Source organism: Molossus molossus, unplaced genomic scaffold, assembly GCF_014108415.1.
Source record: "Molossus molossus isolate mMolMol1 unplaced genomic scaffold, mMolMol1.p scaffold_m16_p_19, whole genome shotgun sequence".
In the NCBI taxonomy this organism is placed as follows: Eukaryota; Metazoa; Chordata; class Mammalia; order Chiroptera; family Molossidae; genus Molossus; species Molossus molossus.
Genome location: NW_023425354.1, coordinates 47,306,329 through 47,360,054, shown reverse-complemented (window position 1 = coordinate 47,360,054; position 53,726 = coordinate 47,306,329). Strand labels below are relative to the sequence as shown.

The window sequence follows — 53,726 nt, the reverse complement described above, 5'->3', positions numbered from 1 at the left end:
CGAATTTGTTGCCAATAATTGTTCATAATATCTGTTAACAATCCTTTCCATTTCTGTTGTGTCAGTTATTATTTCTCCTCTTTTATTTCTGATTTTGTATATTTGGCTTCTCTCTCTTTGTTTTTTGGTGAGTCTATCTAAGGGTCCATCAATCTTGTTTATCTTTTCAAAGAACCAGCTCTTTGTTTCATTGATCCTTTGAATTGTTTGTTTGGTCTCCATGTCATTTATTTTTGGTCTGATCTTTACTATTTGCTTCCTTCTACCTGCTTTGGGATTTTCTCTTTGTTTGCTTTCTAGTTCTTTAAAGTTAGAGAGTCTATTACAAATTGTTCTTGCTTCTTGAGGTAGGCCTGTAGTGCTATAAACTTCCCTCTCAGAACTGCTTTTGGTGCATGTCATAGATATTGTGCTGTGTGTTCATTTTCATTGGTTTCCAGGAAGTTTTTATTTTCTTCCTTGATCTCCATGGTAACCCATTCATTGTTTAATAACATGCTATTTACCCTCCATGTTTTCAAATGTCTTTGCATGTTCTTGTTGCAATTGATTTCTACTCTCATGCCATTGTGATCTGAGAAGATGCTTGATATGATTTAAATTTTCTTGAACTTATAGAGACTTAGTTTGTGCCCTAACAAGTGGTCTATCTTTGAGAAAGTCCCATGTGCACTTGAGAAGAATGTGAATTCTGCAGCTTTGGGGTGTAATTCTCTGTAGATATCTATTAAGTGCATTTGGTCTAGCGCTTCATTTTGAGTCTGTCTTTCCTTGTTAATTTTTTGTCTAGAAGATAACCCAGGATGTCAGCAGGGTATTGAAGTCCCCTGCTATGATTGTATTGCTGTTTATTTCTCCTTTGAAGTCCTCCAAAAGATTTTTAGTAAATGTTGGTGCTCCTATATTGGGTGCATATATGTTTACCAAGGTTATATCTTCTTGTTGGATAGATCCTTTCAATATTATGTATTGGCCTTCTTTGTCTCTAGTTATGCCCTTCATTTTGAAATCTACTTTATCAGATATGAATATTGCTACACCAACTTTTTTTTTGCTTTTCGTTTGCTTGAAAGATGTTTTTCCATCCCTTCACTTTCAACCTATGTGAGTCTTTTATTGTGAGGTGGATCTCTTGTAAACAACATATTTGTGAGTCATGTTTTCTTATCCAGTCAGCTACTACGTGTATTTTTATCAAATCATTCAAACAATTCACATTTAAGGTGATAATATATATGTGCTTATTTATTGCCATTTTTGTTTAGTGTGGTTATATTTTTATTCCTATTTCTTCTAGTAATTATAGCAGTCCTTCTGGCATATCTTACAGTCTTGGTTTGGTGTTAATATATTCCCTTAGCCTTTTTTTTTATTTGGTCTGGAAAGCTCTTTATTTGACCTTCTGTTTTGAATGATAGCCTTGCTGGATAGAGTAGTCTTGGATTCAGATCCTTGTTTTTCATGACCTTGATTACTTCATGCCACTCCCTTCTGGCCCATAGTGTATCTATTGAGAAGTCAGCTGAGAGCCTTATTGGGTTTCCTTTGTAGGTAACCTGTTGCTTATCTCTTGCTGCCTTTAGGATTCTCTCTTTGTCTTTAATTTTTGGCATTTTAATTACTATGTGTCTTGGTGTCGGCCTGTTTGGGTTCTTCTTAGTTGGGGTTCTCTGTGCTTCTTGAATCTGAATGCCTTCTTCCTTCACCAAATTAGGGAAGTTTTCTGTCACTATTTCTTCAAATATATTTTCTAACCCTTGCCCATTTTCTTCCTTTTTGGGGACTCCTATGATGTGAATGTTATTAGGTTTCCAGATGTCCCACAGTTCTTTTAAGCTGTCTTCGTTTTTTAATTGTTTTTTCTTTTTGTTTTTCTGATTGGTTGATTTTTTCTACCCTGTCCTCTAATTCACTGATCTGGTCCTCAGTTTCCTCTACTCTGCTGGTTAGTCCTTCCAATGTGTTCTTAATTACTGCTATGTCATTCTTCATTTCCACTTGGTTGGTTTTCAATGTTTCTATATCTTTACTCATGGTGCTGACGTCTTTATGCTGTTGAGCTTCCTCAAGATCATGGCTCTGAACTCTACCTCTGATAATTTGCTTACCTGCATCTCATTGATCTCATATTTGATAGAGTTCTCTTGTTTTTTGGGGGGGATTTGTTCTTTTTTTGTTTCATCATTTTGGCTATGTCAGTGGGATTTGGAGCCTGCCAGATTTCCCCTGTGGGTGTTGGCTCCCTCTACTGGGTTTGGATGAGCCTGGGTGGCCCACATTAAACACCACTGTCAAGTCTTACATTCCTGGGTAGATTTGCAAGCCTGGTGGGTAGCAGTCTTAGTTACTTAGTGTCTTGGAATGTAGCCTTGGTTTTCTGCATAAGAGGATTTCCAGAGAGTGGGATAGATGCTGGTAGTTAATGAGCTTCAATTTGCATTTCTTTGCCTCACCTGGGAAAGGCTGAATCTCGGGGCAGGGGCTGCTGCTTTCCCCCACATCTCAGGGAAGGAGCACAGTGGCCACCATCCTTTGTTGCCGTAACTCAGGAAAAACTCTGAGTGCCCTCCAATTCCTGGGTGTCCCCACAGAGTTCCAGCCCATTCTGCCCTCCCTCTGCCATAGCCCCCAGGTGATTGGCTGTGGCTATTTTAGTGCTCTGTTCTGGCTCTCTGTGCTATAGATTGGGCTTGTTCTTTATTTCCCAAGCGTGCTGCCCACAGCTAAGACTGCTGCTGACCGTGGGCTCTTAGCCTGCCACCCTCTTGTGCCTCCACAGATCATACCAGTGTCCCTGGTTATATGGTCCTATCCTGCTGCTTTTCTGCAGATTTGTCTTTATTTTAGTTGTAATTCTTGTTTGGTCCTGGGAGATCAGCTTCTATTCGCTCTGCCTTCCTTTTCACATCCTCTATGCCTATCTTGTGTGCAGCTGGGTCACACGGGCCTTCTTGGTACCCCTGCACCCTGCAGGTCCCATGGGTAACTGTATGGCACAGTCCCTTTGTGGATCCGGTTCTATGCCTATTTTATGAGCTGCTGGGTCTCATAGGCCTCTCTGGTGCTTCAGCACCCTGCATGTCCTGTGGGTAACTGGATGGCACAGACCCTGCTGGGTTTCACAGGTCTCTCTGGTACTTCAGCACCCCACAGGTCCCACGGGTAACTATATCACACAGTCCCTGCTGGGTAGCACAGGCCTCTGTGGTGTTTCAGCACCCCACAGATCCTTGGGGTAACTAGATCGCACAGTCTTTGCTGGGTCGCACAGGCTTCTTTTGTGCTTCAGCACCCCGCAGGTCCCACCGGTAACTAAATTGCACAGTCCCTGCTGGGTCTCACAGGCCTCTCTGGTGCCCCAGCATCCTGCAGGTCCTGCTGGCGGGCAGCTGGATCACACCAGTCTCTCTGGGGCTCAGGCTTCCCACTGCTCTTGTAAGCTACTGGACCGAACAGGCCTCTGTGGTGCCCCCAGGTTCCACAACTGAGGGCTGGGGAGTGCTGCTGCCCCGTGGGGCTCAACTCCTTCTCAGCTTTGGCTGTAGTTTTTAGGGATGGGTCTCACCTGCTGGTCTGTGCTTCTGTTGCCTGGGAATGGATGTCTGCTCCCCAGCCTGTGTTGCTGGGGGTATATCTGGACTCTGATTGGGCTGCTGCTATGGGGAATGGTGCTGGGCTTCTGGCTATCTGCAGCTTCGGTGACCAGCACCTTGGGAGCTCCACTACTGTGCACCAGTCTGTGTTGACACAGGTTGTCCACTGGTCCGATGGTGCCAGGTGTGCTAGTGGGCCCAGGTTGCTGGGCCCTAGCCGCTCCCACATCCTCCTCCCAGGGAAGACCTGGGATCTTCCAAAATGGTGAGACCTCCCTATGGCGGAGGGAGTAGTGCCCCGAAGGGCTGCTTACCAAGGTCACTGGCTGCTTCTGTCTATAGCACAGGAACTTTCTGCTCCATGGCTCTTCACTGCTCCGGTTTGGTCGTCCACCTTCACGTCCACTCACACTCTCTCACACACTCATCTTCCCTCTGGTCCTGCCCGCTGCCATCTTTCTGGAGAAACAGTTTTTAACTTTCATCAGATTTTTCAGGAAAAAATGTATGCAAAAGACTAAGCCACTTGTCTGCTCTATTTTTTTAATCTAACTTGATAGCACCTGCTCCTTGTTTGTATTTCTAACCAGCAGAGTATGAATTGGTCTTACAAATACCTTAAACTTAACAGTTTCTCGCTGCCTGTGTTTCTCTCTTGCTCTTGTTCTTTTTTATTTTGTTTTTTACATAAATTTTTATTTTTTGCAAGTTTTATTAATTTATTAATAAAACTTTTGTTACAGATGTTTCTCCTTTTTCCCCCATTGACACCCTCCTCCTAACTTCCCCTCCCCAGCATTGTTGTCTATATCTATGTCTGTTGGCTATGCATACATACATTTAAGTTCTGTGGTTTATCTCTTCTCTTTCCCCCATCTCCCTCTTCTGAGGTTTGTCAGTCTGTACCCTACTTCTGGGTCTATTTTATTCATCACCTGTATTGTTCATTATATTTCACAAATGAGTAAGATCATGTGATATTTGTCTTTTTCTGATTGGCTTATTTTGCTTAGCATAATACACTCCATGTCCCTCTATGTTGTTTCAAAGGATAAGAGATTTCTCTTTCTTACAACTGCAGTATTTCATTGTGTATATGTGCTATAGCTTTTTTATCCACTCACCTGTTGATGGACACTTGGGCTGGTTCCAGATCTTAGCTATTGTAAATAGTGCTGCTATGAACATGGGGGTACATATATTTTTTCTGACTGGTGTTTCAGGCTTCTTAGGGAATATTCCTAGAAGTGGGATCACTAGGTCAAATGGAAGTTCAATTTTTAAATTTTTGAGGAAACACCATATTGTTTTCCATAGTGGCTGCACCAGTCTGCATTCCCATCAGCAGTGTACTGGAGTCCCCTTTTCTCCACACCCTCACCAGCACTTGTTGCTTGATGATTTGTTGATGGCAGTCATTCTGGCAGGTGTGAGGTGATAACTCACAGTAGTTTTAAATTGCATCTCTCTGATGATTAGTGATGTTGAGCATTTTTTCATATGTCTCTTGGCCATTTGTATGTCCTGTTTGGAGAGGTGTCTATTTAGGTGCTCTGCCTATTTTTTTTTTAATGGAACACATTCATTTTTATTAAAAAGAATATTAGTAACTATAAAAAAAACAAGCTAAATATTTGGCTGTACCAAAAGCAATACAATCAAAGCCAAAAGCAGTGCAAGTAAAAATAACATTTGAAAATCGTGTTTAATCATAGAGAAACTTATTTTAAAGTAGCAAGTTTAGCCATGCCGGTGTGGCTCAGTGATTGAGCATGGAGCTATGCAGCAAGAGGTCTCTGGTTCAATTTTCAGTCAGGGCACATGCACAGGTTGTGGACGAAATCCCCAGTGGGGGGGGGGGCATGCAGGAGGTGGCCAGACAAAGTTCTTTCTCATTGATGTTTTTTTTTTTTTTTTTTTTTTAATCCTCACCCGAGGACGTTTTTCCATTTTTTTGTACAGATAGAGTGGGAGGGAGAGAGAGAGGAAGAGATAGAGAGAGAGAAACATCGGTGTGAAAGGGACACATCGAGTGGCTGCCACCGCACGACCAACCAGGGCCGGGGACAAACTGCAACCGAAGTACGTGCCCCTAGCGGGAACCGAACCCGGGTCTCTCCGGACCGCAGGCCGACGCTCTAACCGCTGAGCCAAACCAGCCAGGGCCTCATTGATGTTTTAATCTCTCTCTCTTCCTTCCTCTTTCTCTAAAATCAATACAGGAAAAAAAAATAAAGTGGCAAGTTTAACACGTGTTTCTCTGCAGAGCAAAACAAGTTTACTAAACCACAACACTGAGGTGGACTTTTCAAAATTGACATAATTTTCTTAATAGAAAAAAAAAAAGCATTTAAATTTGACCTGGAATCTCATCATTTATAAAATAACATGCTCAAATGCCAGTGAAAATAAACAGTTGTAAATTTGAAAGCAAATCTTTCACTGAATAAATTGAGATTCCAGCAGAAGACAGCACTTTGTAGCTGGGAAGAACATCTCTTGTCACATTCAGGTCTTACTGATCACAAATAAATAATAAAGGAGATTAAAACAAACTAGTAAACCAAAGTCATTCTGCAGAATAACAGCTTTCACAAAGTAAAAGGAACCCAGCTCCACAGAGTTACATGTTCTAGAATTGCATGTTCTGTATGCATATGGCAATTTTATTCCAAGTCCCAGAGTCCTGCACTCCAACACCAAATTATTATTATTTTTCCCTATCAGAGGTCATTTGCACTTGACTCAGATCCTTCTGTGACTTGACTTGAAAGTTCAGGTTTAGCTTCTCCCTCATTGGCCACCTATGTCTCAGATACAGGTTTTGTCTGCCCCAGCTCCTCACTATTCTCTGGTACCACCTGCTAGTTACTTTTTCCTTCTGCTTGGTCAAGTCAAAATGAAAGAACAAGAGACCTCTACCAAAGATGAGATCAATAAAATGCAGTTAAGCAAATTAACAGAGCTAGAATTCAGAGCCATGATTTTGAGGAAGCTCAACAGCATGAGTAAGGACATCAACACCATGAGTAAAGACATAGAAACATTGAAAATCAACCAATTGGAAACTAAAAACCACCAAGAAGAAATGAAGAATCACATAGCAAAAATAAAGAACACACTGGAAGAACTAAACAGCAGAGTAGAGGAAGCTGAGGACCGGATCAATGAGTTAGAAGATGGTAGAAAAAAATCAAACAACCAGAAAATCAAAAGGAAAAAAAAAAACAATGAAAAAACAGGAAGACAGTTTAAGAGAACTGTGGGACATCTGGAAATGTAATAATATTCGCATCATAGGAGTCCCCCCAAAAAGAAAATGAGCAAGGGTTAGAAAATATATTTGAAGAAATAGTGACAGAAAACTTCCCTAATTTGGTGAAGAAAGAAGGCATTCAAGTTCAAAAAGCACAGAGAGTCCCAAGTAAGAAAACCCCAACAGGCCCACACCAAGACACACAAAAATTAAAATGCCAAAAATTAAAGACAAAGAGAGAATCCTAAAGGCAGCAAGAAATAAGCAACAGGTTACCTACAAAGGAAACCCCATAAGACTCTCAGATGACTTCTCAACAGAAACACTACAGGCCAGAAAGGAGTGGCATGAAGTATTCAAGGTCATGAAAAACAAGGATCTGAATCCAAGACTACTCTATCCAGCAAGGCTATCATTCAAAATAGAAGGTCAAATAAAGAGCTTCCCAGACAAAAAAAAAAGGCTAAGGGAATACATTAGCACCAAACCAGAACTGCAAGAAATGTTAAAAGGACTGCTGTAATTAGTAGAAGAAATAGGAATAAAAATATAACCACACTCAACAAAAATGGCAATAAATAAGAACATATCAATAATCACCTTAAATGTAAATAGATTGACTGCTCTGATGAAAAGATACAGAGTAGCTGACTGGATAAGAAAGTATGACCCACATATATGTTGTTTACAAGAGACCCACCTCACAACAAAAGACTCACATAGGTTGAAAGTGAAGGGATGAAAAAATATCTTCCAAGCAAATGGAAAGGAAAAAAAAGCTGGTGTAGCAATACTCATATCTGATAAAATAGATTTCAAAATGAAGGCCATAACTAGAGACACAGACGGCCACTACATAATATTGAAAGAATCTATCCAACAGGAAGATATAACCTTGGTAAACATATATGCACCCAACATAGGAGCTCCAAAATATATTAAAAATCCTCTGGAGGACATCAAAGGAGAAATCAACAGCAATACAATCATAGCAGGGGACTTCAGCACCCTGCTGACATCAATGGATAGATCCTCTAGACGAAAAATTAGCAAGGGAACAGACTCTAAATGAAGTGACAGACCAAATGGATTTAATAGATATCTACAGAGAGTTACACCTCAACACTACAGAATTCACATTATTCTCAAGTGCACATGGGACATTCTCAAATATATACCACATGTTAGGACACTGACTAAGTCTCTACAAGTTCAAGAAATTGAAATCATATCAAGCATCTTCTTAGATCACAATGGCATGCAACTAGAAATAAATTACAAGAACATGCAAAGACATTTTAACACATTGAGGCTAAATAGTATGTTTAAACAATGAATGGATTACTGAGGAGATCATGGAAGAAATTTAAAACTCCCTGGAAACCAATGAAAATGAACACACAACAACACAAAATCTAAGGGATGCTGCGAAAGCAGTTCTGAGAGGGAAGTTCATAGCACTACAGGCCTACTTCAAGAAACAAAGATGTCTTATAGACTATCTAACCTCACAACTTAAAGAACTAGAAAGCAAACAAAAAGAAAACCCCAGAGCAAATAGAAGGAAGGAAATAGTAAAGTTCAGAGTGGAAATAAATGACACAGAGACCAAAAAAAAAAAAAAAAAATTCAAAGGATCAATGAAACAAAGAGCTGGTTTTTCAAAAAGATAAGCAAGATTGATGGACCCTTAGCTAGACTCAACAAGAAACAAGGAGAGAGAACCCAAATACACAAAATCAGAAATAAAAGAGGAGAAATAACAACTGACACCACAGAAATACAAAGGATCATTAGCAAATACTATGAACAATTAAATGGCAACAATTTCGACAATCTAAGCAAAATGGACAAATTTCTAGAAATACATAGTCTCCCAAAACTGGACCGGGAAAAGATAGAAAACTTGAACAGACCAATAACAACTAAGGAAATTGAAGAGGTAATCAAGACTCTCCCGCCCTGGCCGGTTTGGCTCAGCGGTTGGAGCGTTGGCCTGAGGTCCAGAGAGACCTGGGTTCGGTTCCCGCTAGGGGCATGTGCTTCAGTTGCAGTTTGTCCCCGGTCCTGGTTGGGTTGTGAGGGTGGCAACCACTCGATGTATCCCTTTCACGTCGATGTTTTTCTCTGTCCCCCACTCTATCTGAACAAAATATCAAAAAAAAAAAAAAAAAGACTCTCCCAGCAAACAAAAGCTCAGCCCTGGATGGCTCCATGGGAGAGTTTTACCAAACATTCAAAAAAGAACTAATACCCATTCTCCTCAAACTATTTCAAAAAATTCAAGAAGAAGGAAGATTTCCAAACTCGTTTTATGAGGCCAGCATAATTCTAATTCCAAAACCAGAAAAACACACTACAAACAAAGAAACCTCAAGCCTATATTCCTGATGAACATAGATACCAAAATCCTGAACGAAATACTAGCAAATCGGATCCAGCAATACATCAAAAAAATTATTCACCACGACCAAGTGGGATTCATCCCAGGGATGCAAGGCTGGCATAATATTCACACATCAATAAACGTGATATACCACATAAACAAAATGAAGAATAAAAACCACATGATCATATCAATAGATACTGACAAAGCATTCGACAAAATCCAGCACCCATTTCTGATAAAAACAGTCGGCAATCTGGGAATAGAGGGATCATATCTCGACATAATAAAGGCCATATATGAAAGACCTACAGCCAACATTATACTCAATGGGCAAAAATTAAAAGCATTCCCCATAAGAACAGGAACAAGGCAAGGATGCCTACTTTTGCCACCCTTATTTATCATAGTACTGGAAGTCTTAGCCTCAGCAATCAGACAGGAAGAAAACATAAAAGGGATCCAAACTTGAAAGAAGGAAGTGAAACTGTCATTATTCGCAGATGACATGATACTATACGTAGAAAACCCCAAAGACTCCATCAAAAATTTACTAGACCTAATAAATGAATTTGGCAAGGTAGCAGGATATAAAATTAAAGTCAAGAAATCGACGGCATTCTTATACACCAATGATGAAGTCACAGAAGGAGAAACTAAAAAAAAAACACTTCCATTTACCATTGTGGCAAAAAAATTAAGATACCTAGAAATAAACTTAACCAAAGAAATAAAGGACCTCTTCGCAGGAAACTACAGGCATTGAAAAAAGAAATAGAGGAAGATATAAAAAAGTGGAAGTACATACCTTGTTCATGGATTGGAAGAATCAACATCATTAAAATGTCCATACTACCCAAAGCAATCTATAGATTCAATGCAATCCTCATCAAAATACCAACGACAAACTTCACAGAACTAGAACAAATACTTCAAAAGTTCATATGGAACCAAAAAAGACCTCGAATAGCCACAGCAATCTTGAAAAAGAAGAGCAAATTTTCTAGGGATGTTATTCAGGGGGTCGAAGTGTCATGTTTATGGGTTGAGCTCCAGGAGGCTCTCACCCCTTGAGTCACATTCAACCCTATTACATGTCTCAGTTTCTCTCCTGGCATTGAAAACAACTGGAAGGACAACCACATCAAAATTACAACTAAACTATAGAACTAAACCACTTGACATCAAGCTGAATGGAAGTCCTACAACTACGGAATTAAAAAAGAGGCCACATGGAAACTGAGCACTCCCTTTCTCCCCAAGTGTCCAGAGCTCCAGTGAAAGGGATCTTGACTGGGCTAGGCCAGGCACCATGACCACCCTGGATGATAAGTTATTGGGGGAGAAGCTGCAGTACTATTATAGCAGCAGTGAGGATGAAGACAGTGACCACGAGGACGAGGATGGAGGCAGGGGTGCCCTGGCCAACTGTTCGATGCCTGTAGATGCTGAGTTGGCAGGCGAAGGCATCTCCATTAACACAGGTCCAAAAGGTATGATCAATGACTGGCGCCGCTTTGAACAGTTGGAGATGGAGCAAAGGGAGGAGCAGTGTCGGGAGATTGAAAAGCTGATCAAGAAGCTGTCAATGAGCTGCGGGTCCCGTCTGGATGAAGAGGAGGAGCAACAGAAACAGAAGGACCTCCAGGAGAAGATCAGTGGGAAGATGACTCTGAAGGAGTTTGCCATGATGGATGAGGAAAGACAACAAAGAGTTTCTTCAGCAGTACCAGAAGCAGAGAATGAAAGAGAGGTGGCAGCAGCCGCACAAGGGGCCCCAGTTCAGACAGGTGTTTGAGACCCCCAGCGGAGAAGGGTTTTTAGACACGACTGATAAAGAACAGAAAAGTACCCTCATCATAGTCCATATCTATGAGGACGGCATCCCGGGAACAGAGGCCATGCATGGTTGTATGATCTGCCTTGTTGAGGAGTACCCAGCTGTCAAATTCTGCGGAATGAAGAGCTCAGTGATCTGGGCCAGCAGTCGGTTCACCAGGAATGCCCTTCCTGCCCTGCTGATTTACAAGGGAGAGGGAGGGCGAATTGATTGGCAATTTCGTTCATGTCACTGACCAGCTGGGTGAAGATTTCTTTGCCGTGGACCTTGAAGCTTTTTTACAGGAGTTTGGATTCCTCCCAGAAAATGAAATCTTGGTTCTGACGTCTGTGCATAACTCTGCCACCTGTCACAATGAGGAGAGTGATCTGGAAATAGATTGAACTGATAATCTGGTGGCATATATTTCTTATTGTTTGGACTGAAAGACACATCTCTGTGTTAATTTTATTCCTTCCTGTGTCTCCTGGCTTTGCAGTTATTCTTTGTAGTCCCTTTTATTATATGTAAAGTCAAGAAGTTCTTAGATTAAATCAGAATGAATAATCTTATAGCTAGCAATAAAGTGACTTAAAATTGTAAAAAAAAAAAAAAAAAGGAAAAAAAAAAAGAAAACAACTGGAAGAGCTCGCTACATGGTTGACCAAACCTTCTGTTAGCTCCCCTACATGAGCCAGTCAGTTCATTACAGTCGAGTTGAATTTCCTATGGGGCTCCCGCAGGTCATGAGGAAAGACCTCTGACACTTCCACAAAGATCTTTAGTCTCCTAAGAACACCCAAAATCCAAGCTGGAGGGAGGATGTGCCATTTGATCCATTTGACCCAGTAATCCCACTTCTAGGAATATACCCTAAGAAGCCTGAAACACCAATCAGAAAGAATATATGTACCCCCATGTTTATAGAAGCACTATTTACAATAGCTACAATCTGGAAACAGCCCAAGTGTCCATCAGTAGATGAATGGATAAAAAAGCTGTGGTACATATACACAATGGAGTACTATGCAGCTGTAAGAAAGAAAGATCTCTTACCCTTTGAGACTACATGGAGGGACCTGGAAAGTATTATCCTAAGTGAAACAAGCCAAACAGAGAAAGACAAGTATCATATGATCTCACTTATTTGTAGAGTATAATGAACATAACAGTGTGAGTAATGGGGTAGTCCCAGAGACATGGAAGTGGGGTACAGACTGACAATCCCCAGAAGAGGGGATGGTGGGGGAGAGATAAACCACAGAACTTATATGCATGTGTGCAACTTACATGCATGTATGCATGAAAAATGGACATGGACAACAAAGCTGGGGACAGGGCAGGGAGGGAGGAGGGGGGAATCAGTGGGGGGGAAAGGAGAAATATCTGTAACAAAAATAATTAATTAATAATTTAAAAAAACTCACTCAGGTGCTCAGCTTAACGTGATTTCCCAAGGGTGGGGCCGATGCTGGTTGTTAATTAGCCTCAATTTGCATTTCAATGGCCCACCTGGGTGGAGTTGAATCTCCAAAGGATGGTGTGCTGCCTCTCCCCAGAGCCCTGGGAAGGAGTAAGATGGCCACTGTCCTGTTTGGCTGCAACTCAGCAAAAGCTCTAAGCACCCTCCAAATCCCGAGTGTCCCCACACAGTTCCAGTCCAGTCCACCCTCCCTCTGCTGGAGCCCAAGGTGAGTGGCTGTCGCTATTTTAGTGTCTGTTCCAGCTCTGGGCTGTGGAGCCACTTGAAAGTTTAACCCGAGGGCACAGCTCAGAGCTAAGGCCACTGCTGTCTGTGGGCTGGAAGCACCTCCGCAATCCTACCAGGATTGAGTCAGTGTCCCTGGTTATATGATCCTCACAAGCTGCTTTTCTGTTGCTTTTTCCTGATGATTTGTCTTTATTTTAGTTGTAATTCCAGTTTGTTCCTACGAGATGGTCTGTGTAGCTTCCATTCACTCTGCCGCCATTTTCTAAAATCTCCTTCCCTGTATTTGAAATGAATCAATTACTTCTCTTTCTCTGCTATCTGTAAGCACTGAATCACCTGGGGGAAATAGCATTTTGTTGAAATAAAACAAACCTAGAGAAAAGTACAGAAATCATGGGCATACAACTTAATGATGTTACTAAGGTGACACACCTGTTTAATTAGCACTCAGTCAGAGCTTCACCAGCCCCCTCAGGAAGCCCCTTGTATATCCTTCCAGTTGTGCCCACGTGAAGGTAAACACCGTCTTGACTTCTAGGTGGGTTAGTTGTACTTTTCTTGACCTTACACTAATGCAACCAGAAGCACACCCTTGTTTGTGTCATTCTGGTAGCACCTAGTCTGGGACTTATTCACTTTGTTGCATGTAGTTTGTTCATTATCATTTTGGTAACCTCCATTTTATGACTATGGACCGTTTTTTTAAGCCACCCAGTTTGGGGTACTTTATTAAAGCAACCCAAGAAACAAATACAGGTCTGTTAGCCCTCTGACAGGAAAAGCTCTAACCCACCCTGAAAATAAACAATAACCAGACATAGTCATAATCTATTGAGAAAGCATTTATGTTTCCTTTTTGCTACTGATGGGCATTTAGTATTGTTTCCAGCTTGGGGTTTTAAATATTAGTTCTGTTGTGGACATTTGTGTGTGTTTCCTGTTCTGTTCATGCCTAGGTGTGGACCTGATGGATCATAAAGTATGCAAGTATTCAGCTTCAGTAGTTATGGACACTTTTCCAACGTGGTTGTGCCAGTTTCCACTCCTTTCCAGCAGAATTTGAGTTATAGTTGCTCCATATAGTCTCAAATACATGAAAAAGATATTTCTATCTTTCCTACTTTAGCCATTTAGGTGGGTATGTGGAGCTGGCTATCCTACTGTAAGTAAGTTGCATTTCCCTAAAGACTTGTTGCACTGGATACTTTTCCTCGGTTTCCAGTCATTGGGATATCCTCCTTCATGAGATGACTGCTGAAGTCTTTACCCTATACCCTTGGGTCGTAGCCTTCATCTTGTGATTTTTTAAAATGGAGGTATAATTTCAGAGGTACAACATAATGATTCAATGTTTGTATATATTGTGAAATGATCACCACAATATGTCTAGATAACATCCATGACCACACATAGTTACACATTTTTTTCTTATAATGAGATCTTTTAAGATCTACCCTTTTAGCAACTTCCAGATATACAATGCATTGTTATTAACTATAGTCACCATGCTGTACATTACATCCCATGACTCATTTATTTTATAACTGGAAGTTTGTACCTTTTGACCCCATTCACCAATTTCACCCACTCTTACCCCACCTCTGGCAAATACCAATCTGTTCTCTGTTTTTATTATCTCAGGGCGTTTCCCCCTTATTTAGATTCCACGTACAAGTGAGGTCACAGAATATTTATCTTTCTCAGTCTATTATTTCACTTAGCATAATACCCACTCATGGTCCATCCATGATGTCACAAGTGGCAAGATTTCCTTCTATCATGGCTAAATAATATTTGAAGATATATATTTGAATAATATTAGTATATATATGTGTGTGTGTGTATATATGTGTGTGTGTGTGTGTGTGTGTGTGTGTATATATATATATATATATATATATATATATATATTCTAACATATGGTTATCTTCAGACATCAGCACTTATTTCCTTATCTCAGGGACTGCAATTTTTAAACGTTGGTATTTCTTCTCCCAGGTTTCCCTGTCTCCTTCCAGCCTCGAGCTCAGCTCTGTCATTTCCTTACCATGTGCATTTTCAGATGCACTGGGCAGCATGCAGCAGTCCACCAGAGCCAGGTATGGACAGCTGAAAGCCTGGGTCCTTGAGGGAAAGTGCCTGGTCTAGGGTATGCTTGGAAGAAAGAGTTGGGAGCTAGAGCCCTGCATATCAAAGTTCCTGGTTGACTAGATTCTTCCTCCCTCAGATGGACTGGTTCTACTGGGTCCCTAATGCCCCATGCACAATGAGGATGCCCCCTCCTACCACCAAGGAAGATGTGACATTGGCCACAGTGATGGACTCACTACCTGATGTCAGGAAGAGCTGTTTTCAGATGTTTTTCATGAGACTAGTAGGCCTGCAGGAGCCAAACATGGTGAAAAGAGATTTTGGAAATTCTGGGGCACTGATAACTGGAGAAGAAATTTCAGAATATGGGGCTGAACTTTGGTCCCTGTGTCTTGGAACTAGAAGCTGATCAATCCTTTTTATCTGCTTCAGGTAACCCTGGGGCATCACAAAGAAGAATATTTCTCAGGCCCTGAGCCCAAGGCTATTTTAAGACAATTTCAAACAGATCTGGACAACCTGGAAAGGGAAATCGTGGCCCAGTATGAGCAGCTAGACCTTCCCTATCAATACATGCAGCCCAGCCTCATAGAGAACAGTGTTGCTAACTGAGCCTTTCAAAGACCATAGGCCAATACTAGGGTTAACATTTCCCTTTGGAGTTTTATGTTTTTCTGGATCTGAGTTGCTATGGTTCTATTTTCTTTTCTATCTGAGTTTCCTACCTGAATATATCACTAGCCCGAGGCACAGCCTCTACTTCCAGGTTATCTAACAGAATAATCTTGAACTTCAAAACACAGTCCTTAAAGTGATCAACTAATTACTCATGTGGCCTTTTCCTGCTTCTGAAAAATTTGTACTTTCCATTTATTATATAATCATTTAGGGATAGATTTGTTAGGATGGTGATATAAATGTTCAAATCTATTTTTTTTTCTTTCGGAAAAATCTATTATACCATCACAGCTTATTTAAGAGCCCATATGCTCTCACTGATCTATAATGCTAATATAAATCAAGTTACCATATCTGAATGGAAGTATTTTTGCGTTTTTTATTTTACATATTCATTAATATGTTTGTCCTATACTATACCACAGTACATCATTATTACAACTTTATAATTAAAATAACTTATGATTTCATGACACAGTCATTAAAGTTGTCTTTTAGAGGTGGCTTGCCTTTTCTTGTATTTCTGATATTTCATGTAAATATTAAAATCAGCTTGTTTTTCTCCAAATAAAGCCTGTTGTGATTTGTTTGTGTCAGTGCACTGCACGTGTATAAAGTTTTTCATCTTAAGTCAACTTTTCATTCTTAAGATATATCCGATTTGCCAATAGATTTATTTTTTATGTGTTTATTGAGAGAGAGGAAGGGAAAAGGGAGAGAGCAAGAGAAACATTGATGAGAGAGAACCATCAATAGGCTGCCTCCAACACATCCTCTACTTGGGATTGAGCCAGCAACCAGGGCATATGCCCTGACCCAGAATGGAACTGGTGACCTCTTGGTGCATGGGATGACACTCAACCATCAGAGCCACACCAGCCAGGGCTCAATTTGCCATTTTATATATTCTGTTAAATTTTGTTATATTATCTCAGGCTTGGAAGAACTAGGCACCCTTTCAAACTAATCAATTCCCCAATCCTTCCCGGGCTTCTACTGGTTCCTCCCCCTAAACAATACATTTCCTTGATCTTCAAGGGTCTGTGACCCATATCCAATTTTATCCTTTTCCTAGGCTAGGTACCTTCCCTTATGATTGTCATTTTAATTGCTACTGCAAATGTTTCATAGCAGAAGTACCACCCCCTGCACCATTTTGGCTTCTACTGGATATCTGCCCAGAAGAGGAATTTTCCCTTTATTGTTTATTTCTCCCACCATAATCTGGGCAAATGAAGTGTTTGTACCCTGGGGAGATTGGAAAGCTGGTTCTTTCTCCCTACTCGGGGAGGGAGGTGTGTTAATTCCCTTAGCAGGAAAATGTTCTGATCCCAAGGGGTGCCTATGAATGCTGAAAATTCTTACTAAATTAGGCTTCTTAATTGTAGGGTTGGGGGTTTGGTGGATGAACAAAATGTTACCTTGAGATATGTATTTTCGAGGCCTGTCCAGCCAAGGACAAAGTATGTGTGAGAAAAGACAAAGGGCTTGGAAAGCTGCCCACCAAGGGAGTGAATATGTAACCAGAACAGTAAGAAAACTGGGTCAGCAGAGATGCTGTCTCAAGAACATGATTACCTAAAGCACACTGTAATCAAGGGAACCACTTTGCAAATAAATTGGGCTATATCCAGAGATCAGGAGCATTGGCTCCCTTGCGATGCTCCCCCTCACTCCAAGCCCTGTCTGCTTGTAGTTCATTACATTGCGATGACCCAGGTGGCTGAGAGTCAGCAAGTGGCACTCAACATGGGGCAAGAATACACACACTGAAGTAACTCGAATATGCAGTGCGGTGATTCCATGTGACCAGCAATACAATGGCATGTGAAAGGGAATTAGACAGGGAATTAGCAATCCAGACAAAAGTAAAAGTATGCTTGGGTTATCTCACCTTGAGTCAGTGGTGCTCAGTTTGGGATAGCTGCCAGCATGCCTAGTGTCGTGGGGAGATTTCTTGTAAGACAGCATGGGGTCAGGACTTTCTAAAGATCAGTGACTTTATGTGCAAGTCTTAGGACAGCTGTTGAAAGCAGCTCAATGCTCTGTATCAACATGACAGCTCTTGCAGCTTTTGGGGGAAGTGCAAGAGCACTGCCCATGGTTCCCTAAGGAGACTGCGTTTGATTCTGATGTGTGGTTCAGAGTGGGAGAAACTTTTAAGGTGCACAAGGATTTGAGGTATAATCTCTCCACCTCAACCCTTCTCCTATGGCTACTGGTATTTACAGCATTGCAGCTGCTAACTAAAGAAATAAGTCCTAGCAGCGTGTTGTTCCAATTTCCCCTTCGGAGGAGACTCCAGAATCAGCCACCCCACCTTATCATCAAAGGAGGAAGACTCTCCTCCCCCTCCTCCACCATTTGTGGAGAATCCCTTAGTATCTGAATGCCCAGCTATGGAGGGCTGTGTTAAAGAAGCTAGGAAAGCTGGAGATAATGGGTAATGAATTACAAGAAAAGGGAAAAAAATAATAAAGAGGGGAAAAGAGAGTAGTTTTGTCTTAAAGGAAAACTGCTTTGCCAGAATGTGAAAGTAAATAGTAAAAGCTAAGCTTGAGGGTGTGTAGTAAGTTGCAGAAAACTTGGGGGAAGGGAAGTAGACTTTATTTGCCTTGGTTTACAAGCCTGAGAATAATGGGTTTAAAGAGACAATGAAATATGTTGAAATTTTGACTATATTAGACCAATTTTAGTAGATTTATTCATAACAGGAAATGCAGGGCTTGGGAGCACTGGTCAGTGTGGTTTTCTGGACAGCTCTTATTAACTCAGGGAAGCCCTTGCTCTCCATTAAAATACAAGGGCAATGCCCTGGCCAATTTTGCACAGTGGTTAAGAGCATTGGCCTGCAGACCAAGGAGTCTCAGGTTCAATTCCAGCCAAGGGCACATACCTCTATTGCAGTTCGTCCCTCACCCCAGTTGAGGTCATGTGGGAGGCAACCAATTAATGTGTCTCTCTCACATCTATCTCTCTCTCTCTCTCTCTCTCTCTCTCTCTCTCTCTCTCCTCTCTCTCTCTCTCTCTTCCCCTGAAGATAAATGTAAAAATATCCTCAGGTGATGAATGCGTTACCGAGAAGATCAAGGAAGAAATTAAAAACTTCCTGGAAACCAATGAAAATGAACACACAACAACACAAAATCTATGGGATGCAGCAAAAGCAATTCTGAGAGGGAAGTTTATAGCACTACAGGCCTACCTCAAAAAACAAGAAAAATCTCTAATAGACTATCCAACCTCACAACTTAAAGAACTAGAGAGCAAACAAAAAGAAAACCCCAGAGCAAGTAGAAGGAAGGAAATAGTAAAGATCAGAGCAGAAATAAATGACATAGAGATTAAAAAAAAAAAAAATTCAAAGGATCAATGAAACAAAGAGCTGGTTTTTCGAAAAGATAAACAAGATTGATGGACCCTTAGCTAGACTCACCAAGAAACAAAGAGAGAAAACCCAATTACACAAAATAAGAAATGAAAGAGGAGAAGTAACAACTGACACCACAGAAATACAAGATAACTACTATGAACAATTATATAGCAACAAATTCGACAATCTAAGCGAAATGGACAAATTTCTAGAAACACATAGTCTCCCAAAACTGGACCAGGAAGAGATAGAAAACTTGAACAGACAAATAACAACAGAAGAAATTTAAGATGTAATCAAGACTCTCCCAGCAAACAAAAGCCCAGGCCCATATGGCTTCACGAGGGAGTTTCACCGAACATTCAAAGAAGAACTAATGCCCATTCTCCTCAAACTATTTCAAAAAATTCAAGAAGAAGGAATACTTCCAAACTCGTTTTATGAAGCCAGTGTAATTCTAATTCCAAAACCAGAAAAACACACTACAAACAAAGAAAACTACAGGCCAATATCCCTGATGAACACAGATGCCAAAATCCTGAACAAAATACTAGCAAATCGAATCCAGCAATACACCAAAAAAATTATTCACCATGACCAAGTGGGATTCATCCCAGGGATGCAAGGCTGGTACAATATTTGCAAATCAATAAATGTGATACACCACATAAATAAAATGAAGAATAAAAACCACATGATCATATCAATAGATGCCGAAAGAGCCTTCGACAAAATCCAGCATCCATTTCTGATAAAAACACTCAGCAATGTGGGAATAGAGGGATCATATCTTGACATAATAAAGTCCATATATGAAAGACCTACAGCCAACATCATACTCAATGGGCAAAAACTAAAAGAATTTCCCTTAAGAACAGGAAAAAGGCAAGGATCTCCACGTTCGCCACTCTTATTTAACATAGTACTGGAAGTCTTAGCCACAGCAATCAGACAGGAAGAAAAAAATAAAAGGGATCCAAATTAGAAAGGGGGAAGTGAAACTGTCATTATTCGCAGATGACATACTATACGAAGAAAACCCCAAAGACTCCATCAAAAATTTACTAGACTTAATAAATGAATTTGGAAAAGTAGCAGGATACAAAATTAACGTCAAGAAATCAATGACATTCTTATACACCAATGATGAACTCACAGAAAGAGAAACTAAGAAAACAACCCCATTTGCCATTGCGGCAAAAAAAATTAAGATACCTAGTAATAAACTTAACCAAAGAAATAAAGGACCTTTTCTCAGAAAACTACAGGTCATTGAAAAAAGAAATAGAGGAAGATATAAAAAAGTGGAAGCAAATACCTTGTTCATGGATTGGGAGAATTAACATAATTAAAATGTCCATACTACACAAAGCAATCTATAGATTCAATGCAATCCCCATCAAAATACCAAGGGCATACTTCACAGAATTAGAACAAATATTTCAAAAGTTTATATGGAACCCAAAAAGACCTCGAATAGCCACAGCAATCTTGAATAAGAAGAACGAAGTTGGAGGGATCACATGACCAGATTTCAGGTTATACTACAAAGCCACTGTAATCAAAACAGCCTGGTACTGGCAAAAGAACAGGCATATAGACCAGTGGAACAGAACACAAAACCCAGAAATGGACCCAATGCAATATGCTCAATTAATATTTGACAAAGGTGGCAAGAGCATACAGTGGAATAGGGACAGCCTCTTTAATAAATGGTGTAGGGAAAATTGGACAGCTACATGCAAAAAATGAAACTAGACCATCAACTTACACCATACACAAGAATAAACTCAAAATGGATAAAAGACTTAAATGTGACTCACGAATCCATAAAAATCCTAGAAGAAACTGTGGGCAACAAAATTTCAGACAACGCACACAGCAGAATTTTCACTGATAATCACCTAAGGCAATAGAAACAAAGGAGAAAATGAACACATGGGACTACATCAAACTCAAAAGCTTCTGCACAGCGAAAGATACAATCATCAAAACAGAAAGGCTACCCACTGTATGGGAGAGCATAATTGCCAATGATATATCTGATAAGGGGTTAATTTCCAATATATAGAGAGTACTCAGACAACTCAACAAAAGGAAGACAAAGAACCCAATTAAAAAATGGGCAGAGGAACTAAATAGACACCTCCCAAACAGGACATACAAGAAACAACAGGAATGGCCAAGAGACATATGAAGAAATGCTCAACATCACTAATCATTAGAGAGATGCAAATTAAAACTACAATGAGGCATCACCTTACACCTGACAGAATGGCCGCCATCAACAAATCATCAAACAACAAGTGTTGGCGAGGGTGTGGAGAAAAGGGGACTGTAGTACACTGCTGGTGGGAATGCAGACTGGTGCAGCCACTATGGAAAACAATATGGTGTTACCTCAAAAAATTAAAAATTGAACTTCCATTTGACCCAGTGATTCCACTTCTAGAAATATACTCTAAGAAGCCTGAAATACCAATCAGAAAGAATATATGTACCCCCATGTTCATAGCAGCACTATTTACAATAGCTAAGATCTGGAAACAGTCCAAGTGTCCATCAGTAGATGGATGGATAAAAAAGCAGTGGTACATATACACAATGGAGTACTATGCAGCTGTAAGAAAGAAAGATCTCTTATCCTTTGAGATGATATGGAGGGACCTGGAAAGTATTATCCTAAGCGACACAAGCCAAACAGAGAAAGACAAGTATCATATGATCTCACTTATTTGTGGAATATAATGAACATAACAGTCTAAGGAATGGGGTAGTCCGAGAGACGTGGAAGTGGGGTACAGACTGACAATTCTAAGGTGAGGGGGTGGTGGGGGAGAGATAAACCACGGAACTTATATGCATGTGTGCATTAACAATGGTCATGGACAACAAAGCTGGGGACAGGACAAGGAGGGAGGGGGAGAGGGGAATCAGTTCGTGAAAAAGGAGAAACATTTGTAACAAAAATAAATTAATTAATTAATTAATAAGAAAAATAATATATAAATAAAATAACACATTAGAAACAAAGACACAGTTGAGAGGAACCAAAAGAGCCAAAAATTGGTTCGTTCATAATATCAGCATAATTGATAATTTGCTGGCAGTTTGATAATGAAAAAGGAAGTTACAAACAACCATATTAGCAATGAAAAGGAACCATAATAGCAGATGCTGCAAAAGAATATTGAAAAAAGGAAATGACAATAAATTTGATGATATGTAAAAAAAATTCTAGAAAAGGTACAGCTAAATCTGACTGAAGAAGAAATAGAAAACTTGAAGCCTAATAACTATTAAACAATGTTACTATGTGTTTTAAAATTTTTTTTAATTGATTTGAGACAGAGAGGAAGGGAGAGGGAGAGAGATAGAAACATTGATGAGAGAGAACATCAACTGGCCGCCTCCTGCATGCCCCCCGCTGGGGATCGGACCCACTACCTGGGCATGTGTCCTGACTGGGGAATTAAATCAGCAACCTCTTGGTGCATAGGTCAACGCTCAACTGCTAAGCCACACTGGTGAGACTAATACGTGTTTTTAAATCTTCCCATGAAACACCACCAGACTTAGATGATGTCAGCAAGTGAAATTCTCTAAAACACTATAGTAAAAGGTAATTCCAATCTTAGATAAAATCTCCCAAATAACACAGAATGAGGAACACTACCCAACTTACTTTTTGGGGACATTACAGCCTTCTTAAAAAAACATGAAAGTGATAGCTCAAGAGATAATTATAGGACAATCTTATCCATGACCACAGATGTGAAATATGTAAACAAAATAGGCAAATTCAATTTATAATGCTCCAGAAAACTCTGGATAGTTTTTTAAAAATGCTAAGTTTTTTTTAAAAACTGTATAGTTTTAAAAATGCAAAGTTAGCTTAACATTTTGAAAAAATGACATCGATGCATAGCCAATTCAATACAATCATTGAGGTTTTATTTGTGGAAGTAGAAAAGCTGATCACAATATTCATATGGAAGGCCAGAAGCCCAAGGGAAGCCAAAACACCTCTACCTTCTAAAGAACGAATTGGATGACTATGTCATGAAATGGCAGGTTACATTAAGGACAAAGCTTTTGTAGCTATGTTAGTGTGGTATAACAACTACTGGACAGCTAAGAACCAGTGTTATTCATAGATGGCAACTTGATTTATGTCAGTATATAGATTATTGGGGAGGGTGGGCTCTTCATAAAGAATACTGTGATAACTGGTTATCCAGATCAGGGGAAGAAATGGAATTGACTTCTATCTCCCACTGTATTAAAACACTGATTCCACCCTAAGACAAAATTTTAAATCACTTATATCAATGATAATATGATGTCATTACATAATGATTTTATGATAAATGAAGAAGGCAAAATTTCCAGAGAAAACAAAACGATACATGGTAGATAGTTGATTTCTCTATGGAAGTTGGTTTCAAGTTAAAGACCATTCTATTAGGGAAACTGGACCTAAGGACAATGCCTCATGCCCGTGAGGTATTTAAGCAGGGAACTCAAGAGAAAATAGAACCATATTAACTCAGACCCACATAGAAAGTAAATATTAGGGGGCAAATGTTAACCATGGTGGTGGCCTAAAGTATGTGAAGGGTAAACTATTTGGTCTCAGATAGTGACACTGTTCTCTATGAGGCTGGGCTTCAGATATTCATAGGGAAGGTCTAGCTGCTCATTCCGGGCCACTATTTCACTTTCCAGGTTTTCCAGATCTCTTTGAAATTGCTTTAAAACAGCCTTGGGCTCAGAACCTGAGAAATATTCTTCTTTGTGATGCCCCAGGGGTACCTGCAGCAGAAAGAAAGGATAATCACCTTCTAGTTCTAAGAAACAGGAACCCAAACTCCAGTGCCTCACCCTAATGTCTCCTTGTCAGTCATCAGTCCCCTTGGAGTTCCAGAGGTCCCTTCTTACCATGTCAGGCTGTGACCAGCTCAGGAGCCATGCGATGGTCATTTGAAGACAGCTTTGGAAGACATTAGGTAGTGAACCCATCACTGTGTCCATCGAGATATCTTCCTTGGTGGTGGGTGGGGGCATCCGCATTGAGCATGGTGCATTAGGGATCCAGGCATACCAGTCGAACTGGGGGAAGAAGAATCTGGAGTCATTCAGAAACTCTGATTCAGGACCCTAGACCCCAACTCTCTCCCTCAAGTAACCTCTAGCTCAGATGCTTTCTTTTAGAGACCCAGGCTTTCAGCTCTCCATACCTGGCCCTTGTTGACAGCTGCATGCTGGGCAGTGCATGTGAAGATGCACATGGTAAGAAAATGACAGAGCTGAGCCCGAGACTGGAAGGAGACAGGGAAACCTAGAGAAAACCACAACGTTTAGAAACTACTGTTCCAAAGAAGACAAGGAAATAAATGCTGATGTCTTCACATGTTCATATATTAGAACTAGTGAGTGTTCATTCATTCATTTATTCAAAAAGTATTGAACTACCATGTATCAAACACTATGTAGGCATTGGGAATCTGTTGGTGGGCAAACAGACTGCAGTAAGGAATAATGATAATAAAAAGAATAACTAAGTAAAATTACACATAGTATGTTAGATAGTGATAAGAGTATAAGTAACACAGGGAAAAGGAGATATGAGAAGTCAAGAAGGGATAGTTGAAAATTTAGTGAAGGGACCAGTCCTGGCTCTGCTGCTGACTAACTGCATTACTTTGGAGGAATTCCTTAGCCTCTCTGAGATTCTATTTATGCTTCTCTGAAAATACAGATGACAATAGTTACTTTATAAAGGAGATGGTCCATGTAAAGTCCCTCAGTAAATTGTAGCTATGATTATAAGGTAGAGAGTAGGGAGGTCTGAGAGGCTGGTTGGTCAAATATCCAGTACTCAAAAAGTGTTTAAAACTCATAGGATAAAGGTAGATGGCCCACAAGTAAACTGGGCAAAGGAGTAATAATAATAGGAGGATATCTATATGACTACTAAACCTAGGAAAACTTACTTAGGTCTACTAGTCAGTGGGAGAATACAACTTAAACTCATAATGTGATAACAACATACTCACCAATTTTACTAAAGTATATTTTGAAATATTTGAGAAGATATACTCTCTGGAGGGAGTCTACATATATATAAGAACTTTGGAAAACTGTCACAAACTACTAAAACTGAACATACACATATCCTACAATCCATCAATTTCACTTCTGGGTACATATCCAACAGAAACGCGCACACAACAATGTTCACAGCAGCAATGACATTAATAGCCTCAAAATAGAAACAACCCAAATGCACATCAATAGGAGAAAGGGGGACAAAAGACTGTGTCATACTCACAAAATAGAATAGTATACAGTGAGAACAATGAACTACATGCTACGTTTATCAACAAAATGAGCAAATTTCAAACATATTTTTAGACCTTAGTGAGTGCATGTTTATATTTTTATTTGTGTAAAGTTCAAACAGGTAAAAAACTTACCTGGGCAGTATGAAGTGGTTACCTTTGGATGGGCAAGGACTGGAATAAAATGCAAGGGGCTTTCTGGGGCATGGCAATGTGTTTTGTTCTGTGTGCTGATTTTACAGTACATCACATCACTAAATATTCAAGTTGTTTGCCTATGATTGATAACATTAACTTTTCTCTAGGTTTGTTTTATTTTAATAAAATTCCTACCCTCTCCAATAGTAGTTAAAAATACTGAGGTTACCCTCTTATTTCCACAAAGTGATTTCAGGTATCTGGGATATAAGGCAGAAAAACAAGAGAAGTCATAGACTCATGTCGGAGCTGGAAGAACATCAAGTCAATGGTCCCCCTGCACTCATTACAGTTGAGATGGTGCTAAGGAGTTTAAGCACCTGCTCACCTATTGTACTTGCTCATCATATCAAGGAGGCAGTATTTTGGAGAAGGAATATGACCACAATCAATTTATATTGATTACTTTATACCTATTTCAACTCTGTCACATTCATTATTTCATTTGGGACAAGTATTAATCCCTTTAAAGAAAGGACATTAAAAGTCAAAGAGATTAAATGGCTTTCTGAAGGCATAGGTCTGGCAAGAGAAAATCCTTTTTTCTTTTCTCATATTTTCTTTACTGTTGAATGTATTACACATGTTCCTCCTTAATTTCCCCCCATCCTCCTTACTGCTCACCACCCGCCCACCTTCACTGCACTGTTGTCTGTGTCCATTGGTTATGCATCTATGCATAAAAGTTCTTTGGTTTATCCCTTCCCACCTCCCATCCCTCTGATGTTGTTAGTCTTCTTCCATGTCTTGGATCTATTTTGTTCGTCAGCTTATTTTGTTCATTATATTCCACAAATAAGTGAGATCATGTGGTACTTGTCTTCCTCTGTCTGACTTATTTCACTTAGTATAATACTCTCCAGGTCCCTCCATGTCATTTCAATGGGTAACAGATCTTCCTTTTTTACAGCTGCATAGTTTTCACTGTGTAAGTGTACCACAGCTTTTTTATCCACTCACTTACTGATGGACATTTGGGCTGCTTCCAGATCTTAACTATGGTAAATAGTGCTGCTATGATCATAGGGGTACATATATTCTTTCTGATTGGTGTTTTAGGCTTCTTAGGATATATTGGGAAGAGAAAATCTTAATACACTGCCTTTAGTGAGGGTGAAGAGAGAATGGTGACAATAAGAGAACCATGAGAGCTGAGAAAGAACAATGCGGGTGCAAGAGGTTGAAGCTCATATTCAAATAAGTACTATAAGTGCTCTAATGTGGATATTTCATGGGGAGAAGCAAGCAAGACCAAATGAGAAGGGTCTTTTGGAGCATGTGGAGCCTGCTAGACAGAACTGAGAAGTGTTACAAAAATTTTGGTCCTGGACGGGCTGACGAGGCGCTGTGGGTGGATGGGGAAGGTACAGCCCCAGAACTTCGAGGTAGGAATCCACTTGTCAGTAAGCGTGTGGTTTACTGATGTGTGCATCCAGTGCACCTGGTTATGTATAATAGCTCTAGCTATAGCCTACACTTATCCCACAGAGGGAGTGGATGGGATTCAACATATTCGAGGGAAGGAGCTAAAGGGTGATTGAAAATACTCGCACTGGCCTATATGTACTAGAGAGAGAAATATGAATCAAGGAAGAGCTCAAGGAAGGCAATTTCATGTTATAGATTAAAAATAGGTGGAGGATCAGGAGGACTTCCAGTCAAGATGGTAGCACAGGTAAACACGTTGCTCCCCACCTCCCACAACCACATCAAAATTACAACTAAACTACTGAACAACCATCATTCAAAGTTGCCTAAAGTCGAGCTGAATGGAAGTCCTAAAACTGTTGAAATTAGACAAGAAGCCACATCGAGACTGGCAGGGGGGTGGAGTCACGAAGGGGATAGTCCCACACTCATGTGTGGTGGGTAAAAATCAGGAGGGATACTTCAACTGTGAAGGTCCTCCCTGAGGAGTGAGGGGTTCCTGTCCCACACCAGGCCCTCAGCTCAAAATCACAGTGCCAGGAAGAGACAGCCCCTTAAATTCTGGCTATGAAAACCAGCAGGAACTGAAGCTGAAGGAGGCTGAGGCTGTAGGATTCGCAGACAGTTCCTCTTTTTTTTAGAGAGAGAGAAAGGAGGGGAGAGAGAGACAGGAACATCCATGTAAGAGAGAAAAATCGATTGACTGCCTCCTGCACACCCCCCACTAAAGATCGAGCCCTGAACTTCGGCATGTGCCCTGACCAGGAATCAAACCAGGACCTCTCAGTCCATGGGATGACACTCAATCCACTGAGCCACACTGGGTGGGTCCCGGCACTTTCTTAAAGGGCCCACACACAGATTTACTCTGACTTGCACCCTCCAGTCTCCAGTGTGGGGGAGGCAGCTAGAGAGGCACCAGAGACATACGGGTAAGAACTGAGTTGCTTGGCACTGGGGCAAGAGTTAGAGAGGCAGCTTTCTTCCAGAAAGACAGACCAGAGGCCACTGTTCCTTTGGTGAGCCCTTCCCCCATGGAGCCCACAGAAGGGCACCTTATGTGGGACTCCAGCAACGTGGTTCACACTGTTTGCCCCTCCCTGGTGACTCCCGGAGGCCTTGCCCCACACAAGATATTTTTCCATAGAATTGGAATATCTTGGCTCCTACTTCAGATTTTTCTAAATCCTTTCAAACAAGCAGCACCTGGCCTCAGAAAGCCCCATATCTCTTGCTAAGTGGGCCCAGGCCTGGCACTAGAAACAGCCAGTCTTAATATACACTTGGCTTTGCTTGGGCACCTCCAAGCTCAGCACAAGAAGCAGCCATCTGCAGATCGCTTTGTAGTTTATGCCTGGTAGACTCCAGGTAGAACACAGGAAGTGGCTGATCATGCCTCAGAGCCAACATACCCAGTGGGCAGCATCAGCTCACATCAAAGCACCACCACCCGACTCATCCACAAGTGACACACTCAAGGTGTAGACTTGGTGGATACCAGAGGTTTGGACAGTAAGTCTTGCACTGGGTGGTGGGCCCCTACACAGTTGATCCTCCAAGGTAGTCAGAGGTCTGTGGTCAGTGACAGCCAGCCCTTGCAGCTGACCACCCTGAGTAAATGCCTCTCATTGATGTGCCAACAACAATCAAGACTCCATTACAACAGAGGTATTTACAGTCCACAGAGGGTTATACCCTGAGAGCCCAGCTGGGGTGATCAGGGAGGCTGGGCCACTGGGCCCTACAGGACACCTACTACTATACTCCACCGTATGAAGGCTGCAGGATTCTCAATGTACTGAGTGAGAACCTCAAGAGCATAAAAAATGACCAGTCGGAAATGATGGAAGCACTAACTGAAAAAATAATAATTTATAGGGAATCAATAGTAGAGTAGGTGAAACCAAGAAGCAAACTATTGATTTGGAATATAAGAAGCAAACTATTGATTTGGAATATCAGAACAGCAAAAATAAAAAATAAAATAAAAACAAAAAAAACATGAGGATAGTGTACAGAGCCTCTGGGACAACTTCAAGCATACCATCATTCACATCATGGGATTGCCCGAAGGAGAAAAGAGAGAGCAAGAAATTGAAAATCCATTTGAAAAAATAATGAAGAAAGCTTCCCTAACTAAGTGAAGGAAAGAGACATACAAGTCCAGGAAGCACAGAGTCCCAAACAAGATGAACCCAAAGAGGCCCACACCGAGACACATTGTAATCAAACTATCAAAGGTTAAAGACAAAGAGAGAACTTTGCAAGCAGTAAGAGAAAAGTAGTTAGTTACCTACAAGGGAGCTCCAATAGGACTGACAGCTGATTTCTCAAAAGAAACTTTGCAGGCCAGAAGGGAGTGGCAAGAAATATTCCCAGTGATAAAAAGTAAGGAACTACAACCAAGATTACTCTATCCTGCAAGGCTATCATTTAGAATTGATGGGCAAAAAAAAAGCCAAAGGAGTTTATCCCACCAAACCAGTATTATATGAAATGTTGAAGGGTCTTCTTGAAGAAGATCAAAAATATGAACAACAAAATGGCAATAAATACATATCTATCAACAATCAAATGTACAAACAAAGTGAACAAGCAGAAACGAAACAGACTTATTGATACAGAGGTCTTTTTGTTGTTTGCCAGATGAGAGGTGGGTTGGGAGGAATGGACAAAAAAGTGAAGGGATTAAGAAGTACAAATTTGTTGTTTGACTGAGGAACCTCAGAGGGAAGGGGGGAGGTAGGGTGGGAAGAGATAAACAAAAAAACTTACATGCATATATGAACAATCAATGAACACAGACAATAGTGTGGGGAAGGCAGGAGGGGGATGGGACCGGGAGACAGGTGGTCAATGGGTGGAAGAAGAGGGGACATCTGTAATACATTCAACAATAAAGTTAAGTTTTTAAAAATGGGGTAGAGGACCTGAAGGTATTTCACTAATCGGGAAGCACTTTTGCCTAAGAAACTTGAATTCCAAGGATCATGGCACTGAGAGTGGGTTTAAGTAAAAATTTATACAGTATTGAGACTACATCTAGAAATGACCTTGCACTGTGGCAGGTGTGCAGGATGTCTGGATCCTCTCCCTGTGCTGGACAGAAGCAGGAAGGAGGAGAAAGGAGGGAAAGCTACTGTGGACTGTCATGGGCTTTGGTGGAAATAATCTCCAAACCTAATAGCCTTAGGTAAGAAAATAAAGAAGCATTAGGAGAGTCTGCATTGGCCTGGGCAGATTCCTCACTGGCTGTGGTTCTGGCCTTATTAGGTCCCACGGCAGAATAGGGCCTTGTGCAAAAAGGCATGGCGGTCTCTGTGGAGGACAATCTAGAATTGTCCTGAGTCTTAGGAGCTGAGAATTAGATCCAGATGCTTCATAGTGGAGGGAGAGGGGGTGATGAGGGGTTTGGGTTATGACTCCAGAAGGGCAAGGCTGAAATGGGGCTCTGGGCAAAGTGTCCAAGGAGCTCCCTTCTCCGGGGAGGAACCTCACCTCGGTTCTGGGCCTGGCACAGCCCCACCTCAGTGATCTCCCGACACCAGGCCTGCAGCTCAGGGTCCCCTCTCACGACGTCATCCTCATGGTAGAAGAGGTGGATGATCCCTTCCACATACCTGCACAGAGGTGAAGGGAGCTGAACTCCTTGAGAGTAGAAGGCTGTAGCCTCTGACCACTATTCCTTTTCTGTGGCCTCTGCCCATCTGATTCTCACTGTATCTGGGGACAAAACTTATAAAACTTGCCTTTGGGGACATCCCCAAGCTCTGTCTACATACTCGTTTATAAAGAAAGAAAATGTGGATCATTAGTTTTAAGAATTCCATTCACATAGTTCATAGTCACACTTCATAACCAGATTCCTGATTCCACCAGATCCCCCCCCACAACTCTGCCTGCGTACACTGTCCATTTCAGTCTCCCCATCTTCAGACCCTCCCACTGTCTTCTCACTGTTGCTCATCTCTCCAAGGATTGAGTTCTCTGCTCCTCCTGTTGGAAACTTCTTGTTTCATCTTCCTATTGCCCCATGCTGACCTCAGGCCAGAGCTCCATTCTCACTGTCCCCACTGCCCCTTCGATTCTCAGCTCCCACTCTCACCCACCGGGCAATGATCTCCCAGAGCCGTAAAGCATCCTGGGCATAGAGGGCACTTGGGATTCCCAGCAGGCCCCGGTCAGCCAGATCGTCAGGAGGACAGAGGGAGCGGTAGGTCAGCTGAGCCAGGGCCCGACGCATCAACTGCACATGGCCCCCTCCACCGATGCTCGTAACCTGGAACAAGAGAGATAAGAGGACTTGAGGAGGAAAACAGAGCATAGTATACAAGAGGTTCAGATGGGGGATTCTCACATTTAAAGACCTGAGTATAAAGGGACAAGCTCCTGAGTTTGAGTCACGACATTCACACAGTTCGGTCTGGGATCTTGAACGTGACATGAGGTCATGCAGAGTTAAATGCTTAAGTGGTTCCACACTCCATTGCCTCCTTACCTTATCGAATAAACCTCCATCTGAGACGAGTTTGGTCAGCGCCCGTGTGTTGATCTCCATGGTGTAGCGGGTGTGTGGGATCAGGAGCTGGATGGAGAAGGTTGGAGGGTGTGGTTTATGGAGGACTTGCTTGAGTGCTTTATTAGGGAGAGGCACTCAGCAGGGTGGCCTTCTTTCCTCTTGACACTTTCTCCCCTACTGGTGCCTTCGCAGGCTGGTGTCCTCCCACTTCTCTGATCACTTAGTCTCATGTTCTCCTATTGCCCTGTGACTAGAGCTTTGAAGTTGGATTGACCAGGATTTTAATGTACTCTTGGCAACGTACTTTGATACTTGACCAAGGTAACTAACCCTCTAAGTGCTCATCTCTTTATCTGTTTACAGTGGATGACAATATGTCCCATCTCAAGCGTGGTGGTGATGCTTTTATGTATAATGTATGAAGTGTTCAGTGCATTGCCTAGTACACAGACGTCCTTAAATAGCAGCTGTTATCATTAGCTTCTTTTTTTTTAATCTTCACCCAAAGATATTTCTTTATCTTCTGATAGAGCAAGAGGGAGAGAGGGAGGAAGAAAAAGAGAGAAATATCAATGTGAGAGAGACACATAATTGGTTGCCACCCACACAACCTTAACCAGGGCCGGGGACAAACTGCAACCGAGGTATGTTGCCCTTAGCAGGAATCAAACCCAGGACTCCCCAATCCATGGGCTGATGCTCTTACTGCTGAGCCAAACTGGCCAGGGCTCATTACCTTTATTACTTCCACTTCTAGGATAGCTGTCCTTTGAGAAACAGTTCTTTAACTTTTGCTTTTTAAAAATAATTTTTCTATCATATACATCCTTACAGTTTAAACTAGCCTTTTTACTAATTTTCAAAGCTACTCCTCCAATCTCTAGTTTTTTTATACTTGCATGTATAAAATATTGGGGTTAGGGGTTGAATTGGGTAGAGTACTTCCAGTCAGAATTAAAAGAATCATCTTGATCTATCTTCTTTATCAGCAGAGGGGCTGCTGTCAAATCTACTCACACCACCAGTTAGGCACTGTTAATCTCTCCTGTTTTCCCTTGGCCTTTAACAAAAGTCATCTGGCCCCGCCTATGTGGCTCTGTGGATTGAATGTCAGCCCATGAACTGAGAGGTCCAGTTTCTATTCCCGGTCAAGGCACAAGCACAGGATGTGGCTTGGTCTCTGGTGGGGGGTGTGGAGGAGTCAGCCGATTGATGTTTCTCTCTCACATCAATGTTTCTATCTGTCTCTCCCTTCCTCTCTCTCTAAAGAAATGAATAAAAACATTAAAAAAAAAAAAAAAAAAGACCTTCTGATCCTCATGTGAATTTCCTTTGGTTGTAGATAATTTTGCCTTCATTCTGAGATGGAGTATTCATGCAATATTGGTATTTATGTGAGTTAGTGATGCTACAGAGAAGGAAGGACCCAAGTGGTATCATTGATACTAACATATCAAAGTAACCTACATTGGTCGGAAATTTTACAAAGATCATGAAAGATGCTGAGTGTCACATAAAACCCAAAGCCCATATTAGGAGAGAAGATACCAGAAGACAAAGAACTAATCATAATGACAAGAAATATTGTGGGAGTTTTTTTGTAGCATTTACCCTGGGTCACACTGTTTTGTTATCCTCGTCAACTCCGTGACAGAGCTCCTATTATGCCCATTTGGAGATGAAGACACTGAACACACATGTAAGAACTGAGGCCAGGGTTCAGGATTCTGCCCCAGCAGTCTGAATGCAGAGCCTACACAGGTAACCTTTATGAAATGGGCAGGCTTAGCCCTCCTGGGTGGCCTGATCACAATTTAGCTATTGCCACGGCATGAATTTGTTATGGTGAGGGGAGACATGTGTAGAGGGGACTGTGAAGGGTAAATATGAAAGTGTAAAAGTGGGTGCAACCACTAAGATACACAAAAATAGTGATGCAAAGACATCATGAAGTCAATGTAATTCAAGATCAATGAATTCTGCTAGTGTCTACATGGTCTATGTTACCCCAGAACCCACAAGGGTCACCACTACTGATAGGCAGGTTTGGGGATAAAGGGTGAGACTCCTGGAAGAAACACAATTCAGATCTCCTACTTAGAATGTACTTATATTTCTTGCACCCAGGATGCTGCAAATACTATTTCCTCTCATTACAAAGTCTTTGCATTTTCCTTTCCATTTATCTAACTACTATGTAATGCACCTCTCATGGGGCAGGTTAAATAACCTCTTGGGTGCTCTTTTATCCCTTTGATCTTCTACTTAATGATTCCTAAGTTGTGGTGGAGCATTCGCCACAAAATATATAGCGTTTATTGTTGTCTCTCTTGATTTCAAACTCTACTTCCAAATACTGTTCTCTGGTTACTTTTCATGTTTGCCAATTGTCTTCCCAGTTAAATACCAACTCTGAAAGCAGAGTAATCCTTTCTTTATCAAATTATATTCCTACTCTATGCCAGACTTTGCTAGAGAATATCAGAGCTGCCTTACAATAAGGGCTGAATGTATGCTAAGTGAGCCGACATAATACAATAGATGCGGTTTCTTTTTATTATTTCTTAAAACTGCATGAGAATATATGATGATCTCAAAATACATAAAATTTAAAGATTAGAAATAAAACTAAAAGGCTCAAGGTCCAGACACAATCATCTCCATTCATAAATTGCTATAAGGACTTGTTAAAATAACATGAATGCTTGATCAATTAGAAGAAGCTTTGTTAATGTGTTCTCACCCAGAAGTCTTAGGCTATTTATTTACCTATTTACTCATTTACTCATTCACTAAATCATTCATTTTTGTTCATCCTTACCTGAGGATATTTTTCCATTGATTTTTAGATAGAATGGAAGAGAGGGAGAGAATGAGAAAAGAGAGACACACATTGATGCTTCTTACATCGTCTGGCTGCCTCCTGCAGAGCTCTGTACCGGGATGAGTATCAAACCTGCAACCCACATAAGTGCCCTAGATTGGGAATCAAACCTGTGACCTTTTGGTCTGCAAGTTGACACTCTAACACACTAACTTCTGAGCCAAACCAGCCAGGGCTGGCTTAAGCTTTTCAATTCCTGGATAGCTGTTAGGTTGTTTCCTTTTTCTGGGATGTGAGCAAGATGGGACATGGAGGGTAGAGGATGTACCTTGAAGACAGGGTGCAGTCCTGGGAGGCACCTCATGGTGGCCACAGCGATGACCTCAGCCAGCAAATGAGTGTGCAGCAAGTGATATTGGAGCTCATGTAGGTGGAAATCTGAACTTTGGACCCAGCACTTTGCCAGGAGCCAGGCAAGTGGAGGGTCTGAGGGCAAGAACAGTGGTGGGGCTGGGGAGCTGGGGTCAGGAGGCTGGATCTGCAATAAAGAGGAATTAGCATTCAATGGCCTCATCAGATTTTGACACTATGGTCAGTGTTCTTGGAGAAACACTGGTGGCTCATTGTTGCCTCGAGGGTGTTATAATCTAGAAGGTGGAATGAGGATCCTTCCACTTGTCCTCTCTCTAGCTGTGGGAAGGGTGAGTGCCATGGCGGTCAGGTTCAAAGCAACAGGAATTGGAAGGAGGGAGTGCAGTATGAATGCGAGAAACCTGATGAGGGTGTTAGTTAGGATGATAGAACAGGAAGAAGCTGGACGTATGAGATAATTGACAGTTCTCATCAATCATCAATTTATTGATGAGAACAGTAAGAGTGAAAATGCATTAAAACCAAGGTAGAAAATGTGTTTAAGAAAGAAGGGCTATTCCACAAATTCTATGGTGATAAAGAGATTGCGTAGTCTTAGTGTGAGAACCAACAGAGACCATTGTGACTCTCAAAAGGGCAATTTCAGGTAAGTAAATGAGCAGGCTGTCAGGTAGAAAGGAGAGATTGGAGACAAGGACAGGTCTCACTGAGTGAGGCAGGAGTGGGAGACAAGAGCCAGCTGTCTTTGTCCCTTGGTAGAGGTTGGGGTGCGGAGAGAGCAGTGTTGGGAGGGGGATACCCAGGACACCTCACCTGGATGACCATGGGCAGCAGCTTCCCACTGGGTTCCATCTTCAGCATGACGAGGGGGGCAGCCAGGTACTGCTTCTCTCCTTGGATCTCGTTGGCTGTAATTCCATCCAGTAGGATGAAGTCAGCCTCAAAGAGGGTACCATTCTGATGAAAATAGGAACATATGCATGATTAGAGTTGAAAGCATGCCTGTACAGGACCAAGGCAAAGAGGAAGAAACGTGAAGACATTCAGTCTCTTCTCTTGCCGTTATCCTACATCAGACCCAGAGTCCCAGTGGCAGAGTGAAGGAAGCACCAAAGCATCAAGTTCAAGTCCTCTTATTTCACAAGGAGGGCTAAGACGCCATGAAAGGAATCTTCCCTAGCCTAACCTGAGGCAGAGGCATTTTTTAGGACTACGTATGCCAGTTGATTCTGTACCACAGGTATGCCAAACTCTCCCCTTGTCAGGTGTCCAAACTCTTTGCCCCAACATCTCCCAGTGGTGTAAGTTATTGGTTATATCCAACCTCAATACTTTTCTCTACATACTTTATCACCTCTAGGTTTTACCGGCAAGGACTCTGCACCCAGGGACAGTGAGTTACAACAGCCTCCCTTCCCTGACTCACCTTGGTCCCTACCCTATCTCTTCACATCCCCACACAGACTAAGAGAAGACTGCAGAGGGCTGGAGGATGTACCTGGAGTTCTTTTTCCAACTGGGCCCGAAGCTCCTCCATCCCTGAGGGCAGCACCAGCCGGGAGGGCAGAGAGGTGGAGCGTCTCAACAGCATGGGGTTGATGCCATTGAGGAACTGGTAGCCAAAAAGCTCATCATCCTGCCAGCCCTGGTGAACCTTCTCTGTGGTGTTAGAGTGGAGGGTAGGAGGAGGGTATTCACCACAACCCGATGTTCTTGTCCTCCAGACTCTACCCCAGGAATTAGTCACGTGACTCCCCCATACCCAGCCCACACATTTTCACTCATGAGGCCTCTGTGAGATCCCCAGGAAGAAGTTGGGGTTTTTTTGACAAGAAGTTTTAGGGACTATGGAGTGTGACAGATAGCTCATTAAAAGGGCCGTTAAAGTGTTATTGAGATCTGAGAAACCACTGACCAGCCAAGGTAGACGTTTGTCCCCAGAAGATTTTATCAAAATCTTCCAGGCAGTTCCAGGAGCTCATGAGGGAGGAAACATATTTGAAGGCAATCTCCATAATCCTAGAACAGAAAACAAGGGTGAAACCATCTATTTACCAAATCCTACCAGTTTCTGGATCCACCAGCCCCACTTAACTCTAACCATTTTCTCACCCTGCCATCGCTGTCCAATCAAAGTCTAGCTTCTTCTTCTCATGGAATCTTGCATTTGGAGGTAGATCATCCTTACTGCTAGCAGCCATTGTCAGGGGTAACCCTTCCTTCCAGGTGGCCCAGCTAGGACATGGGGACAAAGGTTATTGGAGCATGTGGAAGTCAGTGATGGAGGGAGTTGTCAGGGAAGGGGGTACAATTGGGAGGCTTCTAGGGTGGTCACCAGTAGATTTGCTGTCTTTCTTCCAGTTCCTTTTCTCGATGCTTCTGGAACACATCCAAGGTATTGTTTCCTGCCAGGCGGGCTGGGGAGACATTTAGGCAATTAACCTTCAACATCCAATCTCATGCTATGCCCTGGATTCTTCCAATCTCCTGTTTCTTAACTGTATGGCATCATACTCTTAATACTTTTTCTCTGGCTCTGTCTCTCTGGCTCAATTCCCTAGTTATACTTCTTCCCTCACGCCCTTTTCTTGATTTCACCAATGTTGGATTTCATATTTGTCCTGAGAGAAAAAGAAAACATTTTGATACATTATCCTAACCCTTAACTCAAATTTGCCTATCTATCCCTATTCTACATGAACTGTGAATTTTATTCTTCATCAGCTGAAATGTCTACCCCTATCCTACATTACCTCATATTAATTTGTTAATTTTCCCTGTCCTGGTTCTCTCCTGTCCACCCCTTAGTTAACCTGTTCTCCAAAATGATATTTCCAGTTGTGTACACTTACATCCTCTGATCTCCCATCTCCACCATCACCTGTCCCCTGGGAAAGATATGCTATGTGTGCCACCTCTAATAAATGGTTCCATGTTGCTACCTTTACCCGGCTTCATCTCAGCTATCCTCAACTTGGTAACCGGATTTAATCCTGAGCTCATATGTACTTATACTTGCTTGTGCCTCAAAGACATATATTTCAGGTTTCCATTCTTACCTGTCATTTCCCTCAATTGTCTCTGTACTTATTTCCTGAGGTAAAAGAGTCGATATTTGGTATCTTTATCCATCCCCACCCCAGTCAGTGTGCTCCCTGCCCTCACAGTTGCCTTCTGTGTTTACCAGTCAAACCAGCTCTCCAGTCATATCATGTATTGCTTCCCTTACCTGTTATCCCCCTATCCATGTGCTAGCTCACCTGTCCCAGCCCTAACCTGTTCCCAGTCACACAGAGCTCTCCTTGCCACTGTCCTTGGGCTCCTCTGTTCCCAGCATTGCTGCAACTCCATTCCCTGCGCTCACCTTCTCCGCAGGTGGGAGCTACATACACATCACTATTTTCCGGTCAGTCCCACTCCAGCCTTTCTAATTCTATATATAACTTTGGGACTTTATAACTTTCCCCCATTTTCTGTGTTGTCCACCCTTAACCTGCTGAGCAAGCTCTGTTTCAAGCCCCTCTGACCTTCCGCAGTGCTAGCCCTGCCCACTCAGTAGTCCCGAGGCCCTGCACCCACTTCCCTGAGGCGGCCCCTCACCGGTGCCCTCGGGCAGGCTCAGCACTCCCTCGCCCTGCACCCAGCGGTAGCACGGGAAGGCGGCCTCCGCGCTGTCGCCGGGACCCTGCACCGTGATGCGGTCGCAGAACCACGCGTCGTCCACCAGGGAGTGGTGTTTGCGCAGCTTCACGAACTGCAGTGGCCCCAAGTCCTCGGGGACGTCTTGCTCAAACTCCTCCACCTGTGGGCACCAGAACCTGCTGAGACTTAGTAGCGCGAACCTGGGAGAGGACTTTTTACTGGGGGTGCAGGGGTCCTTTGTGGAGTCTGGTGACAAGGCCTCCAAGACAGCATTCCCTCCTCCCAGTGCCTGTGCGGTGGGACTGAGATGCCTCATCGCACCAGGAGGAGGAAGGACGCGGGGTGAAGACAGAGGTGTCTTGAACTGCGGGGACTGAGCATCATCACTTACACCTCCCCTGCTAACTGAGTTCTCACCGCGCCAGCGCTCTCGGCTCTTGGAGGACTGTCTCACAGTTCCCGTACTGCACTGGGCTGCGCTCACTTGGGAAAGGAGTGGAGGCTGTGTGAACCGTGGCCAGGGGAGAGGGAAAGGGGTGGAGCCCAGCCCAGGCAGTGGCTCTGACCCCCTCACCACTCAAGCACAGTCGTCCCTTCTCCCAGGTAGTCCCAGCAGGCGTGCTGGCACTGTCATTGGCTCCCAGCCTCCCGCGTCCCGCCCGCCCTCAAGCCTGGAGCCCAGCCCCGGCCGCGCTCTGAACCCCGCTTCCCCGCCGACCTGGCCCCGCATCGGCCGCAGCTGCAGCTGCAGCGCCGCCTCCCCGCGCTCCCCGACCAACCACAGCTGCACGCGGTTGAACGACCCAGAGAAGGCCCAGGCGCCGGTGGCCACGCGGATGCGGTAGCGGACCATGGCAGCGGGTGGGCTCGACTGGGGGTCAGAGGCTCCGTTACTGATACCAGAGAAAGATTCCGTGCCAGGCTTCGTCCTGGTGCCTGCAGGACACGTCCAGGGCTTTATAAAGCAGAACTGTGTGCCACCCACTGCAGGATTCGTCCCCACCCCAGACACACCAGAAGCTGGGATTAGCCCGGGGTGGGGAAAGGGGGCTGCTCCTCTCAGCACAGAGCTGAGAAGTGGGCTGGGAGGTTGACGAGGGCCTGAGCCTGGGTGCAGGAAGAGATGGAGAGGGGCAGGGCGAATCCAGCCCACTTTGCTCTCTAGACTGTCATTCTCCTCATTTACTCCCCACACCCCGCCACACCAGTTTTACTACTGAATAGCATTTTCTGAAGGCGTCCTGAGTGCCAGTCCCTTTTCCTGCTGGCAGCGTCTGGTGCCCCTGGGAGACTGTACCCACTTCCTGTTCACCTGCCAGGTCAACTTGCTGAAGGGGCATTGGGATTGTCATTGCAGTCCAGAGAGGTTCTTCTTGAGGGACACTCCAGAGTTCAAGGATAAGTTCGAATATTTCCTATATTATGACTTTCTATGTCCATGCATCAAAAACATAGCTAATATATTCTTTTTCTCCCCTTTGTTTTCTTCACCTCCTATCCCAAGTCAGACGATGATCATAAATGTCTACTGTTTCTGCTTGTCCACTTCTGTTAATAGGATTGTTTCATATGGTTTGGGTCAGTTCTTCCACAAAAATGAGGTCACACTATACATTTATTTTCTTGAAAGTTACTTTCCACAGTTAAAAATAGATGATGAGCCCTGGCCGGTTTGGCTCAGCGGTTACAGCGTCGGCCTGGGGTCCAGAGAGACCCGGGTTCAGTTCCCGCTAAGGGCACTTACCTTGATTGCAGTTTGTCCCCAGCCCTGGTTGGGTTGTGTGGGTGGCAACCACTCGATGTGTCCCTTTCACGTCGATGTTTCTCTCTCTCTTCCTTCCTCCAACTCTATCTGAACAAAAAATGGAAAAATGTCCTCGGATGAGGATAAAAAAATAAAAGAATACATGATGAGCCCTGGCCACTTTAGCTCAGCAGTTAGAGCATTGGCCTGAGGTCCAGAGAGACCCGGGTTCGGTTCCCGCTGAGGGCGCGTACCTTGGTTGCAGTTTGTCCCCACCCTGGTTGGTTGTGCGGGTGGCAGCCACTCGAAGTGTCCCTTTCACTTCGATGTTTCTCTCTTTCTCTCTCTCCCTCACACTCTATCTGAACAAAAAAGGGGAAAATGTCCTGGGGTGAGGATTAAAAGAAAAAAAAAAAGAATACATAATAATAATATCTTCAATAGATGGAGATCTACGAGCTCTCTTCGCTATCTTGAAGAATTACCCTCTTGATGGATGTTCAGCATTAACTAAGATGAGCGCTTTAATGAACACTTTTGTAGGTATTACCTTATATACACTTATTTTTAGAGGATAGATCCCCAGAAATGAGATTTCACTCTAAAATGCATGTATATTTTTATATTAAATATTATATATTTTTTGAAAACCAGTTTTTTGAGGTATGCTTGACATGTTACATCTGTACATATTTGATGTATAAAACTCAATGACTTTGCCAGTAAGTATATACCAATGTATATTATTTTCAAATGGCTTCCCCAAAAGGCTGAAGCATGGTATCAGAGTACTCTTTTCTCTGCATCTCCATCAGCATAGAAACGTATCACTTTTTAATTTTTGCCAATAGGATGAGTGTAATTTTCATAAACAGTGAAGGGTCTGGGATTTTACTGAACTTAAAATCTAGTCAGGTTTGACTAGTTGCTGTTTGATGGATGGTGGCAACAGACACACAACTTCTACTTCAGTAACAAAGGGGACATAATTACTCAGAGCAAAAATAGTAGCTACAGTTCCTATTCACAACAGTTGCTCCTGTCTTCCCAAGTCCCACAGTGTGATGCAGGTGGGTCTAGATAAATGACAGCACACACAGTGGACTGCATTATAGGAGGGGACCACTGACTGTGGGGGACTCACCACTTTTGTGCAGAGCAGATTCATGTCCATTCTTTGTCTACAGGAACATGACCTCATTGCTCATGGTTGCTGACTGCAAAAACAACCTTGATAAATAGTCCAAGTAACGAGCAGTCAGGGCTTTGCATTTCTCGCATGACCTGCAGAAAGACCTGGGGGCACTCAGGGCCCATGGCAGATCACCAATCCCTATAGATGAGGCATGTTAGCTGCTTAACCATTTCTAAGAGCTCCCTAGTGAATATCAAATAAAACCTAAGTTCTCACCAAGGCGTGGTAGTCAAAGATAAACCTGCTCTCAAAGTAATGATAAGGAAATACTTAGAAAAGAGAAGTGCATAAATGTGACCCGGCAGAAAGTTCTGTACACATTAAGAAGGTGAACTGGCCCTGGCCGGTTTGCCTCAGTGGTTAGAGCGTCGGCCTGCGGTCCTGAGAGACCCGGGTTCGGTTCCCGCTAGGGGCATGTACCTCGGTTGCAGTTTGTCCACAGCCCTGGTTGGTTGTGCGGGTGGCAGCCACTCGATGTGTTCCTTTCACATCGATGTTTCTCTCTCTCTGTTCCTCTCTCTCCCTCCCACTCTACCTGAACAAAAAATGGAAAAATGTCTTCGGGTGAGGATAAAAAATAAATAAAAAAAGAAGGTGAACTGACAAACCAGTTTGTTTCAGTGGATTGAGCGTCACTCAATGAACTGAGAGGTCCTGGTTCAATTCCCATTCAGGGCACATGCCTGGGTTGCAGGCTCAATTCCCAGTAGGGGGTGTGCGGGAGTCAGCCGATCAGTGTTTCTCTCTTACATCAATATTTCTATCTTTCGCCCTGGCCGGTTTGGCTCAGCGGTTAGAGCGTCGGCCTGCGGTCCTGAGAGACCCGGGTTCGGTTCCCGCTAAGGGCACATGCCTTGGTTGCAGTTTGTCCCCGGCCCTGGTTGGGTCGTGTGGGTGGTAGCCACTCGATGTGTCCCTTTCACGTTGATGTTTCTCTCTCTCTCTCTCTCTCTCTCTCTTCCTCTCTCCACTTCCCACTGTATCTGAGCAAAAAATGAAAAAATGTCCTCGGGTAAGGATAAAAAATATACATATTTCTATCTCTCGCCCTTTCTTCCTCTAAATAATCAATAAAAACATAGTAAAAAAAGAAGAAAAGATGGTGAACCCCTGAATTTTGACAGCGCGTGGCCTGCACCTTTCGATGAATCTAATAGTATAGCCACAAGCCTATTATTCCAGGCTCTCTGTCTGGTGGGTCTTCACTCTGCAGGAGCACAGTGACCTGTACTGAACATCTAGCTCACCTCCACCAGAAAAACGTCTCCACGTGGAACTGCAGGTACTTCACTCCGCCAGACATGTGCCTGATCTTTGGTATGTCCCTCATACCTTATACTTGCTGGTACAGCAAAAGACCGAACTGAATCCAATTCCAATTCACATTCTTGCCAACTTCTAATCCAGACATCTTTATGCACTATTTCACTTAGGTATATTCCAGTTAATAAATGAAGTAGGAGTGATGGAAGTAAAATAGTAAGTTTGTAATCCCTAATAAAATAATACATCTGGGAAATGGTTATCTATGGTGGCTAAATTCACAAAAAAAGACATAGCCGTTGATTATGTGCCTCTGGGAGAAATATTTTGCACCAACTATGAAGACATCTTGAAACATAAAACTGTTAGCGATCCTCATCGAAACTATAGATGTAACTACCGATGTGTAGAATTACAGAGGATAAAGGAACATGTTAAACCACCAGGAAATGACCAGCAACGTATATTTGGGGAGAAGAACAACCTTGTATCACAGTCCCAGAGCTGAGCCAGAATGGCAGGACCAGGCTTTCTCAGATGTCTCTCCATCTTGGACAGGCAAGGTTCAATTACACAGGAGAATGGAGCCCACCTAGGCTACAGAGGGGGCAGACTCTCCGATTCAGGGAAGTGGTCTCTGCTTATAGTTTCAAATTCCATTTATAATTACTTTCATCAGCTCTTTTTAATTGGATTTATTGGGGTTACATTGGTCAATAAAATATATAGGTTTCAAGTGTACAATTCTGCAATACATCATCTGACATGGCATGGTGCACTCACCATCCAAAGTCTAGTCCCCTTCTGTCACCATTTATCTCCTTTCACCCTCTTCCACCTGCTCCCATCCCACTTGATAACTGGTAATCACTATACTGGTATCTGTGTCCATGAATTTCTTTTATCTTACTCCCTTCACCAAGTCATCAGCTCTTGTTCTTTCCCTCATTGTTTTTTCAACCGAACTCACTACTTGCCTGCTGGTGCTGGTCTCTGCCCTGTCCTGATGACCCAAACTTTAAGTCTTTTCCAGAATGTTATTGCTCATGCAGTCACACAAACAAGTCCTCTGAAAGTTACATGATGGAGTGAAGGATTATTTCATCCCCTAATACAGCCCGCGCGATGACAACTGCTGAAAGGCATTTGTATTGTTAAATGTTTTGTGGCGATTCCTGACAACAGGATCTCCCTCTGCTGTCTTCATTCCCAGTGCTCCCTGTAAGGACAGAAAACAGATTTTTCTTTTTTTATTATTTTTTTCCACAATTTATGAGAAGCACCTGGTAATTAAACGCGGAGATGGCTGCATCTGCAACTTCAAACTGCCTTTCTACCCAACTGAAAGGGGCAGGAAAGAGTTTTAGAATTAATAGAAAATATTAGACAAGTAAGAAAACTAATCATAGTGGGGCACTAGACAAAGTTAGAAAAAGTGTTAAGCATCCTTTACAACGTTGGTCGTGATTGCTTTGTTTTGGTTAAGGAAAAGCCCACTCTGACCTGGCTGGGACATGTGCACCTTAGGAGTTTACATCAGGGATGCTGTCCTTTCTCCTAATCTGAGGACACGGGGGCTACCTGATGTCATGGAAAGATGAACAACATGATTATCAGAACACTGGACCCGTGACTGTGACTCACTGTGAGCCCCTATAGCCCCTGGTCCACATCCTCCCACTTGCCTGTAACCTTTTTATCCACTTATTTTTCCTTTTGCCTAACTGCCTTTTCTCAAGTAGTCATTGTTTCTCTGCCCTTTAAAAGCAGCTGGCAAGTGAGGGGGGTAGAGCAGGTCTTATAGGATGACGCACTGCTCTCCCATAGTGCCGGCTACATTGGAATGAACTCTCATAGGATTCAACCTGGTCTCTGCTTAATGCTCAAGTAGTGACAGGCGACCCAACCCATTCGTTGTCCAACCCTTTTAGGTGAAATTCCTTTTCTCGTTACTCCCAAGCATATTTTATAGGCTAAGGAGGAGATGATAAGAAACCCCTTGGCATCTCCGAACTGCCTCCCTAAGAACCAACAAACCGAGACTCCTCAAGGCAACCAAACCCCGCATCTGTGTGACTTAAAATAGGACCCTTTTCAATAAAAGGGCAACTCGCCTGTCTTTTGTTGCTCATGGCCCCCTGGAACTCGGCCATTTTCCTGTCTGTGGGGAAATACAAAATAAATGCCCTTCCTTTTCTCTCTTATCTCAGTGTTAAATTTTTTGGCAAGTGGGAGTCACAGGCCTAAACAAAACCCTGACACTCCCCCTACCACACACATACACACACACACACACACACACACACATATGGGTGCACACGTGCCATATTGCTCAGGTTTCTTAGACTATTTTCTTTCTTGTTTCCAGTCACTCACAATGCTCCTCCTCTCCCCATTTCTATTTCAATTATTGTTGGAAATAAGAAATAACTCCCATTTTATTTTGAAAATGAATTCAAATAATTTGGTATTTATTGTTTGAGCAGCATAAAGTAAAGACAGAGACTTTGGGTGACCAGTCACAGACTTAACTTTTTTCCATCATCTGTTTTGCAGCACTTGTACATGAAAGGAAGTAGAGCTTCATTATCCCAATTGTACGACTTAAGCGGCACCGTCACTCTCAGAGAAAAAAATGGCTACATCCAGTTTTCTGGTGAAAGAAAAACAAAATGTCTTTCATTTAACCTTGCAAAAACTCAGTGAGCTAGTTATTGTTGTCCCACTTTTTCTAAATGAAGATATTCAAGTTTGACAAGATGAGGAGATGTCCCCAGAGATCAAGAGATGTCCCCAACATCACCCAAAATACCAGTCAATAATCCCAGAAAGTGTCATGAACACTTGCTGATTCATATCACAATCACCCATGCTCTATTTGACCCTGTGGGTGTTGGCTTCTGGCCTTAGTTTTCTACTGAAACTTCTAAAGCTTCTTTATGGCCTGTTGATTCTTAAATCCCAAGGGTTTTTCTCAGTGATGGCAGTTGTCAAAACCTGTGATGCTTTGACTTTTCACCTTTTAGCTGCGCTGTTGGCAGAGGTTTCTGTTGTAGTTCACTGACCTCTGGCCATTCTTCTGTTTCACTGGGAGCCCCTGAGGTCCAGGAGCAGAGGAAGTGCTTGTCCATAAACCCGCCTCTCCTTCAACCTCACCAAATCCTGAGGTGTTTTGTTTCCTATCCTCAGGTAACCATATGAGAATATAAGTATATATCCCTGTACCACCCAACCTACAATCACAAAATAAATAGCCTGATGCTGATATATTCCACAGGGTCTGAGTTTTTATCCTGTTACATATGTTTTTTTTTAAATATACACCAAAAGATGGTAGGATCTTTTAAAATTGGCAAAGATAAACCTAATTCTGCCCTGTCTGGTTTGGATCAGCTGTTACAACAAGGGCCCATGGACCAAGGGTTGCAGGCTTGATTCCTGGTCAGGGGCAAACACCTGGGTTGCAGGTTCAATGCCAGCACCCAGGTCACTGTTGTGCAAGAGGCAAATTGATATCTCTCTCTCTCTCTCTCTCTCTCTCTCTCTCTCTCTCTCTCTCTGTCTCCCTCCCTCCCATCCTTCCTCCCTCCCTTCCTCCCTTCCACTCTAAGAATCACTGGGAATATATCCCCAGGTGAGAATTAACAACAACAATGAAAAAAGATAAACCTGATTCACAATTCTAAAATCTAAGTGTTGTATATAGGATTCAGTATGACTCTGATTCATTGTAATTACACCAAGTTATTGGTGCAGAATTTTATTTTTGAGTTATTATGGATATAGGACAGGCACCTCTCACAGACACCAGGGAGGTGTTATTGGACAGCCCCCTGAGTCAGAGGGAACAGGTTGTCCTCAACTCCGATCCTTGTCTTTTTTTTTTCTTAACTTATCTTTATTGTTGAATGTATTACAGATGTCCCCCCTTTTTCCCTTTGATCCCCTCTTTCCCTATCCCACCCCCTCCTGCCTTCCCCACACTATTGTCAAGGTCCATTGGTTATGCATATATGCACAGAAGCTCTTTGGTTTATCTCATCCTGACCTCCCTTCCCCCTTCCTTTTGAGGTCCATCGGTCTAACAACCAATTTGTACTTCTTAATTCCTTCACCTTTTTCACCCATCCCTCCAGCCCCTACCCATCTAGTAAGCAACAAAAAGTTCTCTGTATCTAGGAGTCTGTTTCTGTTCTGCTGGCTCATTTTGTTTGTACATTCAATTGTTAATAGATATTTATTAATTGCCATTTCACTGTTCATATTTTTGTTCTTCTCCTTCAAGAAGACCCTTCAACATTTCACATAATACTGGTTTGGTGATGATGAACTCCTTTAGCTTTTTCTTGTCTGAGAAACTCTTTTATGTCCATCCATTCCAAAAGATAGCTTTGCAGAATAGAGTAATCTTGGTTGTAGGTCATTGCTTTTCATCACCTTGAATATCTCTTGCCACTCCTTTCTGGCCTGCAAAGTTTCTTTTGAGAAATCAGCTGACAGTCTTAAGGGATCTCCTCTGTAGGTAACAAACTGCTTTTAAGATTCTCTTTTTGTCTTTAACTTTTGGCATTTTGATGATGATGTGTCTTTGTGTGGACCTCTGTGGGTTCATCTTGTTTGGGACTCTCTGTGCTTCCTGGACTTGTATGTCTGTTTCCTTCATCAAGTTAGGGAAGTTTTCTGTCATTATTGTTTCAAATAGGTTTTCAATTTCTTGCTCCCTCTCTCTTCTCCTTCTGACACCCCAACCTGTGCATTTTAAAAATTGACTTCAAAGCACTGTCATGCAAATGCTTAAGGAAAAAAAAGTTACATTAAGCAGAATCTATATTGTATGGCAAACAGGGACCAGCTACTAAATCATGCTGCAGTCAGTAAGCCTAAATAAATAAATAACCCACCTTAGGTAGTTGCTAACTAAGATGTAAACGCTAACCAACTGCACAATCTCCTCTTCATCTGAGCCTAATGAACCGCGAGAGGGATAGGGGGAGGGGAAACCAAGCTGTTACCAATTTCAAAACAAGTTTCCTCTGAACAGGAGAAATGAACTGTAACTTCTTGGAAGAAGATGGAAGCCAGCCTTCACCCTGACAAAACAGCGGGGACCTAACGTTCTGGCCATTTCAGCAAAACCATCCAGAAGCAGCCCTCTAGCGTGCAAGATGCTTCGTTTGAGTCTCTCCATCGCTCTCTTGCTGCCAGCGTACCTGGTTCAAATCTCTTTCCCCAACTCTTCCATGATGGTGAGCAGCTCAGTACACTTGCTTTGGGTGTAGCCTTGAGATGGTGGCCTGTAGTGACTCAGCTGCTGGCAGTACTGTGAGGACATTGCCAGTCTGGTGGAAGGTGAGTGGACACTTCCAATGGCCTCGAGGGAGGCAGTGGGCATGTGCGAGGCCAAGTTCGGTTTTGAAGCAGTCCCCAAGAGACTGGGCCCACGGGGCCCACGGGGCCTGGCGGGGGAGGCAGCTCCGTGGGTGGCTGGGTGGCGAGGCAGGGCTGAGGCCCAGTGGGCCCAGCATCCTTGTGCCCTGTGGAGCTCCCGTGCACTTTTTTTAAAATTAATTTATTTATTTTTGTTACAGATCTTTCTCCTTTTTCCCCCACTGATTCACCCTCCCTCTCCCTCGCTGCACTCTTACCAGCTTTGTTGTCCATGTCTGCTGTTCATGCATACATGCATATAAGTTCTCTGGTTTATCCCTCCCCTCCACCCGCTCCTCTGGGGATAGTCAGTCTGTACCCCACTTCCTCGTCTCTGGGGCTACCCCATTCCTCAGATTGTTATGTTCATTATATTCCACAAATAAGTGAGATCATATGATACTTGTCTTTCTCTGTTTGGCTTGTGTCACTTAGAATGACACTTTCCACGTCCCTCCATGTCGTCTCAAAGGATAAGAGATCTTTCTTTCTTACAGCTGCATAGTACTCCATTGTGTATATGTACCACTGCTTTTTTATCCATTCGTCTACTGGTGGACATTTGGGCTGTTTCCAGATCTTAGATATTGTAAATAGTGCTGCTATGAACAAGGGGGTACATATATTCTTTCTGGTGTTTCAGGCTTCTTAGGGTATATTCCTAGAAGTGGGATCACTGGGTCAAATGGAAGTTCAATTTTTAATTTTTTGAGGTAACACCATATTGTTTTCCATAATGGCTGCACCAGTCTGCATTCCCACCAGCCGTGTACTAGAGTCCCCATTTCTCCACACCCTCGCCAACACTTGTTGTTTGATGATTTGTTGATGGCGGCCATTCTGACAGGTGTGAGGTAATACCTCATTGTTGTTTTAATTTGCATCTCTCTGATGATTAGTGCTGTTGAGCATTACTTCATATGTCTCTTGGCCATTTGTATGTCCTGTTTGGAGAGGTGTCTATTTAGTTCCTCTGCCCATTTTTTAATTGGGTTCTTTGTCTTCCTTTTGTTGAGTTGTGTGAGCACTTTATATATATTGGAAATTAACCCCTTATCTGATATATCATTGGCAATTATGCTCTCCCATACAGTGGGTAGCCTTTACATTTTCATGATTGTATCTTTTGCTGTGCGAAGCTTTTGAGTTTGATGTAGTCCCAAGTGTTCATTTTCTCCTTTGTTTCTATTGCTTTAGGTGATGTATCAGTGAAAATTCTGCTGCGTATGATGTCTGAAATTTTGTTGCCTGCAGTTTCTTCTAGGATTTTTATGGATTCATGAGTCACATTTAAGTCTTTTATCCATTTTGAGTATATTCTTATGTAGTGTGTAAGTTGATGGTCTAGTTTCATTTTTTTGCATGTAGTTGTCCAATTTTCCCAACACCAATTATTGAAGAGGCTATCTTGACTCCACTGTATGCTCTTGACACCTTTGTCAAATATTAATTGAGCATAGTGCCTTGGGTCAATTTCTGGGTTCTCTGTTCTGTTCCATTAATTTATATGCCTGTTCTTGTGCCAGTACCAGGCTGTTTTGATTACAGTGGCTTTGTAGTATAACCTGAAATCTGGTAATGTGGTCGCTCCTACTTTGTTCTTCTTTTTCAAGATTGCTGTAGCTATTCAAGGTCTTTTGTGGTTCCATATGAACTTTTGATGTATTTGTTCTAGTTCTGTGAAGTATGTCATTGGTATTTTGATAGGAATTGCATTGAATCTATAGATTCCTTTGGGTAGCATGGACATTTTAATGATGTTAATTCTTCCAATCCATGAACAAGGTATGTGCTTCCACTTGTTTATATCTTCCTCTATTTCTTTTTTCAATGACCTGTAGTTTTCTGCAAAGAGGTCCTTTACTTCTTTGGTTAAGTTTATTCCTAGGTATCTTAATTTTTTTGGTGCAATGGTAAATGGGATTGTTTTTTCAGTTTCTCTTTCTGTGAGTTCATCATTGGTGTACAAGAATGCCGTTGATTTCTTGACGTTAATTTTGTATCCTGCTACTTTGCCAAATTCATTTATTAAGTCTAGTTGATTTTTGATGGAGTCTTTAGGGTTTTCTATGTATAATATCATGTCATCTGCAAATGACAGTTTCACTTCCTCCTTTCCAATTTGGATCCCTTTTATTTTTTCTTCATGTCTAATTGCTGTTGCTAAGACTTCCAGTACAATGTTAAACAAGAGTGGCGAAAGTGGACATCCCTCTCTTGTTCCTGTTCTTAATAGAAATGGTTTTAGTTTCTGTCCATTGAGTATGATGTTGGCTGTAGGTCTTTCATATATGGCCTTTATTATGTCGAGATATGATCCCTGTATTCCCACATTGCTGAGTGTTTTTATCAGAAATGGATGCTGGATTTTGTCAAATGCTTTTTCAGCATCTATTGATATGATCATGTGGTTTTTATTCTTTATTTTGTTTATGTGGTGTATCACATTTATTGATTTGTGAGTATTGTATCAGCCTTGCATCCCTGGAATGAATCCCACTTGGTCATGGTGAATAATTTTTTTTATGTATTTCTGGATCCGATTTGCTAATATTTTGTTCAGGATTTTGGCGTCTATGTTCATCAGGGATATTGGCCTGTAGTCTTCTTTCTTTGTAGTGTCTTTTTCTGGTTTTGGAATTAGAAGTATGCTGGGCTCATAGAACGTGTTTGGAAGTCTTCCTTCTTCTTGAATTTTTTGAAATAGTTTGAGGAAAATGGGTGTTAGTTGTTTTTTGAATGTTCAGTAAAACTCCCTCGTGAAGCCATATGGGCCTGGGCTTTTGTTTGCTAGGAGACTCTTGATTACCTCTTCAATTTCCTTAGTTGTTATTGGTCTGTTCAAGTTTTCTATATCTTCCAGGTCCAGTTTTGGGAGTCTGTGTGTTTCTAGAAATTTGTCCATTTTGCTTAGATTTTTGAATTTGTTGCCATATAGTTGTTCATAGTAGTTGTTAACGATCTCTTGTATTTCCGTGGTGTTGGTTGTTACTTCTCCTCTTTCATTTCTGATTTTGTGTATTTGGGTTCTCTCTCTTTGTTTCTTGGTGAGTCTAGCTAAGGGTCCATCAATCTTGTTTATCTTTTCAAAAAAACCAGCTCTTTGTTTCATTGATCCTTTGAATTGTTTTTTTTGTCTCTATGTCATTTATTTCTGCTCTGATCTTTACTATTTCCTTCCTCCTACTTGCTCTGGGGTTTTCTTTTTGTTTGCTTTCTAATTCTTTAAGTTGTGAGGTTAGACAGTCAATTAGAAATTTTTCTTGTTTTTTGAGGTAGGCCTGTAGTGCTATGAACTTCCCTCTCAGAACTGCTTTTACTGCATCCCATAGATTTTGTGTTGTTGTGTGTTCATTTTCATTGGTTTCCAGGAAGTTTTTAATTTCTTCCTTGATCTCCTCGGTGACCCATTCATTGTTTAATGACATGCTATTTAACCTCTATGTGTTGAAATGTCTTTGCATGTTCTTGTTGCAATTGATTTCTAGTTTCATGCCATTGTGATCTGAGAAGATGCTTGATATGATTTCAATCTTCTTGAACTTGTAGAGATTTAGTTGGTGTCCTATCATGTGGTCTATCTTTGAGAATGTCCCATGTGCACTTGAGAAGAATGTGTATTCTGTAGTTTTGGGGTGTAGTTCTCTGTGGATATCTATTAAATCCATTTGGTCTAGTGCTTCATTTAGAGTCTCTGTTTCCTTGCTAATTTTTTGCCTAGAGGATCTATCCAGTGCTGTCAACGGGGTGTTGAAGTCCCCTGCTATGATTGTATTGTTGTCGATTTCTCCTTGGAAGTCCTCCAGAAGATTTTTAATATATTTTGGTGCTCCTATATTGGGTGCATATATGTTTATCAAGGTTATATCTTCCTGTTGGATAGATCCTTTCAATATTATGTAGTGGCCTTCTTTGTCTCTAGTTATGCTCTTCATTTTGAAATCTATTTTATCAGATATGAGAATTGCTACTCCAGCTTTTTTTTTTTGCTTTCCATTTGCTTGGAAAATTTTTTTCCATTCCTTCACTTTCAACCTATGTGAGGTTTTTGTTGTGAGGTGGGTCTCTTGTAAACAACATATAGATGAGTCATGCTTTCTTATCCAATCAGCTACTCTGTGTCTATTTATGGGAGCATTCAATCCATTTACATTTAAGGTGATTATTGATATGTACTTATTTATTGCCATTTTTGTTTAATGTGGTTCTATTTTTCTTCCCATTTCTACTGCTAATTACAGCAGTCCTTTTAACATTTCTTCCAGTGCTGGTTTGGTGCTAATGTATTCCCTTAGCCTTTTTTTTGTCTGGGAAGCTCTTTATTTGACCTTCTATTTTGAATGATAGCCCTGCTGGGTAGAGTAGTCTTGGATTCAGAGTCTTGTTTTTCATGACTTTGATTACTTCATGCCATTCCCTTCTGGCCTGTAGTGTTTCTTGTGAGAAGTCAGCTGAGAGCCTTATGGGGTTTCCTTTGTAGGTAACCTCTTGCTTATTTCTTGCTGCTTTTAGGATTCTCTCTTTGTTTTTAATTTGTGGCATTTTAATTACTATGTGTCTTGGTGTGGGCCTGTTTGGGTTCTTCTTACTTGGGACTCTCTGTGCTTCTTGAACTTGAATGTCTTCTTTCTTCACCAAATTAGGGAAGTTTTCTGTCACTATTTTTTTGAATATATTCTCTATCCCTTGCCCGTTTTCTTCTCCTTCAGGGACTCCTATGATGCGAATATTATTACGTTTCCTGTTGTCCCACAGTTCTTTTAAGCTGTCTTCCTGTTTTTTAATAGTTTTTTCCTTTTGTTTTTCTGATTGGTTGATTTTTTTCTACCCTGTCTTCTAATTCACTGATCCGGTCCTCAGCTTCCTCTACTCTGCTTTTTAAACCTTCCAATGTGTTTTTCATTTCTGATATGTCATTTTTTATCTCTTCTTGATGGTTTTTAATTTCCAGTTGGCTTATTTTCTATGTCTCTATGTCCTTACTCATGCTGTTGAGCTTCCTCAAGATCATGGCTCTGAATTCTAGCTCTGTTAACATGCCTAATTGCTCCACATTGATCTCATCTTCAGTGGAGGTCTCTTGCTCTTTCATTTGGCTTCTGTTTCTGTGTTTCACCATTTTGGCTATCACTGTGGGCTTTGGAGCCTGTCAAGTTTCCCTGTGGGTGTTGGTGTTCTGCTGTTTGTGGCTCCCTCTCCTATGTTTAGATGAGCGAGGGAGGAACCACGTTAAACACCACTGTCAAGTCTTACTTTTCTGGTTAAAGTTGCCAGCCCAGGAAAAGTACTGTTATCCTCTAGCTTTTTGCCTGGAGGCTAGTAGTCCAGGTTACTTGATGAGTTTTGGGTTGTCAGTTGATTGAAAAACTCCCTCAGGTGCTCAGCACAAGGGGCTTTCACAAGGGTGGGGCATATGCTGGTTGTTAGTGAGCCTCCGATAGCACTTTAATGGCCCACAGGGTGGGGTTGGATTTCCGAGGGAGGGGCTGCTGCCTCTCCCCAGAGCCCTGGGAAGGAGCAATGTGGCCACCGTCCTGCATGGCTGCACTCAGCAAAAGCTCTGAACGCCCTCCAAATCCCGAGTGTCCCGACACAGTTCCAGTCCAGTCTACCCTCCCTCTGCCGGAGCCCAAGGTGAGTGGCTGTGGCTGTTTTAGCCTCTGTCCCGGCTCTGCGCTGTGGAGCCGCCTGGGAGTGTAACCCGAGAGACCGCTCCCAGCTAAGGCCGCTGCCGAGCTGTGGACCGTGGGCTCCCAGCCCCCGTCTCGAGCCTTTGCAATCCTACCGGGATGGAGTCGGTGTCCCTCGTTGTATGGTCCTCGCAAGCTGCTTTTCTGTTGCTTTTTTCCATCAATTTGTGTGT

General features: G+C 42.3%; 1 protein-coding gene and 1 pseudogene across 1 annotated transcript; one reads left to right on the top strand and one right to left on the bottom strand.

The window, feature by feature from the left end:
- The first annotated feature begins 10,538 nt into the window (after window positions 1-10,538).
- Window positions 10,539-11,458, top strand: LOC118634982 (annotated as a pseudogene).
- Window positions 11,459-23,542: 12,084 nt separating this feature from the next.
- LOC118634597 (polyunsaturated fatty acid lipoxygenase ALOX12-like) lies at window positions 23,543-39,087 on the bottom strand. The gene is made up of 14 exons (XM_036269231.1): window positions 38,953-39,087; window positions 38,193-38,394; window positions 36,928-37,009; window positions 36,705-36,827; window positions 36,508-36,611; window positions 36,091-36,251; window positions 35,406-35,549; window positions 34,549-34,758; window positions 31,376-31,462; window positions 30,987-31,156; window positions 30,376-30,497; window positions 24,148-24,248; window positions 23,849-24,019; window positions 23,543-23,722 (listed from the first exon to the last, which is right to left on the bottom strand). The coding sequence occupies exons 1-14, from the start codon at window positions 39,085-39,087 to the stop codon at window positions 23,543-23,545; spliced, it is 1,992 nt and encodes a 663-aa protein (XP_036125124.1).
- Window positions 39,088-53,726: the final 14,639 nt, after the last annotated feature.

What these genes read in the sequence shown, in the direction of transcription:
- LOC118634597 (XM_036269231.1), bottom strand. Translation starts at nt 39,087, where the DNA reads ATGGTCCGCTACCGCATCCGCGTGGCCACCGGCGCCTGGGCCTTCTCT. An exon ending in GATTGGACAGCGATGGCAGG is followed by an intron (nt 36,612 to 36,704) that starts GTGAGAAAATGG and finishes TTTCTGTTCTAG; the next exon opens with GATTATGGAGATTGCCTTCA. An exon ending in AGTTGGAAAAAGAACTCCAG is followed by an intron (nt 35,550 to 36,090) that starts GTACATCCTCCA and finishes TATTTTCATCAG; the next exon opens with AATGGTACCCTCTTTGAGGC.